At 45.0% G+C, this 72,089-nt stretch overlaps 2 protein-coding genes, 2 long non-coding RNA genes, 1 other non-coding gene and 1 pseudogene across 5 annotated transcripts in view; 3 read left to right on the forward strand and 3 right to left on the reverse strand.

Annotated features, from left to right (window-relative positions):
• LOC124701797 (disease resistance protein RGA4-like) overlaps window positions 1–2,771 on the forward strand; it is a 5,256-nt gene extending 2,485 nt beyond the window's left edge. The window contains exons 2-3 of the mRNA XM_047233896.1: window positions 1–2,174; window positions 2,693–2,771. The exon at window positions 1–2,174 is cut by the window's left edge and continues 461 nt beyond it. Coding sequence (XP_047089852.1) covers window positions 1–2,174; window positions 2,693–2,722 — 2,204 coding nt within the window. The 3' untranslated portion in view covers window positions 2,723–2,771. The remainder of the gene's footprint in view (window positions 2,175–2,692) is intronic.
• Window positions 2,772–21,276: 18,505 nt separating this feature from the next.
• LOC124684761 lies at window positions 21,277–21,866 on the reverse strand (annotated as a pseudogene).
• Window positions 21,867–23,599: 1,733 nt separating this feature from the next.
• On the reverse strand, window positions 23,600–27,702 carry LOC124684605. Its single transcript, XR_006997075.1, has 6 exons — window positions 27,595–27,702; window positions 25,419–25,558; window positions 25,189–25,302; window positions 24,496–24,568; window positions 24,257–24,352; window positions 23,600–23,846 (listed from the first exon to the last, which is right to left on the reverse strand). It is a non-coding gene; the product is annotated as an uncharacterized LOC124684605 (long non-coding RNA).
• A 10,945-nt stretch (window positions 27,703–38,647) lies between these two features.
• On the forward strand, window positions 38,648–44,209 carry LOC124684606. Its single transcript, XR_006997076.1, has 3 exons — window positions 38,648–38,797; window positions 39,185–39,373; window positions 42,526–44,209. It is a non-coding gene; the product is annotated as an uncharacterized LOC124684606 (long non-coding RNA).
• Window positions 44,210–50,964: 6,755 nt separating this feature from the next.
• On the reverse strand, window positions 50,965–51,555 carry LOC124684607. Its single transcript, XM_047218882.1, has one exon. The coding sequence runs from the start codon at window positions 51,553–51,555 to the stop codon at window positions 50,965–50,967; it is 591 nt and encodes a 196-aa protein (XP_047074838.1).
• Window positions 51,556–65,862: 14,307 nt separating this feature from the next.
• Window positions 65,863–65,928, forward strand: LOC124685532. The gene has a single exon (XR_006997520.1). It is a non-coding gene; the product is annotated as a small nucleolar RNA snoR60 (small nucleolar RNA).
• The last annotated feature ends 6,161 nt before the right edge of the window (window positions 65,929–72,089 follow it).

Raw genomic sequence — 72,089 nt, forward strand, 5'->3', positions numbered from 1 at the left:
TGAGAAGGGCACGTGTGGAGCCCTACGAGAACCTCCTTAATCATGGTGAAAAGGAGTGCTTACTTTATGTAAGCATATTTCCATGTGGCCATCAAATCAACAGCAAGAACCTGGTCAGGAGATTAATAGCTGAAGGATTGGTTCCAGGAGATCCTGATATAGTGAAAGCTTCAGAATCAGTTGTCGGAGATGTCCGTGAGTGTGTCAGGAAATTGATGGACCAGCATATGGTTGAGCCTGTACCGATTCGCAACTACTCCAATGTTGCCAAGAGGTGCCGAGTTCATAGTATCATGCTGGAGTTTACCATCAAGAAGGCCGTATCCAGAAACTTCGTGAGTCTGATTCACAAGGACCAGCCCCTGCGTAGCACAACTGGCTTAGTGCGTCGACTCAGTGTTCAGTCCAGCCAGCTTGTACAAGGCACCAAACGTCCAAAGGGAATGGATTTGTCTGTTCTCAGGTCCCTAGCAATCTTCAAGAGTAGAATTCTGGATTTCAAGAAATGCAAGCTGGTGAGAGTACTGGACCTCGAAGGTTGCCGCGGACTTACACAGAAGGATCTTGATAACATATGTGTGTTGCTGTTTCTCAAGTATCTGAGCCTCAGAAATACTGGCGTCCTAGAGCTTCCCCAAAATGTGAAGAAGCTCATGTTCTTAGAGACGCTGGATGCCCGGGACACCAGGGATGCTCGAGCCACTCAGGATATAGTGGTGATAAAATTGCCCGTGGAAGTTATCATGCTACCACGGTTTACATACCTGTTTGGAAAATTTGAGCTAATCAATATGCACTCGAATAATGTGGAGAAGCTCATAAAGTTTTTTCCCGAAAAGAAAAGTCAACTGCACACTCTTGGTGGAATAGCTGTCCACGAAGAAAAAGGTCTAGAAATTATTCTACTTGCAGTAAAACACGCCACAAATCTGAAAAAAGTTAAGGTGTGGTATAGGAACACTCCAAGCAGCACAAACCCAGAACCCAGGTTATTCAGGCGAGTTATGCAGAGACTGAATCCTCCTAGGTTCTTCAGAAAAAGGAAGCTGTCTACGGCACCAGCAGCAAGCCCCACCAGTAATACACATGATCCAGCTCCTACGACATCTACACTAGTCGTCGGTGGTTCAGCAGTGCTCCCCTCTACAGGGCAATCAGCAGACTGCAGCAGTAATGGACAGGATCCAACTCTGGCGATCCCTACATCATTAGCAAATGGTACACCAGAACCGGTCACTTGTGTGAGCAGACAAAGTAATTTTAAGAATACGAAGAAAATTTTCAGCAAAAGGAAGCCGTCTGCAGACTCCAACAGTAATGCACAAGATCCAGCTCCTACGACTTCTACACCAATCGACAGTGCTACACCACGGCTTCCCTCTGCAGGGCTATCAGCAGACTCCAGCAGTAATACACATGATCCATCTCCTGCGACTTCTACAGCATTAGCAAGTGATACACAAGAACTTATCCAGTGTGTTAGCAGACTGACTGAGAATCTTAAAGAACATCCGATGACTCTTGAGTCACTTTCCATTGATTTCAATGGTGTCTCTAATACCTTTTTGAATCTTCTCCAAACTAACAGCACTGTCAGTTCCATCAAACTACGTCGAGGACATGGAAGCCTGCCTAGCCCTCTCGAGTTAGGACAGGTATGTAATCTCAAGAAATTGCACCTCTTCTCAACTGGTCTCGAGAGCGCTGAACTGGGAGCCCTGCAGCACTTAAAATGCCTGCAATATCTTAAGCTAGCAGAGGATGGCCATGGGTTGTGGGACAGCGTCTTCCACGTGCAAGTTGGTGGATTCATAAGCCTTATTTGGCTGTGCTTCGAGGCCACAAACTCAAAGCCTCCGCCTCTGAAGATCGATGAAGGAGTCAGGACCCCTCTTGCCTCTCTTCTACTGCTTTGTAAGGAAAGCGAAGATCTTCAAACAGAAACTCCGGTTCCAATAAGTCCTCAAAGGGAAACCAAAGATCCTCAAACAAAAACTCCAGTCCCATTAAGTCCTCAAAGGGAAATCAAAGGAGGACTTCAAGTGGAGGGCATATCACATCTGCCAAAGCTCAACGAGGTGATACTCCACCCTTCTGCTACCGATGTAGTAGTGAAGGCATGGAAAGAAGAAGCAAAGAAACACATAAACATGCCGTATGTGGAGAAGCAGCAGGTATGACTGTTTCTGAAGTTCTCTACAATTTGGTGGTGTGAGTGACTACCCATGGGTGTACGTGGGAGCCTCCTTCCTTAATTTTTCTACTATATTCGGGCTGGACTGATCCATCAGTCCGCGTTTCAATTACTTTCCAACATTTGCATAAAACATTTGCGAGGCTGCCTATGTATGTCGAGCAGCAAACTGTAATCCCGAATCAGGGCAATCGTGTGTATGCATTACACGATTTTACTACCATTACTACTTTATTTGTATTGTACGCGCGCCCTGTACGCGAATGAATATGACTACTACTATCCAGAGTGCAAACATATACTTGTCCTGCGTGTTTTCAGTACATTGCAATGAAGTTGTACACTTATTACTATTCTGTTTTAAGTACATTTCTTAGGTTGATACGCATCCATATCTTCTACCAGTAGTGATGCTGGTACAAGTTGGGGAAGAGAAACTGAAGCAATCCACCGAATAAGGGATGTTGGCACTTACAGTTTTTTTCACTCGTTTTTCAGACTGAGAACGACCTGCGATGGGTATCTTGAGCTCCTCCGCTGTGGGGTTGTCCTCGAACTCCTGGCCTGACGACCTGCCCGGCGGGCCGCACGCCCACAGCTTGCCGGTGGCCTGGCCAATACCATTGAAGGTTGCACGTGCACTTGTATAACTTGTACAAGTTGTAAAACAACTCTACCTCGATCTGCATTTCTTGAACCAATCACCAATTCAGCTATCCCATCTTCCAGCAGTTCAGCAGACACTGTCCGATCTTTTCAGGACTACTCTGTTCTCTCGCCATCTTCGTGCCTGATGGGCGCGCGACGGCCAGCTTCCGCCCACACCTTCTTCCCCGTCGCCGTGAGGAACTCCGTGCGTCCGGCAACGGCCCCTCCTCGATCATCAGCGCTGCCTCCCGCCAAAAAGCCAACTATCAACAATGCATACGTGACCCGGCTAAGTGGCTCCTCCTCAACAATGATGCCGGCAGCTCCGTACCACGCGGCCGTGCCGCATTCCAATCCTTATTGCTCTACGATACGCTCCGGCGGCCGCGCGTCGAGATAAATAACGAGATATGAACGAGGGCGGCGGCGCCACGGCCTCCTCCTGCTCCGATATGTCCTGGCCCTCCGAATGCTCGCTGGGATTCCGGGTGTGGCTTCAGGGAAGGAATTACGGCGGCGGCGGATTCCGGCGGGTGTTGTTTGGGATTTGGGGATCGGCCAACGAAGACGATGAGCGGCCAAGGCCCAGTAGACCACGCCTGCCTGACCGACCAACGGAAGGCCCAGTCAAGGCAGCGACCTTCCCCGGGAGTAATTAAGTAACATATTCCAGGTTTCAGTTTCTGCATGGCGTGACAAATGACAATCCTACACTCATTTCTCTTCCACGAAGCTCTTTAGATTAGTCGTAGTAACACTCGCGAGCCTCTGTAACTCTATAAGAGGAGGTACTGGCAAGTACCCGTACGCGGTCTACCACACATTGTCAGCCGGATCTATTATTAAAAGACTACAATTAATAATTAATGGAGATACGAGACGTTTTAGTTGTGGTGGCGATGGCTATGCTCTTTGCAACCGTCGACCAGCGAGCGATCACATCAAAGTCAGCGCGGAGCCGCGGAGGACCTGGCTTTAGAGCAGGCAATGGTTTTGCCACTGACCGCGATCTCGTCCACGAGGCAAGCTTCCAAGTGCCAACTAGCATTTTGGCTTCCTCTTATTTCTTACCTTAGCAATAAAAACATACTAGTATAATGGAATAAAAACATGGAGGAGAATAACTAAGCACTTGTCTAGGTTGCTAGCTCGCTAAACAACCAAGTAGCAAATAATGAAATCAGCTGGGAGCACATATATATATATATATATATATATATATATATATATATATATATATATATATATATATATATATATATATATATATATATATATATATATATATATATATATATATAGAAGCTTTCGTCCCTGCATCAATGAATTGTAATACTCGTATAAGCTTGTGCACCAACAAACATGAGGTGCATCGAGCATGACAAAGACTAAATTGCATGAGCACGTCACAAAAACCGTTACGCACAAAGGCCAGCATGATCAGTTTTGAGAAATTTTCATCATAAGTTACGACCATGTGTATCACCCTCTTTTACTTCTTCTCTGTTTTCAGCTAGTTCACGTTTCAACACGAAATTGGAGACATGAGATAAGTGTTCCTAGACATGCACAACGCATGATAACAAAATAATGGATCTTATTTTGCATTGACTCAAATAACTGAAATATCTCACATGGATAATGCATGATACATAGTGTATGGTACAATGAAGGTGGAAAAATGTCATAACTGGATACACATCAAAAGGGATTTTTTTGTTGTTGCATGGAGCACCACTAGTCTGATTTAAAGTTCGACAGATCCGAGCCACACAGTTCCCCTCCTCTTGGTCGCTTCACTGAGTGTCACGCCCTTGGCCGCCATGAGCTCCTCCACCTCCACGAAGTTGCTGTCAAGCCGTATTTCCGCCAAGTGCTTTAGTGGAGCCGTTCGGCCACCCCTTCTCTCTTGGTTTAGGGCGAACCTCCCTTCCTGTCACGCCTCACATTGTCCGGGTAGATGGGTAGATCAGCCAAGAACACGTAGTGGCCAACCTTTTGTCCCTAGAGATAGTACATGTGTGCCTGGCACGGCATGTCGTACGCCACAACCACGTACGTAGTGTCATGGCTCACCACGAGACCGTTGGGGTATGGCAGGCTGTCCTTGAGAAGTAGTAGGACATGGCTGCTAGCATTTTGGTTTCCTCCAGTTTCTCAACTCAATATTTAGAATGTACAAGTACATCTGAATAATAACATGGTGGATAATAACCTAGATGGAGATCTTGACATACAATGAAGTAGAAATTGAAATCTGTTGGGGATATATATATAGAAGCTTTCATCCTAGTACAATGGTAATGCACACAAATAAGCATGGGCACGGAGGAAAGTGAGGGGCACATAGCATGATACAGTCTAAACTACATGAGTACATCAAAAAACCATTCGCCAATAAGGCCACGCTAATTAGATTTGAGAAATTAGTCATCATAAGTTTGTAACATCACTGGTGGAAAAAGGGCCTTTGGTCGCGGTTCGCAACTGCCATTAGTCGCGGTTGCGCAACCGCGACCAAATAGGCGCGACTAAAGGCCCCCCCTTTAGTCGCGGTTCCTTACGAACCGCGACTAAAGGCCCGTCCACGTGGGCGGCAGGCGAGCGCCAGGGCGGAGGACCTTTAGTCGCGGTTCTTCTGGCCAGCCGCGACTAAAGGCCTCCGCAGGTTTAGGGTTCCCCCCCCCCCCAAACCCGGTTTCTTTTTAATTTGTATTGTTTTATTTCTTTTGGGTTTTAATTTTGAAGGAGTTTCACATATTCTACGGTACTACATATATACATGCATATGAATGTACAATTTCAAACAAATTTGAAATTAGAACCAAAAAGAATTCAAGAGGAATATACAATATATATTCAATATCGGATGACCATATACAATTTTGAACAAGTTTCCATCCATAATTTAGTGCATATGAAGTTCTACGTCCTCTACGTAGTGTTCTCCTCTAGGATCGATGACTTCCCTCGCGAACCATCCAGCCTAGTTCCTCTTGAAGTGGTCGGAAGCGAGCTTCCGGACTAAGCGTCTTCCGGAGGTTATTCCTCTTGATGTTGGTCTCATCCGACTGGTCCCGCTCATTGGTGTATCTCCGGATCCTCTCACAAACATAGTATCCACATAGATTGGTCCCCGGTGGCTGAATATCCCCGGTCCGAGCACTCGCCCTTCTAAATTGTAGCTCTTTTTGAATTCACCGACCTTTTGATCTACGAACCGTCTCCAAACCCTACGAGGCAAAGAGAATTAAATGAACAAGAGAGTTATTAATTAGTTACTTGATATTAGGAAATGAACGAAATAGGCCGATCGATATAGAGCGCAAATGAATGAAATAATTACTTTTGCATCATTTTTCTCATGTCGGCCCAAATCGCCGCATCCATATTCAGAGAGTCGTGGATGAGAACTGTGGAGGTGTGAAATTGAATTACCATCAGAATCCAGTGGAACCTGCGGACACGATACATGCACGATCATGCATAACTCACCGATTAGCCACATATCATGCATGGAGTAAACAAAAGAGAATGTGCTCAAGACAGTAAACACTCACCCAAAATGGTAAGGAAATAGAATATCACTTTTGAGTTCCTGTTTTCTAAGAAACCGCCACAGGTCTTCCTCCACGTCGGCGGGGTGGTGTTCTAACACATATGAATTAATGATGTGTGGGTCAATGAACCCAACATCATGGATGTTCCTTATTCGCATTTCCCGCTTCTTCATTCTGCATAATAGCGTACACAACAAGATAGTTAGGACAATATATAGTGCAGGCAATGAACGAGATGGGGTAGAAATTAATAAATCACTTACAGAACGTAGCAACTGATGATAGATTTGTTGAGGTCGCGCAGATTGAACAGCTGGAACAATTCACTCCGATGAATTGTTATATAGTAATGTTTGAAGTGATGCTCATATCTAACTTCCGCATAAAAATAGTCTTTGGCATTTTTAAGTTTTATGTAACCCTTGTACCAATTTAGCAGACCTTTCATTTGTCGAGGTAGATCATCTTCTCGCGCGAGGCTCGACGAGAGGGCCATTCTTCACATATGTAAATACTACGTCCTTCATTGGCGCCTCATCAAGGCCTAACGAGTGCACGAAGAGTGATACCTAAGGTGGCCGCTTGTTCTCCGGCACTCGTTACGGTCAATCCATGTGCTGCCGCAGCTGCTATGATATCGGGGGCATCCGGACCGGCGGCTTGCACTATGAGCGGGGCGATCGATTGTTTACTTTGTTCCCCGAGCTGGGCAACTTCTTTCCCCTTTCTAATTTTTTCTCGGCCTCCTCCAAGGCTTTCTTCTCCTGCTTCTCCGCCAACTCTTGGTTCCTCTTGAACGCGAGTGCTTGCCTACGAAGTTCACGTGCATAGTCGTCAGGCAGATTCTTTGCGGCTTGGGACGGTGTGTTCAAAAATGACTTAGCCCACTTCTTTTGCTCATCAGAAAATACTGGCTTGGGCTCGGGCTCTGTTTTCTTCTTGCAGCTCGCCTTCCATTTCTCTAAATCAGCAGCCGCGCCGCCTCGACTTCCTCGGCACTACATTCCCAAGGCCTCGTGGGGAGAGGCTTCAGTGATACCTCCGGTACCTTTGTTTTCTTAGGTACGTAAGGGTCCGGGTTAATAATCCAGGACTGCTGCTTCTGCTTCTTCGCCGGAGGTGGATTGGGGGGGGCGTCGCTTACCCGCCCGGGGCGGACTAGGGGCGGCGGCTGCTTACCCGCCGGAGGTGAATTGGGGGCGGCGTCGGCCCTCGTGAAGGAGGTGTAGGTGAAGCACCACCACCACCACCGCCACCGCCGCCACCACCACCACCGTAGGGGGTGGACTTGTTGGCGCCTCGCCCGGAAACTTGATAAACTTCTTACGCCATAGAATGAACTGGCGCTTGACATCTCCAAGTCTTGTCGCCCCTTTAGGTGTAGCAATGTCAATGTCCAGGTCCTCAAACCCTTGGACTATGTCCTCCACCGTGACACGAGCATAGCCATCTTGAATGGGGTTGTTGTGGTGGAGTGCTCCAGGTGGTAAAGCACTGCCGATGGCTACCTTCATGGACATGTTCCCGATAGGATAATACATATGACATGCTTTCATCTCCTTTATATCGTCCACGGGGTAGCGAGGAGGCTCCGGTGCAGTAATTTCGACCACCAGAGGCTCCGGTGCAGTAATTTCGATCGTCCGTGCACCAGCCGATGGGGCCTCCGTGGAAGCCACGCTGCTTCTCCGCTGCTGGCCGCTTCCGAGATCCAATGGATGATCTTCATGCTGCGCCCGAGCTGCATCTCTTTCGGCTACTAGTACACTCACGGTTTTCTTCGTGACATCCATTTCCGATGCCAACCGCGCCACAACATCTGCTTCCCGATCCATCTTTCTCTTACGGCTTCTGTAACCGTACGGGTCATCGTTACGGGGAACCCTATTTTCCACGGAATGTGCCCCATGCCTCGTACACGTCCTCCGTGTTCGGGATTCCCGAGGGCTTTTGTCGTGGCGTCGTTCTCTCCGTTGAACTTGATCCTCCCTCTTGAGCATCCCACATTGCCTCAATAAGCTTTTGGGTGGGTGTAATTATTTTGCCCCGGTAAACACACTCCCCTGTCTCCGGGTTCAGCGATCCCCCATGCCCGTACCACCCGCTTTTGGCCCTTGGGTCCCATCCCTCCGTACCTGGACGGATTCCTCGCGTCCTCAGCCTCGTTCTCCATCTTCTCCCACCTAGGCTGCCAAAAGCGATACCCTCCTGGCCCCATTTTATGATTGTACTCCTTCTTGGCCGCATTATCCTTATTTTTTTCGATATTTCAAGGAACTGCTCCGATTTCTTTTGCTTCACAAATTCTGGCCAATCATGTTGCGGTTTCTCATATTGTCCTTTGAAATCCGGAGTCTTGCCCTGCTTGACAAAGTCATGGGCTAGATTTTGCTTGTATTTCCGGAATGCGTTGGACATCTTAGAAAGAGCGAACCGTTTGACTAGCTTGCACCTCTCCTTGTTTTCCGCAATCTTGTTACCCTCCTCATCGTATTTGCGGTATTCCGGAGGTAGAACGAAATGTTCCATAAGCTTTTTGAAGCAATCTTTTTTTGTTCTCTTATCGACAAAAGTGAAACCAACACGTGCCTTCTTTGGCTCATTCCACTCCTGGACGGTGATCGAGACGTTGTCTCTAACAACGGCTCCGCATTGACTGATAAACTTGGTGGCGTTCTTGCTGGGCTCCAGCGGCCTGCCGGTTGCTTCCTCGACAACATCGATGGTGCATGTTTCTCCTGCTTTCATCGTCTTGGTTGCGCCACGCTTTGACGACGACGTACTCGATTGTTTCGACGATCCGGCCGAGGGCTAAAATAAGAGAGGCGCGCGCGTTAATACACACATATTTATTCAAATCAGTTAGTTTGTATCACCAGAGGCTCAATGTATATATATATACCTCGGCGCCGGAGGTGGTTGCTACTTCCAATTGAAGATCGTCGTTTATCGATGTTTCTTCGGCACCATCTTGCTGACCATGCCCTTCATCTTCACCCTCAAGGTTCAGATAAGAAGAGATATCATCTTCTTCTTGTCCGGTCGGCACATATAGAACATCGCCTTTTATGATGCCGAAGATATGTTCTTCGGCGTCCGGATCATAGTTGTCCATAATCGGGTCAGCTCTATCGTCCGCCATATGTCAGTCCTGAAAACATGTAGTCAAAACAAATTAATTGTGTATATGCATTATCACATCTCTTCTCTACATATAAACAGAGACCGGTGGCGGTGGCGAAAGGGCGGTGGCGAAAGGGCGGTGGCGGTGCCGAGGACACATAACCCTCGCGGTGGCGGTGCCCCCTCCGTATACGCGCGGTGGTGAAATAGCGGTGGCAAAAGGAGGGGGCGAGGAAGGGGTGGGAGAGGGTGTCGCGGAAGAGGGAGGCGAGGACGAGCGCGTTGGCGTTGGCGCGCGTTGACGGCGTTGGCGTTGGCGCGTTGAATAGAGGCGTTGAATAGAGCGCGTTGAATAGGTGCCGAGAGGACAACACACATAACCCTCGCCGCCCCTCTCGATCCCAAAAAAAAAAAGCGCGCGTATACGGAGGGGGCGACGAGGGGCTCGCTGCCCCCTCCGTATACGTGCGGTGGTTAAGTCAAATTTTGGTTAAGTCATATTTGAGTTCTTTTTTAAGTGAAATTTTAGTTCATTTTTAAGACAAACTTTTAAGTAAAATTTTAGTTTTTTTTCCACAATCTTTCTAAGTCAAATTGTAGTTCTTTTTGAGACAAAATTTTTAAGTCAATTTTTAGTTTTTTTTAAGTCAAATTTTAATTTTTTTACACAATCTTTTTAAGTCAAATTGTAGTTCTTTTTGAGACAAAATTTTAAGTCTCAATTATTTGTTTTTTTAAGTCAAATTGTAGTTCTTTTTTTACACAAACTTTTAACTCAAATTTTAGTTATTTTTAATTTCAAAATTAACAAGAACAAAAACGAAAAAAGAAAGAAATAAAAAGCAGGGGCAGAGGCCGCCGGCTCCTCTCCCTGCTCTATCTCTCACGCGCGGCGCGCGGGGCGGCACCGACGCGGCCGCCCCGGCGATCGAAGGGCGCCGGCTGGGCTCTCGTACGGGCGCGCGCGGCGATATACGCGGGGGCCGGCCGGCGGCGGCGATTCTCGGCGAGTTGTGCGCGCGGCGGCGCGGCCGGCGTTGTACGGGGTCGGTTGTCGTCGTCAAGTTGTGCGCGCGACTTACGGCGGCGGCGGAGGAGAGCTTCACGCGCGGTTCATCGGCGGCGGTTCGTCGGAGCGCGGGCGGTTCGTCGCCGGGCGGGCGCGCGGCAGCCTGACGGCGTCGTCTGCGAGGAGATGAGTCGATCGGCGTCTCTGCGCCTGCGAAGGAGAAGAAGAGAATGGGGGCAGCGTGGCGGTTCGGGCGTGACATTTATACTGGACGACCTTTGGTCGCGGTTGGGGTCGCCAACCGCGACTAAAGGGGTACCTTTAGTCGCGGTTGGCGACCCCAACCGCGACCAAAGGTCATTTTTCGCCGGGTTTTCGTTTCCCGCGGAAAGCCAACCGCGACTAAAGGGTATTTTTCAAATTACTTTTCTTTTTCAAAATGTTAAAAGTACATATAATATATCAAAAAATTCAGAAAATAAAACTAATTAATTTCAAAATCTCAAAAATAAAAATAATATATCAAAAAATTCAGAAAAATAAAACTAATTCATTTCAAAAATTAAAAAATACAAATAATATATCAAAAAATTCAAAAAATAAAACTAATTAATTTCAAAATCTCAAAAATACAAATAATATATCAAAAAGTTCAGAAAAATAGAACTAATTCATTTCAAAATCTTAAAAATACAAATAATGTATCAAAAAATTCAGAAAAATAAAACTAATTAATTTCAAAATCTCAAAAATACAAATAATATATCAAAAAATTCAGAAAAATAAAACTAATTCAATTCAAATTCTTAAAAATACAAATAATATATCCAAAAAAATCAGAAAAATAAAACTAATTCAATTCAAATTCTTAAAAATACAAATAATATATCAAAAAAATCAGAAAAATTCTTCCTGCCACTTTCTTCCCGCCACTTTCTTCCCGCCTCTTTCTTCCCGCCACTTTCTTCCCGCCTCTTTCTTCCCGCCTCTTTCTTCCCGCCACTTTCTTCCCGCCTCTTTCTTCCCGCCTCCTGTCTTCCCGCTCCCATTTTTCCCGCCATTTGTCACTACATATAGGTAGCCCGGCTTGGCCGGCATTATCACATCTCTACAATCTCTCATCACTCTCTCATGGCTTCCACCGCACCCACTCTAACCTACCGGCGAGGTGGAGGAGCTTTGCGCCTCGAACTACCCTTTCCCACCGGGCTACCGCGTCCACTGCCGGGCTCGGAGCCTAAGCGCCGGCGGCGTGCCGGTCCCTCCCGTCCCTCGAGTGCTGCGCGCCGGGCGGCCATCACGAACCACTACTACCTCGACCTCACGCCGGAGCAGCGGATGAATCCCCGCCGGCATCCCGATAACCGGCATACTTGGGACGCCTTCTTCATCAATCGGCGTGAGAGGGCGCTCGCCGAGTATGAGGAGGACGGTCCGCCTCCCGGAAACTTCCACGAGGCCGGCCGTCGGCTATGGTGGTACGGCCGGACTCCGCGAGCGTCATGGACTACATCACGGCCGGCGATATCCCCCGCCTGCGCTACCCTCGGTTCGAGCCACGAGCGCCGCCCGACGACGGCCGACGACGGCGGCGGCGACGGCGCCGGCAACTTAGAAGCGAGCGGCGACTACCGGTACAACGACGGCGGCTATGAAGACTACGAGTATGCATATTATATGCCTAGGCGGGAGTATGACTAAATCACTCCAAATTTCATGTATGCAGGAGTATGACTTAGTCACTCCAAATTTCATGTATGCGGGAGTATGACTTAGTCACTCCAAATTTCATGTATGCGGGAGTATGACTTAGTCACTCCAAATTTCCTGTATGCGGGAGTATGACTTAGTCACTCCAAATTTCATGTATCATCGGTGCTATCTCGAGTCAATTGAATCATTCGAAAATGGACACCAAACACATCACGGGTAATATAATTCACATGATCCATTCAACAAAGTTTGGTACAATAAATTATTACACATCATTTCTTTCCTTGTGTACCTGCTTGCTTACGATTGTGCCGTATCCATGGAGCATCCTCATCATTTAACTTAATGCTTGGGTCGGTGTTCACTTTGAAGGGCGGAATTTCAGCAAACATATTATAATCTTCGACATGTGCTGTCTTGTCCTCCACTCCCACGATGTTTCTTTTCCCTGAAAGAACAATGTGGCGCTTTGGATCATCGCATGATGTACTGATCGTTTTCTTATCTTTCCGTTTCCTCGGTTTGCTTCTCATGTCCTTCACATAGAAAACCTGAGCGACATCTTTCGCTAGGACGAATGGTTCGTCAAGGTAACCAAGATTGTTGAAATCCACCATTGTCATTCCGTATTGCTTGGTCCACCTTTACCCCACCTCCTGTTAGCTTGAACCATTTGCACCGGAACAAAGGGACCCTAAAGGAGGGTCCATAGTCAAGTTCCCATATCTCCTCTATGTAACCATAATATGTGACCTTTTGCCCATTCTCGGTTGCTGCATCAAAGCGGACACCACTGTTTTGGTTGGTGCTCTTTTTATCTTGGGCGATCGTGTAAAATGTATTCCCATTTATCTCGTACCCTTGGAAAGTCGTTATAGTCGAAGATGGTGTCTTGGCCAACATGTACAGCTGATCTACAACATGTTCGTCATTCATTAAATGTTTTCTCAACCAAGCTGCCGAAAGTCTCCATGTGGGCCTTCCTAATCCGGGATTCGGGCTTCCTAGGGTTGTCCGAGCGTAAAATATTCTTGTGTTTCTCAAATTACGGAGCCACCAAGCTGGAATTGGTCGGAGCTGTGTGGTGTGCTTCGGTCGAGAGAATGGCCGTCCATACATATCGTTGATTTCCTTCCGATCGTGCCTTTTCCACTTAGTCTCCCCTCGTGCCGCGATCGAGGAAGACCAATCGGCTTAAGGTCGGGAACAAAGTCAACACAAAACTCAATTACCTCCTCATTTCCATAGCCCTTGGCGATGCTTCCTTCCGGCCTAGCACGGTTACGAACATATTTCTTTAATATTCCCATGAACCTCTCGAAGGGGAACATATTGTGTAGAAATACGGGACCGAGAATGGAAATCTCATCGACTAGGTGAACCGGGAGGTGCGTCATAATATTGAAGAAGGATGGCGGGAACACCAACTCGAAGCCGACAAGACATTGGATCACATCGTTACGTAACCGTGGTAGAACTTCTGGATTGATTACCTTCCGAGAGATTGCATTGAGGAATGCACATAGCTTCACAATGGCTACTCGAACATTTTCCAGCAGGAGCCCCTCAAAGCAATCGGAAGCAATTGCGTCATAATCACGTGGCGGTCGTGAGACTTCAGGTTTTGGAACTTTTTCTCCGCCATGTTTATTATTCCCTTTATATTGGACGAGAATCCAAACGGGACCTTCATACTTGCTCGGGCATTCAAAAAAGATGACCTTCTCTTCTTTGGTGAGAGCGTAGGCCGGCACGACCTTGAAACCGTTCCGGATGCCGGTCATCAGGGACTTTCAAAATTTGCTGGTCCTGCCGTGCTTCCTTTGTATCATTTGACTTCCCATACACGCCCAAGAAGCTTAGGAGGTTCACGCAAATATTCTTCGTAACATGCATCACGTCGATTGCAGAGCGGACTTCTAGGACTTTCCAATATTCTAGCTCCCGAATATAGATTTCTTCTTCCACATGGCTGCGTGCCCGTCGGCTCCCTTCGGAACCGATTGTCCGCCAGGACCCTTTCCAAAGATGACTTTCAAATCCTTGACCATATCAAATACCTCAGCACCGAGTGTGTTCCGCGAGGCTTCGGCCGATGATCTGCCTTGCCGTTGTAATGCTTGCCTTTCTTTCTTACTCGGATGACCTTTCGGAAGAAATCGACGATGCCCAAGGTACACGTTCTTCTTACAATTTGGCAAATGTACACTTTCAGTCTCATGTAAGCGAGTGCGTGCATGCATTGTATCCCTTATTTGACAGTCCCGAAAGGTTACTAAGAGCAGGCCAATCGTTGATGGTTACGAAAAGCAACGCTCGTAGGTCAAATTCCTCTTCTTTGTGCTCATCCCACACACGGACACCAGGTCTGCCCCACAGCTGTAAAAGTTCATCAACTAATGGCCTTAGGTACACATCGATGTCGTTGCCGGGTTGCTTCGGACCTTGGATGAGCACTGGCATCATAATGAACTTCCGCTTCATGCACAACCAAGGAGGAAGGTTGTAGATGCATAGAGTCACGGGCCGAGTGCTATGAGTGGAGCTCTGCTCGCCAAAAGGATTCATGCCATCCGTACTTAGACCAAATCTTATGTTCCTTGCGTCGGCTGCAAAATCTTTGAACTCTCGTCGATCTTTCTCCATTGCGTTCCATCTGCGGGGTGTCTCAACTCCCCGTCGGACTTACGGTCCTCTTTGTGCCATCGCAACAACTTGGCATGCTCTTTGTTCTTGAACGAGACGTTTCAACCGTGGTATTATAGGAGCATACCACATCACCTTGGCGGGAACCCTCTTCCCGGGTTTCGGCCCTCAACATCGTCACCGGGGTCATCGCCTCGATCTTATAACGCAATGCGGTGCATACCGGGCATTCATTCAAATTCTCGTATTCACCGCGGTAGAGGATGCGATCGTTGATGCATGCATGTATCTTCAGAACCTCTAAACCTAGAGGGCAGACAACCTTCTTTGCTTCGTACGTACTGGCGGGCAACTCGTTATTTTTTGGAAACATATTCTTCAACATTTTCAGCAAGTTTTCAAATGCCGAGTCAGCTACACCTGCCTGGGCCTTCCATTTCAGCAAATCCAGTGTGCAGCCCAGCTTTTTCAGACCATCATCGCATCCGGGGTACAGCGCCTTCCTGTGATCCTCTAATATGCGATCCAAATTCTCCCTCTCCTTTTCAGTTTCGCAGCGTCTCCGTGCATCGGCAATGGTCCGACCAAGATCATCAACGGGATCATCACGTGCCTCTTCTTCACCTTCCCCTTCACCTTCCCCTTCACCTTCGAGCATCCTCCATGAAAGTATCACCGAAATGAGCAAGATAGCTTTCATCGATGAAATCATCCCCTTCTTCATCTTCTTCCATTATAACCCCTCTTTCTCCATGCTTGGTCCAACAATTATAGCTTGGCATGAAACCATGCCGAAGCGGGTGCATGTGAACATCTCTTGAGGAAGAGTAACCCTTCGATTCTTACGGTTAACACATGGACAGATAACAAAACCCCCTGCTTGTTCGCATTAGCCACTACGAGGAAATCTTTCAAACCCGTACCGAACTCGCCGGAGAGTCGGTTACCGTACATCCATTGCCGATTCATCTCGCATTATTATAATATAAAATATATAATTAACCATCATGCATTTGTTAAACTAACTAGCTACAAACAATATAAATTAAACAATAAACTACACACATGCATATTTTATCAATGACACATCAAAGGTTCAAGTTGCTAACCGCGATCGAGGAGGAAAAAATAAATGAGAAAGCTCAAGTGTGGCTCCAACACTTCATATCATGTTTGTTTCATGCTCTTGGGGCATTTCATCAAACACCTTATGTGCATAAGAGGAACCAAAAGCAAACCTAACACTCACTTGTGAAGTTTGTGAAGAGAATGGCTCCAAATGGCTAAGTGTTGGCTGCTGGATGGGTATATATAGGGGAGGGGCTTTAGTCCCGGTTGGCCTAGCCAACCGCGACTAAAGGCCTTCGGAGCACCTTTAGTCGCGGTTGGCACTGGCCAACCGCGACTAAAGCCCCCACGTGCACCAGCTGGCCACCGTGCGCCCGGGCCCAGAGCCTTTGGTTGCGGTTCGCCACACGAACCGCGACTAAAGACCCCATTAGTCGCGGTTCCTATAGCTTCGCGACTAATGGGGCTTCCCGGAAGCCTGTTTTTCTACCAGTGCATGTATATCACCCTCTCGTATTTCTTCTTTGCTTTAATCAAGTTCATCTTTCAACACGGAAGCGATACAAGTTAGGTATTCCTAGATATATGCACAATGCATGCGAAAACAAAACATTTGACGTCACTCTACATTGGCCTGAACATAATAAAAGAGGCCAAGTTCTTACAAGATTTTTGTCCATACCTAAGTTTGGGATTTTTGCAATATAAGTTCAAACATGAAATGGTGTTTGGAAATTTTCCACTTGATTTCAATTTTAAAGACATTTTTATGGGATTTATTTTTATTCATCATGATATAACTGTGAAAATTACCTAATTAGCTGAAGCCATCGACGGGTTAATTTAACTTTCATTGTATTATTAGCATTCGGCACCGCACTATGAGCCAGATTGGTGGGCCAAACTAAAGTTTTGTCAAAGCATTTATATTTCTGTCGCTATTCAGTTACTATTGCATTAAAACAAAGCATATAGTCTAAGCTAAAGTTGATGAACAATTATAAATTTTCGAAGAAAATAAATATTGTTTGCGGAATTTCATTGAAATTATGCAGCCAAAATTTGTTCATGCACAATTTACTTCTATTTGCTGTTTTCAACCATACTTAACTTCCTTAAATGAATCCACCCCTAGCAAATGCTTCATTTCTACACCCTAGTCTACGCTTGCCTTTCTGTGTGGTGCTAGATGCATAGAGCTTTCGACACGGCTTCACTGTTGTACAAGTCCCATGCACTACGTGGTCGATTTTTTCGATAAATGATGCTTTATTACTTAAAAGTTTTAAAAGTTTTAAGAATTACACACAGCCTATGCATAGCTAAGATGCACACAGCCGTAGTACGTAGATAGTCTTGTTCTCATTAGAAATCAGAAAATAAAAGGGCCGTGTGGCTTGTGTTCCGTTCATGCCATAAAAACAAACGCAGCTGTGACACCGATCTTCTGTGGATCTAGATTCCATCGTACTTGTAAGTTGTAACATTAGTTGCTATATTAGCACCGGGCAAGCAGTAATTTAGTTGCACAAAGCACTAAAACCTGACTCTTTTCTTTCCCGAATGGAAACAAGTAATGTTTGAAATGGATTATTTATTTATTCTGTTTCTTGACCCGTAATTAAGCAGAAATATACGTCAACAACGTTAAGAGGAAGAAAAAGAAATAACATAAAAAAAATACATCACTTGCATGTCATGATTTGTACTTCATCTGCTTCAAATTAAGTGTTCCAATTTTTTTTAGTGCAATGCAATACTTAATTCGGAATGGATGCCTATATTTCTAGACTCCAGCGTGCAAAGTAACCTGCAAGCCACCCGTATTTTTTTCAGTCGGCGCATGGTGTGACAATATTTTCGTAGTACTCTACTCCGTACTTCTTCCCCTTTACCAACTCTTCACTAATAATGTAAACAATGGCTCGGCCGGAGAGTAGCACGTGCGCGTGTGTATAACACAGGAGGTATTCCTGCTGACCAGGGCCGGCTCTAGAATTTGGTGGGCCCCAGGGCAAACTTTATAAATGGGCCCTATTTAGGCTACATGCATGCTAGATGGGCCTAAAATTTTTCCTTCTACATTTTCCTATATGCACTGTGCCAGAAATAATGGGCCCCCGTTTTGGTTGGGCCCCGGGCCGTCGCACTTCTTGCCCTGGGCCAGAGCCGGCCCTGCTGCTGACCTGCACTCTTCACACGACTGCACTTCTTAGAGCTAATGGTGATTGGAGGCTCTATCGTTCTGGTGGCGATGGCCATGTTACCGAGGCCAGGATCACCAAGGAGTGCAACTGGAATGTTGCATGATCACCTAGGATTACAACCGGAACAGAGCGGGAATGCTATCAGGCGTCAGCGATCTTCTGGATGCTCGGTCTGCCTATCTTTCAAACCACTGTGATAAAGCATAAGCCTATCTCTGGAACCACTGTGATAGGGTAAACATTCGGAAGTTTGCTCATTCTGTTGTAATGTGCAGCTCATCGTTTTTCTCCGAACTTTTTGCATGACGTTTCTTTATGAACTTCTTGGTGTGGATGTTTCTGGTGGTTTCCAGGATTTCCAATCCCAGTGTCAGTCTACCAGATACAAACGAACGTTGTGCAACTGCACCAGAACCAAAGGTAAGCGCAATTGAAGTAGCAGTATACAAGCAAATAAGGGAAAGAGGGAAAACAAATCAAGCCAGCGGCAAGGATCCCGACGTATGATGTACAAGCAAGGCGGTATGCCCGGGCAACGAGAAGAGGGATTATCGCAAGCAGCCATCGACAAGCGCAGGTCCAGCACACGTGACAGGGTTTGGAGGGATTCATTATATATAGAAAACAATGTGAGAAAATAACACATCACAACACATAAACTTGGGTAGCACAAACATTTTCCCCCTAGAAGCATCGGGTGGTGGAACAAATGTTATATGACAGTTGCACTCCAAAATTTGATGTAAGAAAAATCATATGGATGAAGAGAATGTATATGGATGCTACAAATGCATTGGTATGCTTATTTGACATCTACCAATAGGAAATAAGAACAACCAACCTCAAACATCACATGTACTTAGCAAGAACGCAACCCCTAACCATGGTGATGCAAGAGTTGTACAAGCGATGGGGTGCCTACAACCCGGTGGGGCGCAAGTGCAACCTCAACGATAAGGCTAAGCGATTCAAGATATTTATGGCACACGTGACACACATCGATAACTTGAGCAAAGGTGTCGTGCATATCAGGTGACGCATCAACCAATTCTTGGATATAACCCACAATGAGTTCATCACCAGCTATGCATCATGCTATGCTAATAGTGGAGAGCACCAAAGAGAGGATGAGATCATTCCAAAAGGAAAGTTTGTCTTTGCCAACAACAACATCCACGACCACATCGACTGGCATCAGGAGGGTGGCTTGACAAACATATGACAGGTATTAATTTTGGTTTTCTCCAATTTCTCAACATTTGAATATACTAATACAACCAAATAATAACATGGAGGAGAATAACCTACCTAGCTATCTTGACATACAATCAAGTAGAAAAGGAAATCAGTTGGGATATATATAGAAGTTTTCATCCTGAATCAAGGGTGGTATTGCGCACATATAAGCATGAGCACTTAGGAAAGTGAGGGTCATAGAGCATGACATGGTCTAAACTACATTAGTACACAACACAAAAGTATTCTCCACAATATCCGTGATGATTAGTTTCGAGAAGTTAATCATCATAACTTTGCAGCATGTGTAACACCTTCTTGTATGCTTTCATCTAGTTCATGTTAAACATAGAAATGAGACATGAGATACCTATTCCTAGATATATGTATAATGCATGAGAAAACCAATTAACAAATCTCATTCTTCGAAGGGCTAAGCAATTGAAATATCTCACATGGATAGTGCATGATAAACAACATGGTACAAGGTGAACAAAATCAGATGCTCGAATGCACATCAAAAGGGAAGCTTTGTTGCGGTTGGAAGTTCTTTGATGTTCCTGTAGAAATTCGTAGCATAGAAAATATAAAAGTTTCCTAGCAACGTAAATCTAGTTAAAAATTACAATCAGTCAACACACATCCTAGCAACGTAACAAGGTTAGTATTCTAGCTATTAATCTACAAAATGTTCGATCTCCACTTTAATTTATGTTAAGAATACTATACCACTACAGGAATCGCGGTAGAGGCCGACGGCCTTCGACCCTTGGCGTAGCACGACCTTGCCCTCGGCGTAAGGTACGCCGACGGGGCCCCTCAGCGTAGCTCCTCGGGGAAGGTGGGCGTCGGCAGAGCACACACGGCCCTCGGCGTAGACGTCGCCGTCGATGTAGCCGTAGAGAGCCGACGGCTGGACCCACCCGTCGGCGTAGCGACCATCGGCGTAGCACGATAACCGGCGCCGTCCGGCTAACGTCCGTTTACGCTACGCCGAGCGTCGCCCCGTCGGCGTATGGCGGCACGTGGCGCATCCTGGCCGCGTCTACGCGGACGCTACGCGGAGCGTCGCCCCGTCGGCTTATGGCGGCACGTGGCGCGTCCTGGCCGCGTCTACGTCGACGCTATGCCGAGCGTCGCCCCGTCGGCGTATGGTGGAACGTGGCGCGTGCTGGCGCATAGTGGGAGTAACATAGCTAGTAACATCACACATTTCAAGGCATTTTGGTGACATGGCATGCTAATAAATGAAAAAAAAAAGTGAGGTGGTAACTAGCTATGTTAGCATAACATCACACACCTCAAGACAAGATGAGTCTATAACATAATAAATGATACAATGCATGACACCACATATAAGTTACTACCCACTATGAAGGTAGTAACCTAGACTAGTAATATGACATATGTTACTAGTCTAAGTTACTCCCCACTATGACCAGCCTTACAAGTTTGTTTGTCCATGACCTGCCCCAACATATGCGTGCCAGTGCAAGTTTTGAGGGTCTGCATGGTTACAGGAATGCTAAAATTCTTCACATACTCATGCATAACTCTAGTAAAAAAATATTAAAATCAGGCGAATACACATCCTAGCAACTTAACAAGGTAAGTTGTCTCTTATGACATAGTATTCTAATTATTCATCTACAAAACATTCAATCTCTACTTTTATGTTTAAAAAATCTTCTACTTTTGATAGCGAAAATTAACATTATAGATGACCAATAAAAAACCAATCCTGTAATTTCCTCAACCAAGAAAAATCCATGCATGGTATGGGTCTCCTTTTCTTTCTTTCTTACTAAATTCTTCTATATATCATTGTCGGTTCCACGAGAATTTCTCGACTTCTCATACATCTCCTATGTGTCAATAAGACCAAAGAGATGGAGGGGCATATACTAGCCGCAACCGCTCCTGAACCCCGCGCACCCTCTCTAATTCGGCCGGCGACGGCCTCTCCAGCGAGAACCCGCAGCAAACAGCGCTGTACTCCTCCATGGTGAGGTCGCTGAACTCGTTGATGCCTTGGGTGCTACTATGGACCCCTAGGGCGTAGCCGGCGTTATGTCGGTCGACGGAGCGGAGGTCGTCCTGGAACATGGCGTAGCGGTGCTCCTCGTGGGCGATAGAGCTGTAGGTCTTGTCGACCAGGCGGGGCCTTCCACTCCACGAAGATCCGCCGCGCGGGTCTCCTCCTCGCTCCTCTCCCTGTCCCAGGACCAGGCGGAGTACCCATCGTCGTGCCACTGCCGGTCGATGAGGCGGAGGCGGTGCTTGAACGTGGCGTACCCGTCCTCCTCCTCCGCGGCGGAGGCGTAGGTCTTGCCGTGCTCCGCTGTCCAGTGCAGGAAGATCCGGCGCGTCTCCTCCTCGCTCCTCTCCTTGTGCATGTTGTCCGATGTGTTGCTTGTGGCTGCCGCCAGCGACAGCAGCAGCAGCAGGGCTGCCGCCGCCATGATCCTCATCACCACGGGAATTGATGGTGGCGGGCGGGCGTACGTACGTGGGGTAGAATAGGTGTGCGGAAGGGCGAGAGTCAGGGACGCTCGATTGATCGATCTCTCGTACGTCCAAACCCTCGCGCGCGGTGCTCGACCAATATATCTAAGTTTGGATTGTCGTTTGGGTCGGTGCTCGACCAATGAATCGAGTCGACGTAGTATGTACAAGATGGGCCAGTTTGAGCTTACGGCGGTGTCCCGCAGGCCGTCTACTACGCGCGGCGGCTGTTTCCATCCATCCCGACTGCCAGGCTGTACGGTGCGGTGCAGCGCAGGATTTCGCGAGTTGGGCGCTTCGACAGCCTTTCGCTTCTCTCGCCCGCGATCCATCTCGTCGCTCAGCGCGTACGTATCGTATTATTATGCATCCAAATCAAAACCAATTCCTAGCTTCCCCATCCATCTCCTCTCTTTTTTTTTCCTGCCCACCCGACTGCTACAACTTGGTACGCGATCTGAACGAGAACACAAAACAAAACAAAAAAAAAAGCATCGCTCCATCGATTGATCATCTAGGTGCGAAAGGAGCAAAAACAAATACATGGCCACGACCACTTACCACTGTGCATGCGTACACCATGGCCGGAAAATTAAACCAAGACAACACTAGAAATCATCATGCACCTTCAAAATAAGGCTTTTGCATGGAACCAGCAAATTAAGCACAAGAAACAGCTGGCGTCAGATCGACTGAGAAGAACCTGACGAGAAGATGCAAGGTCGTGGCCGGCCGGCTGGCCGGAGATCACGGTGGATCCACCGCACTCGCCTATCCTAGCTATCCACCCCGCCCAACCATCCTCTGCCACCATTCCTCCCCTCTCTAGCCTCTCTTCTCGTTTTGTTGGATGGATCCCCGGCATGTCAAAGAGACCGCCCTCTCCTCTCATCTCCTCTCCGAGCAAGTCTAAGTCATACACGACGCACGCGTTGGCTATACCTGAGTTTCCTTTCGAATTCTGAAAGAAAAAGAAAAACTAGGCGCTAAACTTTCCCGCTACTTTTTTTTCGCCTCTCTTTGCTTCTTGTTACACAGGAGAGATGATAAGGCGAATCAGCAGCTACGGCTCCTGATTGCTATCCATATTAACCACGATTGATATCCATATAAACCACAATTGCTATCCATACTAGTACTACAGACTCCGGATAGACCGGTTCTCCTCCCACCCTCATAACTGCTTCACACTAATCACTCCATATTTCAAGGAGCTAATAATCTCTCCCACATTCCGTTCCAATAAAAATAACTACCTACATAATTCACGGAAACTACCGGCAAAATGATTCAGTCTCTCACTTCTTTGGTTTCTTATTATATATCGCCACGAATTTCCTTTGCTTCTGAACCGGTGAATTAAAAAAAAAACATTCCATGTTCAAAAACGATATTATCTTCCTTTGCTCTACTACCGCATTCCATGTAAATTTTATTCTTCCCATCAGGTCAGGGTAGAGAATATGGTTTCCCTGTCTTCCCAAATAACGTGACATTTTCCTTCTTTATTTTCTTATAGTAGCCATGATTTTTTCTAATCAAAAAACTTGCCACGGTTAAACAGGGAATTATTTTCCTTCGCTTCAATCCATGTAAGTATTATTTGGCTAGAGAAAATAGTTTTACAAAAGTACAATATATGTATATATTACTTCATCATACCAACACAGAGCAACGACACGACGAAAATACCAGGTCACGTAACTACACAAGTTTCATTTCCCAGCAAGGCAAGTTCAAATCATCAAGATCACCAACGTGCAAAGGAAACAATTTGTTACAGCTTCCCATGGCTACAACTTGAATACTGAATTGTATTACAATAGCTGAAATAGTACTCACAACACATAAACACATCAACGCCATCAGCAGGGTCAACTTCAGCTTCAAACCAGCTCCCATGGCCGCCTCAAGCAGCTCAGCTTCGGACGCAACAACTACATGAGGAGAATGTCTATGTTAGATACCAGGTGGCTCAATCTAGAGTCAAGCAACCAAAAATTGCCGCATCTCAACATAATCCAAGAGAAAATGCCATAATTGGGAAACTAATCTCAACAGGCATTCCCTGTTATCCTCAAGCATGCTACCAGAATACAGATCAGGCTGAAGTGGCAAAGCAGCGAAAGCAAATCCTCTACCTATGCCTTTCCGAGTTAACAATGCTAAAAAATGCTAATATCAACAGCTCGGCTTGATGGCCAACATGACCATTACTCATTTTAAAACTAGGGAACATTATAATGTACATCACCAGCAGCGCGATCCAGTACCAGAAACGAACCACAAATAATTAAGTGTTCAACAACTTGATGGCCAGCCACATCGCATTGAATCAAGGAATCACCTGATAGAATTTTCGGAGCAGCCGAGATGGCACCAACACCGTAGTTGTGGCACGGTGAACTTGCCGTCACGGTCTACTGAGCAGCCACACCACATACTGTGATGCACCTCACATATTAGAAGAAGATTGCATATTAGAAAATAGAAGAGTACGATTAAGCTACTATGGAAAAAACAAATACAGTTTATCAATGGAATGCACCATGGTTACTATGCACAGCACGAACACTTAGCACTTACCAGAATCTACCTAGACACAACATGGAGTCGAAGAAGGCCACCGCTCCAGGTGTTCCAGATTCCTCGTGTCCTACTAAATTTATCAACACGCAGTCATTGCACTTGCACAAACAATGCACTAAAACAAAGAAATAATTCAAGCAACAGGCGAGTAAAGTACAAAGTCATATCCATTGGTATACTATCTGGATATTAAGATTCAACGTATAAAAAGAAACAAAGACCAATAAGCCGCTGGCTCTTGCAACTGCCAGTCTCTTCAACTTAAATTGTTTTTGGTGATCTTTGCAAATCAACTTAAACCTGCAACCAAGCTTCTTTCCGCCCGAAGCAGCTAAATGAAACATTGTAACAGACAACGGATGGATAAATATTGTTTTGCTCTCACTTGGAAGAAATAATGTTAATTTACACCATTTTATGCATGCATCTTGACAGCTTGGGCTAACTAATCTTGCACATCATGAATCGATATTTAGATCAAACCAAAACTAAAACTTATCTGGATGTACATGAACTAACTCACACGGAAATTGAAACATAAAAACCTGTACTTTTCATCTAAAGCTCTCTAGTCTCTACTGATCTGGGAGCTATTAGCACACATCTGAACGCAAATTCCAAAAACGAATGCCAGCAATTGCAGATCCACATCGCACCAAACCAGGAACCAGGTGGGGAAAAGTGGTGTACCTCACATGAGAGAATTGTAGCGAAACCGAGATAGCACCACCACCGCGGTTGTGGCGTGGTGAACTCACCGCCATGGCTTGCCCAACAGCAGTCTTACCACATACTCTTACGCACCTAACATATTAGAAGAAGATTGCATATTAGAAAAAAAACTAGTACAATAAAACTACTGTGGAAAAAAACACAATTTATCAATTTAATGCACCACGGTCATTATGCAGAGCACGTACACTTATCATGAGATCTTAAAGATAACAAGTAACTGATAGCGAAATTACAGCCAAGCGTCCGGTGCCCTTGTAGAACTCCAAATTACAGCCAAGACTCCGATGTCCTTGTACAGCTCCAATGCCTCTTGACTTGTCCCTTCCTGCATGAAGTAGTGAGTACAGAAGAAATTATGAGTGCCTGTGAAATAAAATCAGAAGAAATTTGAATGATCCACTACAGAAGAGAGGCATTAAACTAGCATATGAAGACAAATTGCTACTGGCAAACAATTCTGAACTGACTCATGCATTAAAATAGCGCTACACTTTCCCAATTAGAATGTAATAGACATCAGTGTAAATTGATCTCAAAACTTGATTCAGTTTCATATAAACATGTAGTAGTTCAAATTTCTTCTATTAATCTGCAATTAAGAGCCAATGGGCAGCAATTGCACTGTGTATTCATGCATCTCGAGCAGCTTGAACTAGCTAATTTTGTACATCACAAGTCAATGTTTAGAGCAATGCTGGAAAAAAAGTTGTTTTCCGTTGTCAATAGGTAGCAATAACATGTGAGATACTTCTTTTATTAAGATACCCCTTTTCTAAATTCTGCATGCATGAATATATCTTTTTTGTTGGCAGTCTGCAAATAGATGGTTCATAAAACCTGATGCATGCAACCAGCCAACTCTTTATGATTCACAGAAATGCATATCACGCAAACCTGATGCATACAAAAATACAATTATCATGAAAAATCCAGACCAACAGTTTTCATATCAATGTACTCAGATTTAAGTTGAGAATTGAGAGCGTCAGGTTTTGTAATGAACACAAATGTCCGAAACCTTCTCTTCCATGTTTTGAGGTTGCAAACAAGATCATCACATTTTCTAATACATCAGAACGAATACCGCGCAGTTGCCAACTATTCTAGCCTGCTCACCAAAATACGGAGTAGAAAAAATTCCACAAACACTTGTAGCAAGTCAGTTGAGAAAATAAATAACCATCCGCGGAAATTGATCTCAAATCTAGATTTGGCAGACGCATATAAACATGTAGTATTTCGAAAAAAAAAAGTTATCATTCTGCAATGAAGAGAAAATGGGCAGCAATAGTTGCACATCACAAGTTCATGTTTACATCAAACCTAAACTCGGACCAGTGAATCTTGCACATCACTGGCAACTCAGACCAGTGAATCTTGCACCTCACAAGTTCATGTTTAGAGCAAACCTAAACTAAAATCGTATCTGAATGAACAGCTAGCTCACAAGGAAATGGACACCAAAAAATCTGAACTTTTCAACAAAATTTCTCTGCTGATCTGCTAGTTGTTCAATATGGTGTCAACATGGGCAACCAGAGGTCACAAGGATGAAGCAAAGAATGATCTTCAGTGAGTAGAGGGCTGTACAAAAACAAAAAATGTTGGCGATGGAGTAGTGAATAATCAGTATGAACAAACATGTGACTGAAGTCCAAGCACTCCAAGAGGTACTGAAATTAGGATGTTTTTGGAGCCTCAAGAAATAAGAAGAAATATTGTGCAAGTGTGCTACAGGATTATCCTTCTTTTTACAGTATTCATGCATGGTCTTATTACACCAACAGAATTAGTGTTGATTAATTGGCTTAATCTGAGTAGATGCTCAAGCAACATAGCTATGCATCCACATATACACCAGTTCAGTGGTTACAAGTCCTAATTTTAAATTGATGGTGCTAAACCGTTCAAGGGAAGTGGCCAATTCAAACACTCAAAACAAAGAATATTGCTGGACATCAAAGAGAGGAATCAAACTTGAATGACCAAATCTATTATTTATTCCAAGACACGCCAAAGTTGAAAATCAATACTGTTGATCCGAGACAATATGAGCTACACATGAGAGCTGTAAAGCAACAATCCCAATTTGACATGGATACTATCCTGAGTGGGGGTTGGAGATTACGTGAAGGAGAGACTGCACTTTCCTTATACAGCAGACTAGTCATCCATTAACACCACATAAACACTGAAAGCGTTACCGCCAAAAATGTAGGCAAGTTTCGACCAAAATTGCAGTTTCAGCCTATCTAGCCCCCATTAAAATCCATATGAAAATGATACGCTCGTCCCTGGCGCCAGCATACAGATATCCAAGCCCACGAATAAGAGCGTCTTGAACTAAGAGGCTTCCCGTACCTGAAAACTGCTGCCCCTCCCAAGGTAGCACCAACGGATGTGGCCGATTCCTGGCCGGAGAAGCTGCTGTACCGGCGGTACTAGTACTAGAACGCCTCGCTCCTCCTGCTGCTCCTCGGCAGAGAAAGAATTTTTCAGTCATCTAAGAAAACTGAATCGGGGGGGAAAGGATTAAGATTAGGGTTTAGATACCATACCTGCACGGCGACGCCCGGGAGCACGACGTGGCGATGCCACTTGTCCGGACGACGGCGCAGACGGAGCGGAGAACGGCGGAGCTGCGCCGCCGCGTCCGGAGGGGCCTGCACCACCTCGCCGGCGCCCGTCAGCCACGCGCGAGACGCGGGCAGCAGGTTCGACGGAGCGCCGCGCGCGCCGGCGAATGAGCCGCGGCGACGCAGAGCGGTTCTTGGGGGCGCCGCCTCTCTCCTTGGCGAGTCCATGGCGGCGGCGGTCGATCCTGTGCGTGGGGCTCGGCAGCGGGTGGAGCTTGGCCGGATGGAGAAGGGGACGGCGGAGGGCGGCGGCGGTGGCGGGTTGAGCCGGAGAGACGGCTGTGACGATATACGGGAGCGATTTTCGTTTTCTTTGGCTCCCAGAAACGATAATTATTGGCACCCCAACCATTCCGAAAATTGTGGAGCCGGATAATTAGCCATTAATTCCGAAAATTTTGTTCACAAGGAACGAATCTGATTTTCCGTTGAGGACTTTATTATCCGTGCAATGCAAACGGTGATTATGGAAGGCCAATGATAATTATTAGCACCTAAAATTCAGGGTTTTGGGCTGGTCGATGGCGTAGCCAAGCCATGTTAAGCGACTGAGTAGGACTTTACGCCTCGGCCCAAAAACCAAATTGGTTGCCCAAATCCTGCGCCGGAAACTTATTTGGCTAGCTCTCCTACCAACCAACTCGATTGAATCACACACATTCCATGCATGGCACGTTCTTCACAAGTAAGTACATTTCTGACATTTGTATCTATGTCTCAGTTGACTGAAATTTGTATCTATTTCAACCAAATTCGATTGTATCTATGTCTCAGTTGACTGAAATTTGTAACTACAGTTCAAAGAAAAGTGCAACTCGATTCAGTTGCACATTTCTGACAGAAAAGTGCAATTGCACTTTTTAAACGGAAAAGTGCAACTCAAGCAGTGACTTAGACTTAAGAAAATCTAAGTTGACTGAGACATATGCTTACGTGTATCTCTCTCTCTATGTTAAAAAGCAAATGCGTATATGTCTCTTACCTAGCTCGGCGAATTAGAGCAAAGAAGTTTTGAACCGAGCATCACTAGGTGTAGATATCGCGGAGTTGTGGTCGGTGAGTCAACCGGTTTATCGCCCGAATGGAATCACGGTGTCGAGGTAGTTCTTGACGCGTGAGGTTTGAGCCTAGGGGTCTTTGTTTACCAAAACGGGGGTGCGGACAGCAATGGTTGTGTAAACCATTTACGACGGCGCCAGGTTCCCGCCAAAAATCTTGGCGACACAAATTCACTATATAAGATTGCAACACGTGATTAACAACTCCTATAGAATCCTACTACTAGTTGTTTAACCCAAATTTGTATAATAGACATTATCTTGTCATCTCTGATCTTTCTCCTTCAACCCGCACTCCACTCTCACGTTCACCCTCATGACCTCACCCGCACCGCACCCGCACTCCCTCTCTCTACTCCGCTGCGCCTCCCCTCTCCTCGTCGTTGCGCTCCACTCGCCTCGCCACCCCGCTCACTGGCTCGGCGTGCCACCTTCCCTCGCATCACCTTGCTCCCTCCACCTTCCACCGGCTCGCTGAGCTCCCCTCCTTTAAAAAGGGTGGACTTTTTGGTCCAAACCAGCGACAAGTCACTGAATCTTGCGCCGGGAAGGACTGATCCGGTGGCTGCGAGGTCGGATGTGCCGAGTAGCCACGGTTGTGCCGCGGGCTTGTTTCGACGGCGTGAGCATGCGTGCATCCACGCGCGCTTCCCCGTTGATCTATCATGCCATTGACATTCACCGCCGCCAAATCGCTCTCCCCGATGGCCCAGCTCGCTCGCTATCATTGTGAAAGACGGAAAGGGATACAAGATGAAGATCTTACAAGTCCCTCAGCTGCTTTGGGCCTTTTTTTAATATAATTTGTTCTTGTTTTGTCTTTGTCACTAAGGTGTCGGTGAAGCGGTTCAGGGTGACGGGGACATGGAAGATCGTGCGGCGAAGCGCTGGGAAGCCACATAGGCTTAGCAAGAAGAACGCTGACGGGGACATGAAAGATCGTGCGGCGATGCCCTGGTATGAAAACGCTTTTTCACTTCGCTCTCATTGTTTTCTCCAGTTAGCGCATGACTACTTGTGACGAAACTGACGAGCGTTCCTATGATATGGATCGCTCTATTCTTAGATTAGATGGTAATGTGGATTTTTTTATGTGAGCTAAGTTTCCTCCCCTCTGTATTGTTACCTTTTTGTTTGCTTCGGGTTCGTCGGAGTTCTATACTGCACCAGAATTTCCACCTGCTTTTGTCGTTGTGGTAGTCATGTCTTAGCTGCAACAAAATTTCTAGCGAGATGATCGTTTGTGCAATTATCGTTGGGAAGTTGCTTGAATTTTCAATAATCTGAGTCACCTATAGTTACATGATCGTAGTATCTATTGGAATACTTGGATATAGTTATCACATGCAATGGTGTATCATTTGACTATTGGTTTGGAACTAAGCATAATCTCAACCAAGTTCAATGGGGTACATATTCTGGTTTTAGATATTCTTTCAATTTTTCTTTTGCTAGACTTTAGGGAAAATAAGTTGATGAAATACACCATGTTGAAGTACATCGAGGTCAAACTGCCTCTTTATAGGAAGAACCTTTCTTTGAATTGCACTTGCACTTAAGACGACCACTCCAATCTTAAATATCGTATGAATTTTGTCCTTCAAAAGTTTGCTAGGTTCTTAGCTGAGAAGAAGCTGAATAGACAAACAATCATCAAGTGGTTGCTGGGACTCTAGACATTCCAAGGAATATGGCCGCAACTTGTTAGACTATCCATGTAATCATTACTTTGGAGTAAGCACTATCTTAGCATATGTGTGTACATCTCTATCCGTGATTAAAAAATGTGTACATGTCTCTTACCTAGGTAGGCGAAATATAGCAAAGAAGTTTTCAACCGGACTTCATTAGGTGTAGATATCACGGAGTTGTGGTCGGTGAGTCAACCAAGTTAGTAGAGTTTGACTTTCGCGAAAACTAATACACACTATATTAATTATGGCAAAAAGTGAGTACACAACAAAATATCTTTAACTCGTCGAGCTACACAAGACTTAGTTTGTAGGCAAAATATTTAGTGGGGCCATGCGTGTGTATGTGAACCAGATCGTGCCAGTCAGTCCATTCCTAGTGCGATCCCAATGTTCCATGGACCCTACTTGGTGTAGCTTCCACGCGCCAAGGAGAAGCTTCGTCAAGCATCGCATGCACAATGGCCTCATGCAGCGGCCTTGGCAAGACCAAGTACTAGGAGGCGAGCCCGACACTTGCTGGCTGCCATGTATAGCTTGCCAAGAGGCCATCTAGATAGTACCAGTATCTGCTACCTCGCGAGTGACGTTAGTTTGTTGTCCAATCGAATCCAAGTCCATCGAGCTAATATATAATCATGCCATCTATATCCCTCCTTTTCTAGCAGGTCGACCCAACGATTCGAAGCTAGCACACATCATGGATCAGAAGGAGTACCATTTATATACGCGGAATCTATCCAACGCTCTATGGGAACTAGACAAAGCATTCACATCTTCATTACTTGCATCGACTTGGAGGTGGGGATCCTGTGCTACGGTACGCCAGGTACCTCCCTTCTCCATGACCGTTCCAGACCCGAAGATCATGGAGAACCTCGATCTCGACTCCGCTTCAACAGGCACACCACCGCCGGGAAGAAGCCTCGCCCATTTGCGTCACCCTCGCAGCGAGATCCCACATCGCCGCGCCGCCGATTCCGCAAAGCACTCCCCCGCCGCCGCAAGAGGAAAAGTTCGCCGCACATGGGGAGAGACCCCGTCGCCGCCGTCACCACCATTGCTTTGCCCAATGTGACCCTTGGCGGCGGCGAAGAGGGGGGGGCGGGGGTAGTGGGAGGGCGAGTGGTGCTACGTTTTTGGTCACGGGATGGTGTTGGATAAAACCCTAACCATTAAATCTTGTAGAGTTAGTGTAGTGGGAGTACTAGATGAATTCATAGGCATTATTCCTACGTGCATGCATGGATTAGATGCATGACTCTACGCCTGGTTAAGGATTCGAAATATGACGACATCTTTACTATTATATTGCAGTTGGTCGTACGTCATACAACGCGTTTGGTGAAGGAGATTGGGAGCATCCGGACCGTTCAATCTACATCCAATGGCGCCGTAAGTTGATCAAATATTTGGCTTACTAATTACGCCCATGTGCCACCGACAAGTGAAAATACCGCTTCAGAAAACCCAAACGAAAAAGGAATCAAAGGCCCAACCTCCCCCTCATCGAACCCTACCATACATCTAAAAAAAACCCTAGCATAGGATCCCGCCGCCGCCCTCACGTTTCTCCCCCGCCCCAGCCGCTCGCGTGTTGGCCGCGCCGCAGGAGGAGTGGACTGCGAGCGCGCTTGTCATGTCGTCGCCTGTAGCTGTGTTGGTGGCCATCGCCCATCGCGGTCGTGGTGCTAGCGATGGTGGCGTGACGGTTGTGTCAGTGCGCGTTTGAGCGGATGGAGTAGGTGCGGAGAGGCTGGCACGACAGCGGCGGTGGCTTCTCGAGCGAGTCCGACGAGAGAAAACGCGGGCGCCATGTATCCTGCCATCTCGTCCCCGTCTTCCTCGTTCCCCCTCTCTAACTTGCAATCAAGGATTCCCTGGTACCTCCTCATATCTCGTTTCTCCCCTGTGTCCCTTGCAACAGCGCGCGTCGGTGGCTGCTGCGTCGCTGGTGATCTGAGGACGACCGTGGGGCGGCCGCCTGGAGAAAGGATCTGAGCACGTGGGGCAGACTACTGAGGAAAGGGGCGGTTCCCTGGGCTCATGGGGGTGGCGGTGGCCTGAGCTGATGCCTGATGGTTCGGATGTGGCCTCTACTTTGTACTACTTCACAATACAATTCTTCTCTTGAAAGGGATTCACCTTCATCTCATTAATTGCAGCAGTACGATCAGAATATTGACCATGATCATGGCCAGAGAAGTGACCCGCAGGACCTAGCAGAGACGATTGCTCACAAAGTGGTGGCATCAGAATGTAGAGGAGGGACATGATTCCTTGTTTCTTGATTTGATTTCTAAAGCTGATTGCGATGGTGAATTTTTTGGGTGGGTGAACCATCAATCTCTTGCTTGGCAATCACGTCTTTTTCAAAAAAAAATGTATATTGAGGAAACAAGATTCAGATATTTTGTTAATTTTATTCGATCTATGTATTTTTCGTTTTGCAGAGCCCTCCACCTCTCTAAGATAATAGAGGAAACCATGTACCCCTCCCAAAAATCCAAAATTGGCTGTCGGAGGACATTAAGATGCCTTGGATGCTTTGCATGTGCTAATGCCACCACTTCATTTCTTGATAATGATAAGAGGTAGTAGTGCTTAATTATATTGTTATTTACTTAGGGGGACTTTAAACATGCAAAATTTGGGAAGAGGGGATCCGATCTTTGGGAGGAGTGGCGGGGATACAGGGAAACACGGTCTAACCAATTTTTCAGTTAAACTGGTTGGGCCACCTGGTACATGCTGGTCAGTTTGCTCACTGGCTCAAGATGCGGAGCTCAATTTTGTCCAGATGTAGTTCAAGATACACTAGCAACCGGGATACAAGGAACTTCAGATGAACAAGAGCAACACATAATATAAACTTGCAGATATTGGTGAGTTCAATACACATTGTCGGTTATGTATTTCAAATGTCATTTAACTATTCTACTGAATTTTTATTTCCTCGATTAGGTACTAGAAATAGTAGCGAAATGATGTGTATGTTCAATTTTGTCAGCACTGAGAGTAGTCTCAATACATATTTGGAGAGGCCAAGTTGGTCACCTTCCAGCGCTCCTATCCGTTATGCTAGCTTCCGGACTGACACCAAGCGAAGTCATGCGGCGAAACATAGGAAATACTATGTTGCACATTCTTGGTTATTTATTTATTTATTTATTTGATAAGCTGGACTAATCCATTTTGACTATAGGACATGCACTGGAATGAAATCTTGCGGATATGTGCTGCCATGTCATCTGGTTGTCAAACAAACAAGTACGCTTTACAAAGAATAGTATGTTACGTGATTCCCCGTCTCACTATGTACTTATTGGTTGGTATGAGCGGGCAAGGAAATGGAATAAGGTTGATGCATCGCTGAGTTATTTCTTTGTCTATTCAGATTTTATTCCTTTAATGTTAACTGTCTCATAGCTGGATCATAGTGGCTATGCATATGTAAATTATAGTCATAGCTTTTTACTGGTGCTCTAGCTTAATAAAGGATAGTGTCCATGGTTCTTGGTACACCAATACATTTTCTAAAACTTCTGGGAGATGGTTATTCAATTGATCTAACTGTTAAGATGCAAGAAAAGGGCTTAGTACACTACCATCTTACCTACGGAACTGCTCTTTTTTTTTTCTACTTTGATCAATAGGTCAGTGCCATACCACACCCTTCTGGCTTTTGCAAATACTTATCCTTGTCATATGTATGCTTACCAAAGGTCAAGGCCATTGCTTGTTTGCCTACCTGTGTCATACAATAGTTTAGGATCTCCTTGAAAACTTTGGTGGGTACCCATGTGAACTGAATTGGCCATATCCTGCATGCGACACAGTTCTGATGTAATTATAAATGATAACATGGAGATTGGTTCTTCTTATGTTTGCTTAGACGCATAGAAACATTTGTCTGACCAGCCACTGGACCATGGACTTTCCGTTTGCAACTTTCATAACCGATTTTTTCTTATGGTAGATGCAAGGCCATACGGAAGCTGTGAATGATATTCAAAAGGGCTGGCAATGCCATGACTAATCAAGTATCCTGGCAAATATTAGGGATCAATGAAAAGATAATCAGGGACAAGATCATGCTAGCAACTGGTATTTATTTTGATGGATATTTAAGTGAAATAAGGTTTTTCCTATGGGCTTTGTGAAATTAAAATTTTGAAGAACATCATTGTAGTTTGCTATACGGGTTTTGGTATCAGGTTAATTTCTCGGGTATGGGCTTCGAGTGTCTGGTTATGTGCCCACCATCAATGCTAGAACTCTTTATATATTATCCTTTTTTATTGAATCTTTTATTGATGTAACCATTTTTTTCTCATTTTTATTGTATAAAGAGGTGATGCACAACGGTGAGGGAAGAGTTGATAGAGATTATCCAACCGGCCACCTTTCCACTGTTGCTAAATGTTGCCGCAACGTAGAATGTTGGTTTTACCATGTAAACAAAAGAAACATCCGACACCGTCGATGGATGTTTTTCTTGAGAAAACGCAAAAATATTTGCGTTTCATTTCATTGAAAGGGTAGAAGGTTCAAGAGTACACTCCTCCTAAGAAGATATAATGGTTACAGCAGGTTACATGAATGCACATCCTATGTCGTCGGCTATTGCTGAATGTTATCAATTTTATATTATTGGTTTGCATGGCAGGTTACTGGTCAGGTGATTCACTCTTTTTTTTCTACTGCCATCTATCTTACTTTTTCTTTTTCTTATGTGACACCTTGAGGCCAAAGAGAGTGAGCAGATGCAAGCATATCATATGCATCAGTCTTCCCACATATGTGTGTCAGTAGCAGACCAGTAGCAGACCGAAGCTGTTGACGATGCGCCTCCAAAAAAAGAGGGGAATCCATCAATAAAAGGATGCTAAGGGATTTCTCTGCATCCTATCAGTTGGGACTGTCAATGTAATCACTTTGATTTGATCTCATAGTTTTTGTTCTGATGGTTGCCAGTATGCTTTCAGTTAAGATGGTTTTATATTTGTACTACTAAATGTTCCCATAATAAAATAGGCTAACCTCTAAATATATAGATTGAGCATCGCATGTTGTATGCTGTTATTGCCTTGAATCCTTTATGAAGTATGTGAACAGCCACAACAAAAATAAATTGAGGCATGGTGATTGCATAACAGACTCGAGAATTTTTTTTTTGCAATCTAAATTTCAGTTGATGTGTTAGTTTTACAGAGATAAGTATGACTTGTAAAGCTATGTTTTTTCAGATGTGATTTGGAGTTACTTTTCAATAGCTATTACTTCTTGAATTCTATCTCATTTTCCGGAAAATGAATCAGGTGAAAATTTAGGCGACTAAAGGTTTTATTTTTACTGCATTATTGTCCATGAATGCTTTATTAATGTGATTTTATGGAAATCTTGCAAATGTATCTTCACTTGCATAAATGCAATGCTACTGTATGCGTGTGGGTGAACTTTTATCATCAGAGATGAATTCATTTAGAAAATGTTGGTATGTTGTATATTTTGGTCATTCGTCCTTATTTTAGTTCCCTTAGTTCTGTCCTAGAATGCATATATTTTTGGCTTTCGAGTCTCCATACAAGATTGGAGATGTGAAGTCAATCTGGATCTCAATGGCAAGTGATCAGCAGAATATTGGCGCTGATGTAGTGATGTGCCAAGAGTTGCATCCTAAACTTCTTCACAAATTTTCGGACCAAGAAATACTACGTTTACAACAGCAATGATACATGTGGTTTGTATTCTTCAGCATTGTAACAACATTGTTTCCATCTATTTTGACCTGACATATCTTGGTGTCGAAATCAACCCATGTAACAGAATTCCATAGCGGGGAAGGGAGCCAGGCCGCTCCTAGCTGTGGTGCTATTTACAATGCTAACATAATATTTAGAAACTTTGTTACAATGAAAGAGAATGGATTCTCATGCATAGAAAAAATATAGGTCCGATTAAGCACTAGGGTAGTCATTTTGCCTGAAAAGAGAAGAGCATGCGGGTGTACACATCAGAAAGTTTTTCCTTTTTTGGTGTGTACATGCCATTTTGTTAAAGTGCAAATCAAATCGTGATCAAGCCTTACAAATTTTCAGGTTTGTGTCGTGGTAACGCTCACAAAACTTAACTTAGGGGTCCGTAGCAACGCACGGGCATTCAACTAGTGTACGTAGCGAAGGAATAATGCATGGTCAGCACCCAGCAGACGAATCAAATACTGTGGCTGGGAATGGGCCTCCGTTTTTATAGAATGTACCGAGTCAAAAGAATTGAGTTCGAGTCCGGGGCGGACGGTATCATTTTTGTTTGCCTTACTTAAATAGAGTTCCCGGGAGAATTGGGTAATTAATCATGATCCTTTTAACATGTACTTCAAATCCGGAGGAAGTTTGAACGATTCGATTAATTAGCTTTCTTAAAAATCGCGTGGAATCCTCCATAATTGTAGGTAGTACTACTGTATATTATTGGTGGGAGACTTCCATAATTGTAGGTACTAGCCAAATTGCGAGCCATTAATCACGTCATTAATTAATAATTGCTACTAATCGGGACGCTTCATTGCAGCTAATCAACAGAAAGAAAGGAAAATCGTCAGGAAACAAAAGAGAACGAAAATCACGCCGTCAATCCACATCAGTAGTACTGCTGTATATCTCGCCAACCACCACCCCACTGCTCCCCAACCACCGCCTGCCCCGTCGCCGCCGGCACGCGCCCTCCGTCGTCGCCCACCACCGGCACCTCCTCCTCTCCGCCAGCATTTTCTCCCCACCTATCCTCGGCGCGCGAACAGCTCGCCCGGATCAGACGCCGTCTCCCTTCAACGCCTTCCCCAACCAACCCCTCCTCCCAAGCGCCGCCTCATCCCTGAAGACGAAAGAGGAGGCGCCGCCCGCGCAGCAGCCACCATGCCGGCGCGACTGGCCTGCTCCTAACGCCACGTGCGTCGATTCGACGGCGCGCGCGGCTCCATCGATCACGCCGGTCGCGCGGACGAGGGGGCGCCGGCGGCCAGGAGGTCGACCTGCTCGTCCCGGAGACGCGCGCCGCCGTCCAGGGGCTTCAAAGGTAGCACCTTCTATATATACTCCCTCTCCGTCCTTGCTTCCGTAGAGCAGTTGATTCGAATGTTAGGACGAGATTCCTATACTTGATCTGATTCGAGTTTCTTTAATTGTGCGCCCAGGGTATCGCCGTGGCCGGCAAGGGCAGCAGCCTGGAGCGCATCCACAACGAGAAGTAGCACATGACCCGCAAGGCAAGCTGCCAATTTTCCTGGCGTGGTTCGATTCCGTTGATGTGCGGACAATGTCCTGACGCGCTTCGCTTTGGGTTGCAGGAGCTGCCGCTGCTGGTCATGGCTCGCCCGCTTGCCTAGCTAGCTACATGTTGGAGTGGTGCAGGTAGCTTCCACTCATTGCGCTTGCTGCATATTTTGTATGTACTGCCATTTGGTTCAATGCAAATATTATGTCTTTTGAGAGTGTTTATTGGGATTGGTAGATCGTTCAGTATATTATGCTAGTCGTTGATTGATGTGGAAATGTTGTGTTAGATCTATATATATATATATATTACGTTTCACCATAGCGATCCTTCTTGATTTAGTTATGGATGTGCTTTTGTTTTCCCTTTTACAGCGTAGGAGTATAATCTGGTTGGTTATTAATGGCAAGGTATTTTGGTGAAATGAGCCAGTAAAAAAGATGATGTGTCCTTTAGGTTGTGCGATTTATCCACTTAATTATCGGTGCCCCTTTCTTTTGCTAGTTACAATTTGGTTTTCTTTTGGCAATATCCTTTTTTTTTTAATTACTGGATTCTAGTAGCAATGCATACGTAGGCAGCAATAGGCCAATAAAACTGTGCATATATGCAGCAGTTGCATGACATATACCCACTTACATTTATCACTACTCCTATCATTTTATTTAGTGGATACCGGCTAATTATCATCCTGGTTTCATTTTTGCACACTAACACAAAAAGCTTTTTCACGCAGCTATAATTGTTAATTGATGAGAGCGGTGGCCTTAGCCGGTACGTCCTGCAGCAGCGCGAGGAGCTACAGCAGGTCGAGATCAACATACGCCCACCCATAGATCATCTAGGTGCTGCCATGTCTTGGGAGGCTGCCAACGAGCATCTTGTAGCAGCTGAAAAGCTCAAGGTCCTCTTGCTTTCATTGAAAATTCTCCATACTTGAAAATGTTCACTTTAGGTAGATACGCTGCCATTACTTGCTGCCAACCGAGCAAGCAATAACTTGTTCCCTTGTTTCTCATTAATTCAAAATCATGCATATATGCTTGGATATGATCAGAAAGGCTTATTCTTTTTTTTCTATTGCATTCTTTCTGTAAAAAATTTAATGGAAACTTGTCATGTATATTTGTTCGTAAAGTTTGCTTGCTAATGTTTCATTTTTTCCTGTTGTTCAGATGTGTACATAACTACATATATGGGCAGTGCATCTAGGATGCTTTTGTTTCTTCATTTGTTTGCTGCTTAGTTAATTACACATATGCAGTGCTCAACCCTGCCTCTACATTTTCAGGTTCAGAGCATCATACAGGTGTGCATGCCCGCGCCGTGGATCTGGAGGCTGTTGGGGAAGCCCACTCGCTGCTGCAGTGGTAGGGGTAGGATCTGTTGAGGAAGGGAGAAGGAAAAGCCATCCGTGGACTGCAACGGGACGGGGCACTAAACGGAAGTAGTGACCATCTCTTCGACTCCATGTGTTTGGGTGATTTTCTGGTTATCCCTTCTCTTATCTACATGGCCATGTTGGCATGATTACCTCTACATCCTGAAATGCTCTGTTAGTTTTTTGTGTGTCTCGGTTAGGCTGTATGATCAATGTTGGCTGACATATCTTAGATAGAAAGATGTGTCTTTATAGTGTGCTTTGTTTGGTCGATTTAATCAATGTCAACCTTGAATCTGAAGTTTGATTTCTAAACTAGAATCCTGTTTTGTGTTTGAGCTTCTAATTTGTTGATTGCACTTGTTGGAGCTGATTTGGAGTACTAGTTCAAAGTAGATGATTTTTTTAATCAACACAACATTGCCACCTTATAAGGATGATTGTGTTGTTTGAAATGGTTTTGCTGGTGGTGGTTATCTCAAAAGATTGATTTCTGCCACTAATGATGAATTATGTTTGAATGATACGTCGGGCGTGCTGTTTACACATTGAAATTTGTGTAGTATATATTGTTTGCTGTATCATATGGGTGTCCGAAAAATAGCAAAGGCCAGTCCGAAATTTCTGTTTTTATTGAAATTTAGTCTATTATCTAAGCTAACTTTTACTTTTCTGTTCTTAATGAGAATCATTGAAATTCACTGTTTTTATCTTGAGGCCTTTGTAAACGAACCAGCCAATAATTTGGCTATGCCAAGCTAAATTGGAAGATCAATTTGCTATTTAAGTACTAGTGTTGCTGGTGAACGAGATAGAATAGTTGAGAAATTTGTGGGTGTATGTATTAAGTTTCTTTTGTAGCTCTTGTTTGCACCCTTTAAAAATTGGAAGAGAAGTTTAGTGGAATTTATGTGTAGTACGAAACTCGATGCTCCTAAGTCTCAGTTTGGAACATTGATACGAAAACCTGATGGTCTATAAATTGATGCACATCTATTTTTTGCATGCATCAGGTTTGTGTGTTATGCATCTTGTTTACTACAGCTTGATATGTTAGGTAAAAGAATCCTTCTAAATGGCTGGAGTTTACTTGAGTGGTACACTAAGGTTGATCCTTTCCTATACAAGCACGTCTCTGAATCAGTGTTTCTCGAATCTCTTATTGTAGCAGAGTACCAACCTGGTCACTTTGTGAATGCATCTGTTGCTGGCATGTCCATCTCCACCGAAAATACCTTTTTTCTGGTGCCAATATCTTTCCAAACTAAGACATCCAATTCAAATTTCAACAACCATCGGAAACATGTTAGTGCTCAGAGTACTAGATGTACTTCGGTACCTAGGTTCAGATTTTTAGGAGAAGAGTGAGAGCCCAAGGACCATCAGCTTGGCCAAATGTTTGAATTAGTTGATGTACCTTTGATTCATTTTAATAGTACAACATTTATAACATCTAAACTCAGTGCTTCCAAATAGAGTGGGTAGGACGTTTTCAGCGAATTGAACTCACTAATCGTATCCTGTTGTTTTCCGTTTTCATAAAATATCTCAAGTTGTAAAAATCATAACTACTTCATATAAATTTAAAAAATGCAAATAAGATACCAAAATGTTCAGAAAATTCTCCTCGTATTATGCTGCTACCACAGGCTGGATGTTCGATTTTTCTGATTGCTTACTCACTTATAATTTTTTATAGCTTTGACACTGGTAGTATGCTATTTTCCTTTTCATCAACATGATCTCTTTAGTTCAATTGCTGATAGAGAACTACTTGCAAGTGATGTCTGCTAGAAATTTGAAGTGTCGTCTAATAAGCACGTTGTTTCTGGAAGCCTTTTAAAATCTTTTGGTTGCTTTGAGTAGAATCTGGAACTGTTCTCCAGCGGTTATTTGGGTTTAATCCCACTTACAATATTTATACTTTTTTTTTTGCAATTTCTGTGTTTTGATTGTATCCATACTTAAGTCCATCACCATGACATTGGGTGGTATATCAGTTGGTTCCCATTTTAGTGGTTTTCTTTAACTGTTTTGTACCAATCTGCTGTTTCTTAGATTCCCATTTGAGCATACGACAAGCTAAATCGGATTCCCCTTTCAGACAAGATGCAAAATCGAGTTTCTGATCATTTTTTACCCATAGGCAGTCATTTTCCTTGAGTGCATTGCTACATTTCTTTTACTTGACAATCACATTATCCATCTCACTGACTTTGTGTTAAATTTTCCTTTTATCTGTCTTTTGCTTGTATGCTTGGGTGAGCAGTTTGTATTGTTGGTGACAAGCAACCTGACACCCTTCCCACTGCATCATGGCTGTATATATGATTAGTTTATCTTCTTTTTGTCGAGAGCTCTGTTTTTCAATGTCTTCTACTTGTCCTTTTGTAAGTCATGACATCTTAATATGAGCTCATCATTTGTGAATCAGTAGAATAAAGTAAATGAAAATATTTTCCCTACTGTTTCGCCTCAAGGGCAGCCTGTAGCGCCTCCAGAAGTAGTAGCACGTGATCTGCAAAGTGAGCTGCCAATTTCATGTTTATTTCCGTTCGGTGTAATTTGGTTCCATTGTTATTGCAATGTCCAGATAACCCACGGCTGGGTTGGGTTGCAGGAGCCGTCGGTGATGATTGTGGCTTGCCCGCTTGCCTAGCGACATATTGGAGTGGCGTAGGTAGTTTCCACTGCTTGATTGCACCTGTATATTTAGGATTTAGTGTCACTTAGTTTGATGGAAAGTATTCTGTGCTTTGGGAGTGAGTATTGTGAATGGTGATCTGGTATTGTGCTAACTGTTGATGGAAGTGTTATGTGGAAGTGTTATGCAGTAGTTAGCTCCTTTGTTTTCTCATTGATTCAGTAAAATGCATACAAGATGCGTACATGGTTTGCTGGGGTCAGGAATATTCTTTGTATTTAGTTCTCTTTGTTCAAAATTTTACCAGTCATGTAATATTTGCTTGCTAAAGGTTGCTTTTTTCTGTGGTGGAAATGTTTACACTAATGTTTTGTATTGTGGTTTTGATCATGTTTTGGGAGAATAGCTCCATTATTTTACATTTCTCTACTTCTGGTTAAAAAAATACCATAATAACAAAATTTGTCTACTAAATGGTAGTAGATGATAAATATATTTATGTTAGATTCTAACATGAAACAATGTTCTCAATGCCGATCCTTTGATCTAGTCTTTTGTTACTTGGTTCTTTTTACCCCAAATTAACATATGTTTATGTTTTGCGCAGTTGTGCTATTCCTGCGAGATGTCAGGGGCTGCCTGATCATCCTAGCCATGGATAGCGGTGTCGACTCCATGTGTTTGAGTGAGTTTCTAGTTCTCCATTCTCTCCTCTACATGCCCAGGGAGGCATGGTTACCGCTGCATGCACATATGCTATGTTATTGGTCATGAGCTGTTTCTATTTGGGCAAAAATACTTGCTCCCTGTTTTATATGTCAAGAGTCCAGAAACTCTCATCTCTTATGTTCTTTTTGGTTCTTCTGCTAATGGATGTTAGTGATGTAGCGATGTGGTGTTTCATTTCCTGTTTGGTACCAGTGCCATGTACGTCTTTGCTCCTAGTGACGTCCTGGAAGTTTCAGGTTGCTGCAATGTCGTGCCTGAACATAGTTTGGTATCTAGCTGTGTGTTCTGTAGTGTTTTTTCAGGTTGAGGTCCTTTTGGTATGGCAAGTTGCTGGCCATTTTTCCAGTGAATTTTGATGCAATAGTAGCGAATTTCCTCTGAAGTTAGTGACTCTTAACTTTAAAAAATGCTTCAGCCATTTAACTCTACTTATCTGGAAATTTGGTGTGATATATTCATTCATTCAAATTTATCGGCTGTCCTCTTCTTGTGTTGGTTACAAATTTTATATCCTTTGACAAAATTATGTCTTTTGAATGGTCAAATACTAGTACCACTGCATTTATAGGCAGCAGTAGCACAACATGTATCAATCTGTACATATTCTACTACTATGACAAGTTACATTCAAGATATTAATTCAGCTATTCAAGTTTTGTTTCAACATCTCATTGCTTCTCTTTCTTTCCTAGAAGTTGTCTCTTTCCTCAGGTGATTCTTAGTCACTACTTGGCTTCAAGAATACCAAGCATGGGAAACTATTCAAATGGTCTCTTCTTTATCGCCGAGGTTTAGGTAAGATGTTGGGTTTCTCTTTTTCCCCCTCTATGAGGTATGTGATATTGTGGATGTATTGGCATTGGCATGCTTGTTAGAAGTTCTTATGCTAGTATTTATGGCAAGACATTGTCATTGATTCATTTATGCTGAAGGTTCATCTTAATTTTGTTCCATTCTTCTTGATCTTATTATTGGAAACTGGTCATGTAGTGTTTGACACTTTACATTCCATTTATCTCTACTCTTAGGTGGTAGTAGAGATTAAGTAGCCACAGGTAGGTAGTGAGTCTGATGATCACACCTAGTTCATTTGTAGATGCATCTGATAAGGATTGTATTGGTATTATCTGCCTGCATGGATTCTCCGATGAGAGAACTAATTGCATGCATATCTTGCTTTCGTTCATGTGACACCCTTATGGCTTACTTTAGTATTGTTCAAATAGGTGCACTTCTTTATTTCTTTATAGATTTTAAATCTAAAGAATTGTTTTCGGAGGTAAAATTTATTGTTGTGTTGTTCCCCTACTACATCTATGTTGCTATTGATGTTGTTTTTAGCTCTTATATTTTGTGGCGACTGACTTCCACTTCACATTTATAGTGGCTATGTAGACTGGATTATCGAGTTACTAGATGTTTCACGTGAGCTGTCTTGATTTGGTGATAGATCGTTGAATCACAATTCTTCTGAAGAATATTGTATCAGTTAATCAAAGGATATATAATTTTTAGAAGTTAAGATAATGTCATGCTTGGACTTGGATTGGATTTTTTTAATCTGTTTACGTGTAACAATGGTTGTGATATGAAGTGTCTGCAGGTGGTGATACCTGCTGGGAATGTTTTAGTTGAGCACTTAACTCTCCGAGTACAAATGGGCTCTAATCTTTTGATCACAGGCATCCTCTCTTACCGAATGATTTCTGTAATAAACAACAAAACAGCAAGCTAGCACTTGATAATGAGACTATTGTATCTTGATGTGATGTTTTCTTTGATATCACAGTTTTGTTTGACAGTGCCATCTGTTGCTCTCTGTAATGATCTCCACATGACTTGCTGCCAAATCGTTTGGTTTTTACACTACTGAAAATTCTATGTACATGCATGTCACTATGTATGTGCTTCCACTATTTAGTCCATGCACAGAGAAAAATCTCAATGTTTATTGTCCAATAGCTCGAAAACCATGGTGCAGTACTAAATCCACATTACATAGGTGACTGCCTTTTGAGGAAACAATAGATAGGTGCCTGTCTATTGTCGTGCTTGTCGAGTTGAAACCCTCCTTGGAAATCTATTTATTTCTTTGATAAATCTGCTTTATTAGAGTTGACGGTGATGTTTTGCCCCTTTTGGAGGTTAAATGTCAAGGCAGCAGGTGGAGCGCTGCGGCTGATCAGCTGATGCATCACTTGACAAGGAAGAACACGGGAACAAGGAGACGTATATAGTTGAAAAGCATGTGTTTTGTTGTAATAGTTGCTGTCCCAGATTGCATGAGTTGTGTTGTATGAGCCTTTTTGGCTTTGTTTTTTTGCAGTGTGATGTGAGTGTCTGTACAAGATGGAAGGTCTTGGCAAATTTTCTTGCTGATATATATTCGTTTTAAGTCTTGATTCTTTGATATGTGACCCGAATGTCTGAAGAAGGAAAATGGCATGGCAATTTTGATCTTTTTGTGTAGTTTGCTGTTGTGAAGTGAAAGGATTGAGGATCGTTGGTTTGGAGCGGAAAGTAGTTTTGCCTGATCTATCATGCGTGTCACAAGCTGAGCTTGTACTTGCGATGCGTGCCAAGTTGTTGTTAGGAAAAAAGAAAGATTTTCTCCTTGCAGCGGAGATGTCTCGCATATTATATCAAGTAAGTGAGTAAACAAGGGCTGGAGATAGAAGGAGGGGACAGATAATTCATGGCCGTCCTGTGATTGTTGCATGATTTCCGTGGGTCAGCTAGATTTACGCATGCATGCGCGCAAAGTTTCTTTTTTTTCTCGCGCGCGAGGCAGCGTGTGGCGATGATTAGGGTTGACACGTACAGGATTTTTATTAAGTATTTCCTTTGGACGTGCGTGCATGAATGGGTCCGATCCGAAGGACGACTCGCGTACGTGCACGAGCTGATCTAGTTGTGCTCATGTAGGTAGCTGATGGATGTGCTTGTTTTTTGTTTGGTAATCACATGTGATTTGCTGTAATAGCTCCCGTCCCAGGTTGCATGAATTGTGTTGGATGAGCCTGTTGGCTTGTACACTCGCACGCGTGCAAAGTTTCTTTTTTTGTCGCACGCGAGGCAGCGTGTGGCGATGATTAGCGTTGACACGTACGGCGATTTTTATTAAGTATTTCCTTTGGATGTGCGTGCATGAATGGGTCCGATCCCAAGGACGACTCGCGTGCACGAGCTGAGCTGGTTGTGCGCATGTAGGTAGCTGATGGATGTGCTTGTTTTTTGTTTGGAAATCACATGTGATTTGCTGCCGTCCCAGGTTGCATGAGTTGTGTTGGATGAGCCTGTTGGCTTGTAGTGTGATGTGATTGTCTAAAGGATTGGGGATCGGTTGGTTTGGAGCTGAAAGTAGTTTTGGCTGATGGATCATGCTGTGTCACAAGCAGAGCTTGTGTAAGCATGTATAGGAACTTGCGATGCGTGCCAAGTTGCTTTTAGGAAAAAAACTTGCCTGATTGATGACACGCCCACATATCTACAAGAAGCCTGATTGATTCTAACAGCAACACTCTGTGAATCTACTAGTTCTCATTCAGCTTCAACCAAGTGATCCATCTTGTATTGTACACAGAGCAGTACAATTTTCCAGGAAACAATGAGGGAGTGATTCACGAGAAACTTCACATATACGCTAAACACATGTCTAGATACTTCCAACGTTTTGGTAGTTGTTTCCCTAATTTTCCAGCACGATTAGTCTGCCCATGCATCAATACGGTACAGCAAATCCCTCTATTTCCACTGTCCGACTCGTCGACTACATCCTCTTATTTCCCCCGCATGGACTAATTTTTTCAAACAACAGCAGCACAAGCTTGATGGAAGACGAGCCCAACCAACTGGCCGACGTGGAGAGCGGTGCTGGCGTCAGCCACGACGAGCTCGTTCCCAAATTCGATGGCGACAAACAGTCCGTCGTGGAGAGCGGTGCCGGCGTCAGCGAGGACGGCCTAGACGAGGACGGCGGTGACGGCACCAGCGGTTGCGGTGGAGTCCTGGTGCTCGGCAGGGGAGAGCGCCAGGAACCAGACCCGCCTTCAGACGTGCTTGAGTGATGCGACGAGCGAGAGCTTCGTGCTGGTTTTGGTCGTCGCCATGTGGGGGACGAGAGCTGGCTGGCCGAGGGGGTGGAGATGGACTCCACGGGGTCACTTGTCGGAAAGGGCCGCGACGGCGTCTGCGAGCACGGCAAAGGCCGACGGTAAAGTTTTGCATGGCGTGGATTGTTCATGGCGTTGTTTTTGCGTGACCAATGATTGTCCATGCCCATTCACTCATCTCTTTTTCGCATGCATGCAGGTGGCGTCGCCGTTGATGAACTAGTCCTGGAACGGCCGGCGCGGGAGACGGCGCCCTGGAAAAGAGCCTCACGAGGTGAATGGTCTGTTTACTGGCAAAGCACAACGCCGCGACCGCCGTCACCTCGCCCAGCTTCGCCTCGGAAGGGGTGCCATGGCCAGCATCGCCTCCGTACCGTAGGTGGCACCATGGCCAGCTTCGTTTCCGCCGGGAGCACCATGTACTGTCCACCTTCGCCTCCACTAGTAGTGCCATGGCCAGTGCCTCGACTAGCAGCTTCTCCTTGCCCTGCTACGCCTCGGCCGGCAAGAGCTGAGCTAGCGCCCGCGCCCGACACTACTGTTTCCTCCCGCTAGGTCCGCGTCCACGTTGTTGTCCTGCTCATGGCCGGCGTCGTCGCTGGGCGGGTTGTTGCCTTGTTGGGTCCCTATGACATTACGAATGTGCTTCATTTAGTTTTTCAGGCACAGCTCACAAGCAACCAAAGCCCCCAATTGCAACACCACCACACACGAGAAAAATCGCGTGTCAATAAGAAGCCATTGCGCACGGGTTGCGAAGCTGCGCCCTATAAGACAACGCCTCCCTCCATGTCCAAAGCCAACGACCATTTCTTGCATGCAGCCAACCTAATGGAGGGGCTCATCCCGTTCATCTACAAGGGCCATCAAGGAGCGGAATACCCGGAGCTACTCCAGGTGCAGCTCCATCGGCTCGGCTAGCGGCGACATTGGTGTGGAGGACGGCGATTATGTGATCACTACTGGACATGCTACATGGTGCTGGACAAGCAACGCCCATATATGAGGACGAGCTGGCCTTCTGGCCTTGTGATGAGGTTGCTTTGTCCTTGTTAGATTAGATGACTTCTGATTGGGGATTGAGTTGTGCTAGAGTATGAATCATTTGATATTGACAAATATTTTGATGTGTGCTGGAAATGTCTAAAACACAGGTGAGGTCATGGCAAATTTTCTGGCTGGATAACGAGGAAGGATAATCAACGACAACAGTGGCCTTCGTCTTCTTTGACTCCATGTGTTTAAAGGAAGATTCAGGTTCCTTACTGCAGTGATTTCTTCGTAGTATCCGTACACGCCCATTGTTGGCATAGAGTCTCCAGTTTTTGCTGTGTCTACATCATCATTTTATTTGCCTGGTAGTAGTATTATTAAAGGTTTCTGTTGTGGTGTACTTGAGTCAGGAATGAATTTAAATCCAACATGTAGTAGGTTTCATTTGGTCACTTATTTGTTACCAGTAACCTGTTATAAACGCGACAAGCAAATAACGAAGAACGATAAAAGAAAACGCAGCGGAGACACAAGATTTAATGTGGAAAACCCTTTCCAACAAAGAAGGGGAAAAAACCACGGACGCCAGCCAACAAATACTTCACTATATCGGGGAGTATTTACAAACGCCGTGGGTTATCTTATAATCTGATTAACCCTAGCCGGCGGCTTACAAGATGTATATATATATAGGCGGTGGCAACGATCCGTACCGCTCGTCCCAAGCCTACCGGCGACGGGCCTCGCTCCTCTTGTCAGAAGCTAGCCTCCCTTTAGTATATGAATTTGGATCACAATATAACATAACTAATCAGATAATAAGAGGAGGAGCTATTGCTAGGAAAATTTAATGAACATGCATGGTGATTGGCTCTCATGTGCTATGTGATTGGCTTTACTAATTATGCTCTGGCTACTGAGCTCATGACCTCTATTTAAATTATGATGATGATGTTTACCTGGTCACATGTTGTCGTGCTGGTCTGGGAAGGATGGACAAGGCATTGATACTTGTTTCACAAACCACTGGTAGCTGGATGCAGTGTGAGCGGTACACGGAGCATCCAACAGGCTGCCGAGAGAGCTGGATACTGATAGCTGCTAAGAGGGAGGAAACCTGGACCATTTGGACATGTTTTTTTTTTACCGGAGTCGATGTGCTTGATAACCTGAGACATCATGGTAGCACTTGAGGTGATGTGTTTTCCTAGCTAAGCACCTAATCATAGGTAGAACTTTGCTAGAGCACCTGATGGTTGCAAGTTGATGCACGTGTCCAAACTTTCATGGAGCTATGATGAAGCTTGACATTATCCGATTGCAACCTGAATCTAAAAGGATATCGCCAGAGCACTTGATGATGTGGAAATTTGATTTGGACTTGATTGTTTCCTGCGTTACTACCTACGACTGCATGAATGCTCCCTAAATTCAGGGTTTGCCGCACATAGAAACCAATCCGTTGGTTCTCCTCCTCCTTCTAGCCGCACATACAAACAAGCGCCCCATAATTCTAGACAGGCTGAGACGTAATTGCTTCCTGCGTTACTACCTACTACTTACTGTATGAATGCTCCCTAAAATCAGGGTTTCAATCTGGAAGAAAATAAGATTCAACACACTGGTTTGTACATTTCTTACTCCTCTTGTCACATTGCTGGGAGCTGTACCAAGTTTTCTTAGATTTATTATATCTTATTATGTTTTTACTAGATCGATGGAATAGCTTGAGTTTATTATGGCCGCTTTTGCATATTTGCATATGGTCTCTCCTTATGCCCAAACGTGCATGGCCAACTCGATCGCCACAATTGCAGGTTGTCACATGAAAACAAGATTTGCATGTTTGTTGGTTCATTATTTGGAGATACTCCATTAGTAGGTAGGTTGTCCATCTTTGGTAGTAGTAGTAATACAGGAAAGAGGGAAAATCGAGGTGATAATTACTCCTTGATTTACTAATGCTGGGATTTCGTCCCGTAATTAGGTGGTGACATTGGTCTCGTCATGGCCACCATTATGGGGTGTTGGTTACCCGGTTTTGGTATGCCACCTCAGCGATCCGTGGGACAGCATATCTCATCCGTCCAAAGCAGCTAGAGGAGAACCATTGGATTGTGTTTACCCGCTCAATTCTGTGAAAGTTTGAAACTTTTGTTTCCCCTCCAAACCAAACCAAGTCTATAAATACAAGGTAGGGCCAAAACCGCGGGCGGCAGCGCGTGCCGTGACTTATGACTTTGGACTTTGGCGAGGAGAGGAGAGGAGAGGAGAGGCCATGGCGCTCTGGGTTGCCCGGATGGGCGGCCGGTGGGGACGACTAGTGCGAGCGGGACTGCGCGGTGGTGAATTAAGGAGGTTCGCCGGCGCGCGGCGCCGTGAACTGATACCGTGTATGTGGCGCTCTCCAGCTCTGGATCTCGGTGAGTTTGCTGTCTTTGGGTTATTTGTTTTGGAGCCGTGGATCAGGCATGGAAACATGCATATAGGCTCTGGATTAATTGGTTATCTCCTTGTTGTGTGTAACTAGGTACTTTGCACGTGTTGCTGATCCATTCAGCTCTGGATCGACACATATGCGTAGAGTAGTATGTTAGGAATAAAAAAAAAATTCCAGGCGAGCGAGGCGAGATCCATCCACGATTAGTTAGTTTGAGGGAGCGGTTTGTTTCTTGGAAACATGGGATCGTCAGATCCCGGCCGAGTGAGCGTCGAGCGACAAGGCGCGGTCCCTTTTTCCGCATGCGCGCGCGCGAGGTGAAATCGAATGGGTTCTCTTCCCGTGTTTGCGCCGCGTTTGTGTGGTGGAGTACGTGGAGCTGAGCTGGCAGGCATCGCACGCGCGGAAGGACTCGAACAAACCCGCGCCGCGCCTCGTTTGTTTCGTCGGCGAGGCTGTGCGTTTGTGTGCCACCGGCGCGTCTGTGCCTCTCGATCAGTCTGCTACGGCCGGTGACATGAAGACCACAATCCCTCTACTGACGCCGTACGTACAAGATGGGCCAGTTTGCCCTGTCGCACAGGGTCGTGCTGGCACCGCTCACGCGGCAGCGCGCCTACGGCAGCGTCCCGCAGCCGCACGCCGCCGTCTACTACGCCCAGCGCGCCAGTCCCGGCGGGTTCCTCATCTCCGAGGGGACCCGGATCGCCGGCTCGCCTGCTAAAGCAGCGCGGGAGGAGAATTTCTCGACTTCTCATACATCTCCTATGTGTCAATAAGACCAAAGAGATGGAGGGGCATATACTAGCCGCAACCGCTCCTGAACCCCGCGCACCCTCTCTAATTCGGCCGGCGACGGCCTCTCCAGCGAGAACCCGCAGCAAACAGCGCTGTACTCCTCCATGGTGAGGTCACTGAACTGGTTGATGCCTTGGGTGCTACTATGGACCCCTAGGGCGTAGCCGGCGTTATGTCGGTCGACGGAGCGGAGGGCGTCCTGGAACATGGCGTAGCGGTGCTCCTCGTGGGGGGCGATAGAGCTGTAGATCTTGTCGTGCAGGGCCTTCCACTCCACGAAGATCCGCCGGGTCACCTCCTCGCTCCTCTCCCTGTCCCAGGACCAGGCGGAGTACCCCTTGTCGTGCCACTGCCGGTCGATGAGGCGGAGGCGGTGCTTGAACATGGCGTACCCGTCCTCCTCCTCCGCGGCGGAGGCGTAGGTCTTGCCGTGCTCCGCTGTCCAGTGCAGGAAGATCCGGCGCGTCTCCTCCTCGCTCCTCTCCTTCTCCATGTTGTTCGATGTGTTGCTTGTGGCTGCTGCCGCCGCCAGCGACAGCAGCAGCAGCAGCGCTGCCGCCGCCATGATCCTCATCACCACGGGAATTGATGGTGGCGCGCGGGTGTACTTACGTGGAGTAGAATAGATGTGTGGAAGGGCGAGAGTCTGCACGGACGCTCGATTGATGGATCTCGAAACCCTCGCGCGCGGTGCTCGACCAATGAATCTAAGTTTGGATTGTCGTTTGGGTCGGTGCTCGACCAATGAATCGAGTCGACGTATGTACAAGATGGGCCAGTTTGACCTGTCGCACAGGGTCGTGCTTATTACGGCGGTGTCCCGCAGCCACACGCCGCCGTCTACTACGCGCGGCGGGTTCCGCATCTCGGGCGGCTGTTTCCATCCATCCCGACTGCCAGGCTGTACGGTGCGGTGCGGGGAGGTGCGGATCTATTCGCGAGTTGGGCGCTTCAACCGAATCAATCCGCCAAACAGCCTTTCGCTTCTCTCGCCCGCGTGCGCACCTACGGATCGTATTATGCATCCAAATCAAAACCAATTCCTTCCCCATCTCTTTTTTCTTTCCTGCCCGCCCCACTGCTACAGCTTGGTACGCGATCTGAATGATCCTGTGCGGAAAAAAAAGAAGCAAAAAACAAATACTAGATGGCCACAACCAACTATAACTGTACGTACACCATCGAATCGATGGACAACGCTATTAATCATCACCCTCAAACTAAAGCTTATGCATGGAACCAGGAAATTAAGCACAAGAAACAGCGTCAGACTGACAAGAACCTGATGAGAAGAGGTACTCCGTGGCCGGCCGGCCGGCCGGAGATCTCGGATCCACCACCACACTCGCAATCCTATCCACCCAGCCCAACCTTCCTCGATCTGCCACCATTCCTCCCCTTTCCGGCCTCTCTTCTCTTGTTGGATGGATCCTCGGCATGCATGTCAACAGAGGGCCCTCTTCTCTCCTCTCCGAGTAAGAGTCAAAGTCTAAGTCACACACGACGCACGCGTTGGCTATACCTCACCTCATATTTATAGACTTAAGGAGGTCCAGATCGAGGAGCTTTCATTCGAATTCTTAAAAAAAGAACCGGTCCCAAACTTTCCCGCTACTTTTTTTCGTCTCTCTTTGCTGCTTGTTAGAGAGGAGATATGATATAGCGAATTCTCAGATGCACGTCCACGCGGATCAATACATGTATGGAAACCTACGGGCCCTGATTGCTATCCATATTAACAGATGGACCGGTTCTCCTCCCACCCTCGTAACTGCTTCACACTAATCACTCCATATTTCACGGAGCTAATAATCTCTCCCACGTTTGGTTCAACAAAAGTAACTACCTACATATTTCACCCAAGCTACCGGCAAAATGATCGAGTACGTCTCTCCCTTCTTTTTGGTTTCTTATTATAAATATAGCCACGAATTTTCCTTTGCTTCTGAATAGGTGAATTGAAAAAACATTCCATGCTCAAAAACGGTATTATCTTCCCATCAGGTCAGGGTAGAGAATATGGTTTCCCTGTCTCCCCAAATAACGCCACACTTTTCCTTCTTTGTTTTCTTAAAGTAGCCATGATTTTTTTTAATCAAAAACCTTGCCCTTTGCTTTCAATCCATGAAAATATTATTTGGCTAGAGAAAATAGTTTAGCAAAAGTACGATATATGTATATATTACTTCATCTTACCAATACAAAGCAACGACCTGACGAAAATGTCAGGTCACATAACTCTACAGGTTTCATTTCACAGCAAGGCAACTTCAAATCATCAAGATCACCACCAATATGCAAAGGAAACAATTTGTTACAGCTTCCCATGGCTACAACTTGAATACTGAATTGTATTACAATAGCTGAAATAGTAGTCACAACACATCAACGCCATCAGCAGGGTCACGCGCTGACAGAGACCGAGAGGTCCAACTCAGCCAACTTCAGCTTCAAACGAGCTCCTGTGGCCACCTCCAGCAGCTTAGCTCCGGATGCAACAACTACATGAGGAGAATGTCTATGTTAGATACCAGGCGGCTCAATCTAGAGTCAAGCACCAGAAATTTGGATCATAGGTTAACAGGAAGCCAGCCAAATCATATTTAGATTGTTAAAAAACAAGTAACAACACATTTGGCACCATCAAACTGATAAAATAAGGATCATTCTGTGCTACTCGCTACTGCAGGGTCAGTTAATACATTTGTTATCAACAAACGTTGATATTTGGGCACCACATTTACCCTTTTTTAAAAAAAAATGCACCAAAGCAAAAATAAGGATCAACACGCCTTTTAAAACCAAGCCTCACCGATGACTTCCAAGTGCACCTCACATCACAACAGAAAAGTGAACAGAGCAGTTGACTCACAAGTCACAACACACATATACATCGCCTCACAGATGGAGCCGGCCACGGTTTCTCAACTTAAAACAACAACAAAATGGTGTAGCATGCAGCTACACTTCGACCACAAGACGACATCAATTCACGGCTAGTCAGGAGTGAACCATAGAACAGGCCAAAAACGACCTCGTTTTCAGGTTACAGTTCATGAGTATATCTAATCTCGTAAGTAAAATAAAAATCAACCTATGAGAAAATTGCAGAATGCCTTCATAGAAAACCAAAGATAACTTCTGGACATCATTGTGAAGAATCAAATTTGGATGAATAAAATCCTAATTCTTCCAAGACACACAAGAGTTGTAAAGCAATATTGCTGATCCCAGTTCAGCTCTTGTTGGTTCTGAAGCTATTTCCTCAAGACAGGCAAAGAAACAATACAAGTGACACGCCAAAGCTGTAAAGCAATAATCTCAATTCAGCACTGGTTGATTTTGAAGCTATTTCCATTAGACAGCCATTAGTATTTTAATGACATTAGTTTGGCAAAAAGAAGTGCTCTCCTCCTGTTGGCAAAGTCCAAAGTCTCAGACATCAAGGAGAACCAGCTAGCTAGATGGCGAGACCAAGACACGTCTCAGTTGTCCCTGGGTCATCCAGCTTCAAAGTAGTGCAGCTACTGGTTCTAGCTTGCCTCTCCTACTTGCTCATGAGAAAAAAGAACAACACATGCAAAGGAAACAATTTGTTACAGCTTCCCATGGCTACAACTTGAATACTGAATTGTATCACAATAGCTGAAATAGTATTCACAACACATCAAAGCCATCAGCAGGGTCACGCGCTGACAAAGACCAAGGAGAGGTCCAACTCAGCCAACTTCAGCTTCAAACGACCTCCCGTGGCCACCTCCAGCAGCTCAGCTCCGGACGCAACAACTACATGAGGAGAATGTCTGTTAGATGTCAGGCGGCTCAATCTAGAGTCAAGCAACCAAAATTTGAATCATAGATTAACAGGCAGCCAGCCAAATCATATTTAGATTGTTAAAAAATGAGTAACAACAATGCATTTGGCAATTTAATGTGACCTCAGCTTATGGATTGTAATAATAAAAAACAGTGTTGCCTATGTCTACTCAGCTAAATACCATAGCAAGTTAGTGGCAGATATATGAGTGCCACTGCATTACGGTAGTTTTTCAGATAAGTGATGCATGACGCTGACCTTGCTTCGTCGACTAGTTCGATGTCAAAAACCATGTCACAGCAAGTCGTCGATGCAACATCGCTGGACAGGAGTGCGCCGCTGCCAGTGCCGCAGAAGAGGCTGCTCTCAGTGTGGAGACCAATCAGGTCACTGGTGACAGATTCCAGGAACAGCCAAGATGCACAAGACACATACATGTGTCAGTGTTCACAAAAGAACATCCGTCTCATACATGTGTCAAAAAAAGAGGAGAACAACCAAAGACAAACAAGCCAGTGGCAACTAAGCAATTACGTGCTCATTTACATATTTTCGTGTAAGTAAAGAATCGTTGGATATTAGGCAATCACAAGTTACCTAGAAACAAGTACCTAACCACATTCCTGTAAGTAAGGAATGGACAATAGGTTATAGCAGTTTGTAATATGTAGATTTACAGCACAAGTTGAGCTTAAATTCTGAAATAATGTGTTCACTAGAAACTCTTTATGATGCACAGAGATGCATTTTGACAACTCAGACCACTGACTCTTGCACATCACAAGTTCATTTTTGGAGCAAACATAAACTAAAATCGTATCTGAATGTACAACTAGCTCACAAGCAAATGGACACCAAAAAAAACTGAACTTTTCAACAAAATTCCTCTAATGGTCTGCTAGTTGTTCAACATGGTGTCCACATTGGCAACAAGAGGTCACAAGGATGAAGCAAAGGTTGACCTTCGGTGAGTAGAGGGCTGTACAAAAACAAAACGTGTTGGTGATGGAGTAGTGAATAATCAGTATGAACAAACATGTGACTCAAGTCCAAACACTCCAAGAGGTACTGAAATCAGGATGTTTTTGGAGCCTGGAGAAATAAGAAGACATATTGTGCAAGTGTGCTATATGATTATCGTTCTTTTTAAAGTATTCAAGTATGGTCTGATTACACCAACAGAATTAGTGTTGATTAATTGGCTTAATATGTGTATCAGCCCACATATACACTAGTTCAGCGGCTACAAGTCCTAATTTTAAATTGATGGTGCTAAACCGTTCAAGGGAGGTGGCCAATTCAAACACTCAAACCAAATAATATTGCTGGACATCAAAGAGAGGAATCAAACTTGAATGACCAAATAATCTATTATTTATTCCAAGACACAACGGAGTTGAAAATCAATACTGTTGATCCGAGACAATACGAGTTATACATGAAAGATGTAAAGCAACAATCCCAATTTGACATGGATACTATCGTGAGTGGGGGTGGCGATTAGGTGAAGTAGACTCTGCACTTTCCTTGTCCAGCAGAATAGTCATCCATTAAAACCACATAAACACTGGTAGCGGTACCACCAAATGTACCCAAGTTTTAACCAAATTGCAGTTTCAGCCTATCTAGCACCCAAGTTTTAATCCATATGAAAATGATATGCTCGTCCCTGGCACCACTATACAGCTATCCAAGCCCACGAATAAGAGCGTCTTGAACCAACACGGTAAGAGGCTTTCCCGTACCTGAAAACTGCTGCCCCTCCCAAGGTAGCACCAACGGATGTGGTCGACTCCTGGCCGGAGAAGCTGCTGTACCGGCGGTACTAGTACTAGAACGCCTCGCTCCTCCTGCTGCTCCTCTGCAGAGAAAGAATTTTTCAGTCATCAAAGAAAACTGAATCAGGGGGGGAAAGGATTAAGATTAGGGTTTAGATACCATACCTGCACGGCGATGCCCGGGAGCACGGCGTGGCGATTCCACTGTCTGGTCGACGGCGCAGACGGAGCGGAGAACGGCGGAGCTGCGCCGCCGCGTCCGGACGGCCCGCACCACCTCGCCGGCGCCCGTCAGCCACGCGCGAGACGCGGGCAGCAGGTTCGACGGAGCGCCGCGCGCCGTCCTACCAGCGCACGAGCGCGCCGGCGAACGAGCCGCCGCGACGCATGCAGAGCGGTTCTTGGGGGCGCCGCCTCTCTCCTTGGCGAGTCCATGGCGGCGGAGGTCGATCTTGTGCGTGGGGCTCGGTAGCGGTTGGAGCTTGGCCGGATGGAGAAGGGAGGGTCGGAGGGGAGGTGGGCGGCGGCGGCGGCGGCGTTCGATCTGGATTTGGTTGGGTAGGAGAGGAGGGTATGGGCTCTGGGTTGTTTTGTTCTAGTGAGCCATGTTGGACTCCGTCTCCCCTCAAAGCCCAAATACATAATTTATTTTTGGCCAAATCCTGCGCGGGAATTTATTTGCCTACCGAAATCACACACATTGCATGCGTGGCACGTTCTCCACAAGTACATGCATCTTACGTGTCTCTCTCTCTATGATTTAAAAAAATATGTGTATGTGTCTCTTACCTAGCTCAGAGAACAAGAGCAAAGAAGTTTTGAACCGAGCTTCACTAGGTGTAGATATCGCGGAGTTGTGGTCGGTGAGTCAATCGTTTTATCGCCCGAATGGAATCATGGTGTCGAGGTCGTTCTTGACATGTGAGGTTTGAGCCTAGGCGTCTTTGTTTGCCAAAACAGGGGTGCGGCCGGCGATGGTTGTGTAAACCATTTACGATGGCGCTAGGTTCCCGGAAAATCTCGGTGGCACACAGTCACTATATAAGATAATAGACATTATCTTGTCATCTCATGATATTTACAAAAAAAAGGAAGACCAATTTTAACGCATTAGTGCATGCTCTTTAGATTATATAAGCATAATGTTTTCGAAAACATTATCCTGCTTTTAATCCAACAAGTTGGAGCTCCCCACGAAGCATAAACCAAATGATTAAAAGACTCCGAAATGTGGGTCCTCCCATAGATTTTACTTCAAAGTGGTGATTTCATGTAACTTTTAATCTTTGCCTGTTTTATAATATAGGTCATCATAGCAACATGAATGAAACAAACAAAAAATGTCAGAAGAATTGGGTCGATGGCCTCATAGTGGTAGTTTTGCATTATAAGTTTACAATCTTCCTCTTAGATACTCATATTCATGAAGCAGTGCCACCCATCCTCACGGCCTCGGGATCTTTCTCCTTCAAGCCGCACTCCACTCTCACGCTCACCCGCACCGCACCCGCACTCCCTCTCTCTCTCTACTCCGTCGCGCCTCCCCTCTCCTGGTTGCTGCGCTCCACTCGCCACGCCACCCCGCTCACTAGCTCGGCGAACCACCTTCCTTTGCATCACAGCATTCCCTCCACCCTCCATCGGCTCTCTCAGCTCCCCTCCTTTAAAAAGGGTGAACTTTTTGGTCCAAACCAGCGACGAGTCACTGAATCTTGCGTTGGCAAGGACTGATTTGGTGGTTGCGAGGTCGGATGCGCCGAGTAGCCACGGTCGTGTCGCGGTCTTGTTTCGCCGGCGTGAGCATGCGTGCATCCACCCGTGCTGTCCCGTCGATCTATCATGTCGTGACATTCACCGCCGCCAAATCTCTCTCCCTGACGGCCCCGCTCGCTCGCCATCATTGCGAAATACGGTAAGGGCTACAAGACGAAGACACAAAAGGTTTCCTCCTGGTCCCTCTCGACCTATGCGTTTGTTCTACAAGTCCCTCGGCTCCTTTGGGCGTTGTTTTAAAAATTTGTTCTTGTTTTGCCTGTGTCAATAAGGCATCGGTGAAGCAGTCCAGGGTGACAGGGACATGGAAGATCGTGCAGCGGTGCATTGGGAAGCAACATATGCTTAGCAAGAAGAACGCCGAGAGCATCGAGAGGCTCTCCAAGATGGTATGAAAACGCCTTTTCACTTCTCTCACATTGTTTTCTTCAGCTGGCATGTCTACTTGTGATGAAACTGACGAACGTGTTCCTATGATTTGGATCACCCTATTCTTAGTTTAGATGGTAATGTGGATTTTTTATGTGAGCTAAGTTTCCTTCCCTCCGTGTTGTTACCTTTTTGTTTGCTTCAGGTTCATTAGAGTCATATACTGCACCAGAATTTTCACTTGCTCGTGTCGTTGTGGTAGTCCTGTCATAGTTGCAACAATATTCTACCGGCCTAGTGTGTGTGCATTTACGCATTTACGTTGGGAAGTTGCTTGAATTTTTAATAAATCGAAGTCACATATATGTACCTGATCGTAGTATGTACTGAAATACCTGGATATAAGTATTATCACATACCATAGTGTATCATTTGACTATTGGCTTGGAAATAAACATAATCTCAACCAAGTTCAATGGAGTACATGTTGTGGTTTTAGATATTCTTGCATTTTTTTCTTTTGCTAGACTTTCAGGCAAATAAGTTGATGAAAGACACCATGTTTAGAGTACATCAAGGTCAAACTCCCTCTTTATAGGAATGCCCTTTCTTTGAATTGCACTTGCACTTAACACGACCACTCCAATCTTAAATATCCTACGATTTTTTTTCTTCGAAAGTTTACTAGGTTTTTAGCTTAGAAGAAGCTGAACAAAAAAATAACCACCAAGTGGTGGCTGGGACTCTGGACATTCCAAGGAATCTAGCAGCAACTAGTTAGACTATCCATGTAATCATGTAAACACTAACTTAACACATGATATTAGTTAGTTAGTGCCAAAGGTGTGCCTTCGCCCATTGTGAAAATTGTTCTTATTGCATACTGATCAACTTGTGTGCATCTACACAAAGATAAACTACTCCTAATACTTATGTCTAGTGCTGTTGTTCTTGGATGCGTGTTGTTGCTGATGTGTGCTTTACTACAAGACAAATCATAATTCTTGTTAGCCTTTTTTTACAACTTCATGCAAATATCTTTTTTTACGACTTTTATTTTTATATTATCCATGTAAATACTGGAATTTTTCTTGCATTGTCTTCTCATGTTAAACCACTTCATGATGATTTTAAGGTAACATGGTGGAACAAAGCCAAAAGTAAACAACATATTTTTATTTTCCTGTTTGTTTGTCTGTCAAGTTCTAGTTTGACTCATCGAGTGTAGCTTGTACTACAGTTTCCATCCATTCATGTTTTAACATTGAATAGAATTATAATGAACTATGGGATTGCTCAAGTTTCATCGATTGGATTTGTAGTTTGAATTGTTCTCAGTCCTTTGCAGGAGCACCTGATGTTGATCCAGAGGAGGACGAAGATCCGAAGGCGTAGGTGGACGATGTCGCTGCACTAGATTGATCCAGCAATGGCACCAAGGGGCGGATGCACACGAGGAATGGGATGCATGGAGAAGGAGCTGTCTGGAGGAGGGGGATCTAGCTAAAGGTGCGAAGGCATGCTTAGCCGAAGCAGGAGATGGTCATAGGAGGAGTTAGCATGGAGGAGGCGCTAACATAAAGCCTGCTCTGAGAAGAGCCTCCTCCTCCGGCCAAGGCCAAGTCTAAGACGTGCTGGAGATCTAGCGAGAAACTAGTTGGAGATCCAACCAAAAGGGAGCGATCCGGCCAAAAGCGAGCGATCTTGGCAGAAGCTAGCTGAAGACCTGACCAAAAGTGGGTGATCGACCAAAAGCTAGCTGGAGAGAGAGATCTGGAGATATGCGAGGAATACGGGGGAGATGCGAGGGAGATGGGCCAAATGTGAGGAAGGCGTACCGGTTCATTTTAAATTTACAAGGGCTATCACGTCGACCAAGAACTAGGAGGCGAACCCGGCACTAGCCGGCTACCACGTCGAGCTTGCCAATATGCCATCTAGCTAGTACCAATATCTGCTACCTCGTGAGTGACGTCAGTTCGTTGTCCAATCCAATCCCAATCCACCGAGTTAATCACTAATCAGGCCATCTATATCCCTCCTTTCTGGTAGGTCGGCCCATCAATTCGAAGCTAGCACACATCCTGGGTCGGAGGGAGTAGCCTTTTGCATATGCAGAATCTGCTCTACAAGAAGTCAAGAACTAGACAAAGCATTAACATTTCCATTACTTGCATCGACTTGGAGGTGGGGATCTCGTGCTACGGTACGCCAGGTACCTCTCTTCTCAAAGATCGTTCCGACCTGAAGATCGTGGAGAACCTCGATCTCGACTCCGCTACAACAGGCACACCGCCGCCGGGAAGAAGCCTCGCCATTTGTGCCGCCCTCTCAGCGAGATCCCACATCACCGCGCCGCCGATTCCGCAAAGCACTTGCTCGCCGCCGCGCCGCCGATTTCGCAAAGCACTCGCTCGCCGCTGCAGAGGGGAAACGTTCACCGCCCACGGGGAGACTGATGTGACCTCCGACGGTAGCGAAGAAGGGGGCGGGGGACGGGAGTGGGAGGGCAAGTGGTGTTGCGTTTTTGGTCACGGGTCGGTGTTGCATAACCCTAACCATTAGATATTATAAAGTTTGCGTAGCGGGAGTAGTAGGTGAATTTATAGGCATTATTATTCCTACAATAAAGAAGCACAGTGCTACTACTACGAGTAATTCTACTACGTGCATGCATGGATTAGACGTTAAGGATTCGAAATATTACGATATGTACCTAGCGTAGGAATAATGCATGGATTAACAACCATCAAGACGGGCTAGCATAGGAATCAAGTCTACGTGGAAACAAAATTGGCGATTTACTTTAGTCGCACGCCTCCGGTTTTTTAGAAAGTAGCGAGTCAAAATAATTGAGATCGTTTTCCTTTTTTTTAGCCTAAACAGAATTTTCGGGATAATTGGGTAATTTAATCATGATCCTTTGACCATCTCCGTCAAATCCGGAGGAAGTTTGAACGATTCGAATCAGCAAATAGGTAAGCTTTCTTAAAAATCGCGTGGAATCCTGCATAATTGTAGGTAGCTATATTATTGGTGGGAGACAAAACAATACTGTACTAAATCACGTCATTAATATTTGCTAATCGGGGGGACGCTTCGTTGCAGCTAGCTAATCAACCATCAAGGAAAATCAGGAAACAAAAAAGAGAAGGAAAATCACGCCTCCTCAATTTCAGTCCATCCACATCTCTAGCTCCGTCTTCAGTATATATCTTGCCAACCACCGCCGGCACGCGCCCTCCGTCGTCGCCTCGTCTCCCCTCACCTCCTCCTCTCCGCCAGCATTTTCTCCCCTGCACCACGCCGACAAGCCGCCGACGCCTTCCCCCAACCAACCCTCCTCCCAACCGCCGCCCCATCGACCCCCGCAGACGAAGGAGGAGGCGCCGCCCGCGCAGCAGCCACCCTGCCGGCGCGACTGGCCTGCTCCTCAACGCCACGTGCGTCGATTCGACGGCGCGCGTGGCTCCGTCGATCACGCCGGTCTGCCTCGTGCGCGCGGCACGGTGCTGCACGCAGCCGTGTGGGCGCCGGCGGCCAGGAGGTCGACCTGGTCGTCCCGGAGACGCGCGCCGCCGTCCAGGGGCTTCAAAGGTAGCACCTTCTATCATGATATACTCCCTCTCCGTCATTGCCTCCGTATAGCAGTTGATTCGGCTGTTAGGACGAGATTTGGCACTAGTCCTACCCTTGATCTGATTCGAGTTTCTTTAGTTGTGCGCCCAGGGTATCGCCCTGGCCGGCAAGGGCAGCAGCCTGGAGCGCATCCAGAACGAGTAGTGGCACATGACCCGCAAGGCGAGCTGCCAATTTTCCTGGCGTGGTTCGATTCCGTTGATGTGCGGACAATGTCCTCACGCTCTTTGGTTTGGGTTGCAGGAGCTGCCGCTGCTGGTCATGGCTCGCCCGCTTGCCTAGCTACATGCTGGAGTGGTGCAGGTAGCTTCCACTCATTGCGCTTGCTGCATATTTTGTATTTACCGCAATTTGGTTCAACAATGCAAATGTTATGTGTTTTAAGAGTGATTATTGGGACTGGCAGATCCTTCAGTATATTGTGCTAGTCGTTGATTGATGTGGAAACGTTGCGTAAGATCTTATATATATTACGTTTCACTGTAGCGATCCTTCTTGATTTAGTTATCGATGCGCTTTTGTTTTCCCTTTTATAGCGTAGGAGTATAATCTGGTTATTCATGGCAAGGTATTTTGGTGAAATGAGCCAGTAAAAAGATGATGTGTCCTTTATGCTGTGCGATTTATCCATTTGATTAGCGGTGCCCCTTTCTTTTGTTAGTTACGATTTGGTTTTCGTTTGGCAAAATACTTTTTTTTTAATTACTGGATGCTAGTATAGCAATGCATACGTAGGCAGCAATAGGCCAATAAAACTGTGCATATATGCAAGCAGTTGCATGACATATACCCACTTACATTTAATACTACCCCTATCATTTTATTTAGTGGATACTGGCTAATTATCATCATAGTTTCATTATTGCACACTAACACAGAAACCTTTTTCATGCTAAAGTTTCATTTTTTTCCTGTTGTTGAGATGTGTACATATATAGGCAGTGCATCTAGGATGCTTTTGTTTCTTCATTTGTTTGCTGCTTAGTTAATTACACATATGCAGTGCTCAACCCTGCCTCTACATTTTCAGGTTCAGAGCGTCATACCGGTGTACATGCCGGCGCCGTGGATCTGGAGGCTGTTGGGGAAGCCCTCCCGCTGCTGAAGTAGAAGAGGTAGGAGCTGTTGAGGAAGGGAGAAGGAAGAGCCGTCCCTAGACTGCAACGGGGTGGGGCAGCAGCATGTTTGTTCTGATCCTAGGTACTTAGATTTGGTTGATGTAATTGTTCAGACTCTCCGCATCGGTTAGTTGGAGATTCAGTAGCGAGCAGCATCAAGGAAGCCTGTATGCCGGCCGCTCAAACCATCTGTAGTTTTATCTGTGAATCAATTCAAGTTATGGCAAAACAGATGCATCACTACTACCTTTTATTTCAGGTACATATACTCTGTCTTGGCTGGACATTGTAGCGGCAGTGCTGGTCCTCAAGGTATAATTCATTTGCTTGCTTTTCTAGTGCCTGCCCTTGTTGTGTTGTTGATTGTCTGAATGTTTTGCTGATGCATTTTTGTGTGCAACTATATATATGTATGTGTTTGTTGGAGGATAAAGTGGAGCACTAAACGGAAGTGGTGGCCATCTCTTCGACTCCCGTCTGTTTGGGTGATTTTCTAGTTATCCCTTCTCTTGTCTACATGGCCATGTTGGCATGATTACCTCTACATCCTCAAATGCTATGTTTTTTTTTTTGTCTCGGTTAGGCTGTATGCTCATTGTTGGCTGACATATTTAGATAGAAAGATGCGTCTTTATAGTGTGCTTTTTTTTGGTCGAATAAATCAATGTCAACCTTGAATCTGAAGTTTCATTTCTTAAACCAGAATCCTGTTTTGTGTTTGAGCTTCTAATTTGTTGATTGCACTTGTTGGAGCTGATTTAGAGTACTAGTTCAAAGTAGATGATTTTTTAATCAACACAGCATTGCCACCTAATAAGGATGATTGTGTTGTTTGAAATGGTTTTGCTGCTGGTGGTTATCTCAAAAGATTGATTTCTGCCACTAATGATGAATTATGTTTGAATGACACGCGGGCTGTTTACACAATGAAAATTTTGTAGTATATATTGTTTGCCATATGATATGGGTGTCCGAAAAATAGCAAAGGCCAGTCCGAAATTTCTGTATTTTATTGAACTTTAGTCTATTATCTAAGCTAACTTTTACTTTTCTGTTCTTAATGAGAATCATTGAAATTCACTGTTTCTATCTTGAGGCCTTTGTAAACGAACCAGCCAATAATTTGGCTATGCCAAGCTAAATTGCAAGATCAATTTGCTATTTGTGTACTAGTGTTGCTGGTGAACGAGATAGAATAGTTGAGAAATTTGTGGGTGTATTTATTAAGTTTCTTTTGTAGCTCTTGTTTGCACCCTTTAAAAATTGGAAGAGAAGTTTAGTGGAACTATGTGCAGTACAAAACTCGATGCTCCTAACTCTCAATTTGGAACATTGATACGAAAACCTGATGGTATATAATTTGATGCACGTCTATTTTTTTGCATGCATCAGGTTTGTGTGGTATGCATTTTGTTTTCTACAGCTTGATATGTTAGGTAAAAGAATCCTTCTAAATGGCTGGAGTTTACTTGAGTGGTACACTAAGGTTGATCCTTTCCTATACAAGCACGTCTACCAACCTGGTCACTTTGTGAATGCATCCATTGCTGGCATGTCCATCTCCACCGAAAATACCTTTTTTCTGGTGCCAATATCTTTCCAAACTAAGACATCCAATTCAAATTTCAACAACCAGCAGACACATGTTCGTGCTCAGAGTACTAGATTTACTTCGGTACCTAGGTTCAGATTTTTAGGAGAAGAGTGAGAGCCCAAGGAGCCACCAGCTTGGCCAAATGTTAGAATTAGTTGATGTACCTTTGATTCATAACATCTAAACTCAGTGCTTCCAAATAGAGTGGGTAGGACGTTTTCAGCGAATTGAACTCACTAATCGTATCCTGTTGTTATCCGTTTTCATAAAATATCTCAAGTTGTAAAAACCATAACTAATTGATATAAATTCGAAAAAATGCAAATAAGATATCAAAATGTTCAGAAAATTCTCCTCGCTGCTACCACAGGCTGGATGTTTGATTTTTCTGATTGCTTACTCACTTGTAATTTTTTATAGCTTTGAAACTGGTACTATGCTATTTTCCTTTTCATCAACATGATCTCTTTAGTTCAATTGCTGATAGAGAACTACTTGCATGTGATGTCTGCTAGAAAATGGAAGTATCGTCTAATAAGCACCTTTTAAAATCTTTTGGTTGCTTTGAGTAGATTCTGGAACTGTTCTCCTGAGTCTACTGTGGCGGTTATTTGGGTTAAATCCCACTTACAATATTTATACTTTTTTTTTGCATTTTCTGTGTTTTGATTGTATCCATACTTCATCCATCACCATGACATTGGGTGGTATATCAGTTGGTACCCATTTCAGTGGTTTTCTTGAAGTGTTGTCTACCAATCTGTTGTTTCTTAGATTCCCATTTGAGCAGATGACAAGCTAAAATCGGATTCCCCTTTCAGACAAGATGCAAAATCGAGTTTCTGATGCTTTTTTACCCATAGGCAGTCATATCCCTTGAGTGCATTGCTACATTTCTTTTACTTGACAATCACGTCATCCATCTCACTGACTTTGTGTTAAATTTTCTTTTATCTGTCTTTTGCTTGTATGCTTGGGTGAGCAGTTTGGCTTGTTGGTGACAATCAACCTGACACCCTTCCCACTGCATCATGGCTGTAGATATGATTACTTATCTTCTTTTTGTCGAGAGATCTGTTTTTCAATGTCTTCTACTTGTCCTTTTGTAAGTCACGACATCACAATATGAGCTCATCATTTGTGAATCAGTAGAATAAAGTAAATGAAAATATTTTCCCTACTGTTTCACCTCAAGGGCAGCCTGTAGCGCCTCCAGAAGTAGTAGCACGTGATCTGCAAAGTGAGCTGCCAATTTCATGTTCATTTCCGTTCGGTGTAATTTGGTTCCATTGTTATTGCAATGTCCAGATAACCCACGGTTGGGTTGCAGGAGCCGTCGGTGCTGATTGTGGCTTGCCCGCTTTCCTAGAGACATATTGGAGTGGCGTAGGTAGTTTCCACTGCTTGATTGCACCTGTATATTTAGGATTTAGTGTCACTTAGTTTGATGGAAAGTATTTTGTGCTTTGGGAGTGAGTATTGTGAACGGTGATCCAGTATTGTGCTAACTGTTGATGGAAGTGTTATGCAGTAATTAGCTCCTCTGTTTTCTCATTGATTCAGTAAAATGCATACAGGATGCGTACATGGTTTGCTTCAGGAATATTCTTTGTATTTAGTTCTCTTTGTTCAAATTATTGGAACCTCGTCATGTGATATTTGCTTGCTAAAGGTTGCTTTTTTCTTTGATTGAAATGTTTACACTAATGTTTAGTATTGTGGTTTTGATCATGTTTTGGGAGAATAGCTCCATTATTTTACATTTCTCCACTTCTGGTTAAGAAAATAGCATAATAACAAAATTTGTCTACTAAATGGTAGTAGATGATAAATATATTTATGTTCGATTCCAACATGAAACAATGTTCTCAATGCCAATCATGTTCTCACTTTTCTTTTATGCTTCCCAGCTTAACCCCAGTTTGATCTAGTCTTTTGTTACTTTGTTCTTTTTACCCCAAATTAACATATGTTTATGTTTTGCGCTGCGACATGTCACGGGCTTCCTGATCATCCTAGCCATGGATAGCGGTGTCGACTCCATGTGTCTGAGTGAGTTTCTAGTTCTCCATTATCTCCTCTACATGCCCAGGGAGGCATGGTTACCGCTGCATGCTCAGATGCTATGTTGATGTTCATGAGCTGTTTCTATTTGGGCAAAAATACTTGCTCCCTGTTTTATATGTCAAGAGTCCAGAAACTCCCATCTCTTATGTTCTTTTTGGTTCTTTCGCTAATGGATGTTATTGATGTAGCATGTGGTGTTTCATTTCATGTTTGGTACCATGCCATGTACGTCTTTGCTCCTAGTAACGTCCTGGAAGTTTCAGGTTGCTGCAATGTCGTGCCTGAACATAGTTTGGTATCTAGCTGTGTGTGTGTTCTGTAGTGTTTTTTCAGGATGAGGTCCTTTTGGTCTGGCAAGTTGCTGGCCATTTTTTCCAGTGAATTTTTATGCAATAGTAGCGAATTTCCTCTGAAGTTAGTGACTGTAGCTTTCAAAAATGCTTCAGCCATTTAACTCTACTTATCTGGAAATTTGGTGTGATATATTCATTCATTCAAATTTATCGGCTGCTCTCTTCTTATGTTGGGTACAAATTTTATATCCTTTGAAAAAATTATGTCTTTTGAATGGTCAAATACTAGTCCCACTACATTTATAAGCAGCAGTAGCACTACATGTATCAATCTGTACATATTACTTCTACTATGACAAGTTTTCCTTCTCCCTAAATTACATTCAAGATATTAATTCAGCTACTCAAGTTTTGTTTCAACATCTCATTGCTTCTCTTTCTTTCCTAGAAGTTAACTTGTCTCTTTCCTCAGGTGGTTCTTAGTAACTACTTGGCTTCAAGAATACCAAGCATGGGAAACTATTCAAGTGGTCTCTTCTTTATCGCCGAGGTTTAGGTAAGATGTTGGATTTCTCTTTTTTCCCCTCTATGAGCTCTGTGATACTGTGGATGTATTGGCATTGGCATGCTTGTTAGAAGTTCTTATGCTAGTATTTATGGCAAGACATTGTCATTGATTGATTTATGCTTAATTTTATTCCATTCTTTTTGATCTTATTTTTGGAAACTGGTCATGTAATGTTTGACACCTTACATTCCATTTATCTCTACTCTTAGGTGGTAGTAGAGATTAAGTAGCCACAGTTAGGTAGTGAGTCTGATGATCACCTAGTTCATTTGTAGATGCATCTGATAAGGATTGTATTGGTATTATCCGCTTGCATGGATTCTCCGATGGGAGAACTAATTGCATGCATATCTTGCTTTTGTTCATGTAACACCATTATGGTTTACTTTAGTATTGTTCAAATAGGTGCACTTCTTTATAGATTTTAAATCTAAAGAATTGTTTTCGGAGGTAAAACTTAATGTTGTGTTGTTCCCCTACTACATATATGTTGCTTTTAGCTCTTATATTTTGTGGCGACTGACTTCCACTTCAAATTTATAGTGGCTATGTAGACTGGATTATCGAGTTACTAGATGTTTCACGTGAGCTGTCTCGAGTAGGTGATAGATCGTTGAATCACAATTCTTCTGTAGAATGTTGCATCAGTTAATCAAAGCAGATATAATTTTTAGGAGTTAAGAAAATGTCATGCTTGGACTTGGTTGTGATATGAAGTGTCTGCATGTGGTGATACCTGCTTGGAATGTTTTGGTTGAGCCCTTAACTCTCCGAGTACAAATGGGCTCTAATCTTTTGATCACGGGCGGTAATCCCCTCTCATCAAATGATTTCCACTTAAGTAGTGTAGTGCTTACTGTAATAAACAGCACAACAGCAAGCTAACACTTGATAACGAAACTGTATTGTATCTTGATGTGCTGTTTTCTTTCACATCACACTTTTGTTTGACAGTGCTGTTGCTCTTTGTAATGATCTCCACATGACTTGCTGCCAAATCCTTTGGTTTTTACACTACTGAAAATTGTATGTACATGCATGTCACAATGTTTGTGCTTCCACTATTTAGTCCATGCACAGAGAAAAATCTCAATGTTTATTGTCCAATAGCTCGAAAACCATGGTGCAGTAGTAAATCCACATTACATAGGTGACTGCCTTTTTAGGAAACAATAGATAGGTGCATGTCTGCTGTCATGCTTGTTGAGTTGAAACCCTCCTTGGAAATCTGTTTATTTCTTTGCTAAATCTGCTTTATTAAAGCTGACGGTGATGTTTTGCCCTTGTTGGAGGATAAATGTCAAGGCAGCAGGTGGAGCGCTGCGGCTGATCAGCTGATGCATCACTTGACAAGGAAGAACCTGGGGACAAGGAGACGTCAGCATCACCTAACCGCCTTGATTATTATCTTTGTGATGTATATAGTTGCAAAACATGTGTTTTGTTGTAATAGATGCTGTTCCAGGTTGCATTAGTTGTGTTGTATGAGCCTTTTTGGCTTTGTTTTTCTTTAATTCTTGATTGTTTGATCTGTGACCTGAATGTATGAAGAAGGAAAAAAATGGTCATGGCAAAATTTCGATCTTTTTGTGTAGTTTGTTGTTGCAAAGTGAAAGGTTTGAGGATGGTTGGTTTGGAGCTGAAAGTAGTTTTGCCTGATCGATCATGCGTGTGACAAGCTGAGCTTGTATATGCATGTATACGAACTTGCGATGCTTGCCAAGTTGCTTCTAGGAAAAAAACTTGTCTGATTGATGACACACCCACGTATCTACAAGAAGCCTGATTGATTCTAACAGCAAACACTCTGTGAATCTAGTAGTTCTCATTGAGCTTCAACAAAGTGATATGTCTTGCAATGTACACATAGCAGTAAAATTTTCCAGGAAACAATCAGTGAGTGGTTCACGAGAGACTTTACATGCATACAGGCTAAACATGTCTAGATACTCCCAACGTTTTGGTAGTTGTTTCCTTAATTTGCCCTCACGGTCTGCCCATGCATTAATGCGGTCGAGCAAATCCTCTACTAAACCGTCCGACTCATCGACTACATCCTCTTATCTCCCGCGTGGACTAATTTTTTCAAACAACAACACTGCAAGCTTGATGGAAGACGTGCTAAACCAACTTCCTGACTGAGAGCACCGGCGTTAGCCACGGTGAGCTCGTTCCCAACTTCGATGGCGACCAACAGTCCCTCAATATGAGCTAAACCAACTTCCCGACATGGAGAGCGCCGGCGTCGGCCACGTCGAGCTCGTTCCCAACTTCGATGGCGACCAACAGTCCGCCGTGGAGAGCGGCGGTGGCGGTGGAGTCCTGGTGCTTGGCAGGGGAGAACAAGGAACCAGACTCGCTTTCATACGTCGAGGCGTGCGTGCTTGAGCTATGCTCTAAGTCGGCGATGATGCGACGCGCGAGAGCTTCGTGTTGGTTTTGGTCCTCGCCATGTGGGACGAGAGATGGACTCCACAGGGTCACTTGTCGGAAAGGGCCGCGACAAGTAAAGTTTTGCATGGCGTGGATTGCTCATGGCGTTGTTTTTATGTGACCAATTATTGCATGGAATTGCTTGTGCATGCCCACTCACAGACTCACTCATCTTTTTTTCGCATGCATGCAGATGGCGTCGCCGTTGATGAACTATTCCTGGAACGGCCGGCGAGGAGAAGGTGCGCCCTGGAAAAGAGCCTCACGAGGTGAATGGCCTACTTGCGAGCACCATGTCCACCTTCGCCTCCACCGGTAGCGCCATGGCCAGTGCCTACACCAGTACCTTCTCCTTGCCCTTCTACACCTCGGTCGGCAAGAGCCGAGCCACGTCCGGCGAATCCAAGTCGTGTTCGCCATGAGTCCGATATGAGGCAAAACGTCGGACTAGCATCTGGCCGTTTATTTGGACCGCAACATCGGACGACGCATGGCTTGGCCGCTTGGCGGAATAAAGGATCCACACCACGTCATCGGTCGTTTCAATGATCCTAATGTTGCCACCACCACTATCGGTGATTCTTCCTCATCCCAGCTTTCTGTTGCCGCCGTGTCCGGCCTTCCGCCGATGCCGCTCAAGCTTCTGGCGGAGTTCGTCGATGTTGCATGGTGCATGGCCCCTGCCGACAAGGGAGAGGAGCAGAGCATTACAAGTTGCATCTGTCCACTCAAGCAAGCACATCACATCCAGCGAGCACCACGCCATGTTGGTGTGGTTCATGGTTCTTGTCCACTCAACTTGAAGTTGCCACCGTTTCTGGCCCTCCCCGCATGCCGCTCGAGCTTCTGGCGGAGGTGGGGCTCATGGATGTTGCATGGTCCGTGGCTGAGACCTCAAGCAGGGGCCCTTCATCCCGACGAGGGAGAGGAGCGGAGCACCGACGTGTCCGCGCAAGGCGGCGAAGCAGCGAGGCGCCTGTCGCATCATGGCGAGGAAGCACTTCACGCTGTTGAGTGGTTCATGTGTGGCTCAACCTTGGCGAACGCATGGAGCACACGAACACTGCCTTGTCTGCCCAGATCGACGTGTGGTGTGATGCCGGCCGCCTCCGCCTCTGGCACTGAGCGCACGATATACTTCCTACCCGGCCATATCTTCTTTTCTTCCTTCATGAAAAGCGTGGCAACAGAAAATAGACGCGCTTTTGAAGTATATACGAATGCTTCTGACAACCAAGTAACGTGCTTTGGAAAATTTGACGTTGCTTCACTTTCGAGATCCTGGATTTTACTAGCATCGCATGTGCTTCCTACTATCAAGTTGGTTGCTCCGAAAGACAAGAAAAAATCTTTGCATCATCCAAAATTACAATGCTACCGATTTAATAATGACATGCTTCTTCTAAACACAAACTATGCTTCACACTTCGAATTCTCATGGAACTCAGTCTCATGTGTCTAGTTTTTCCTCTTGTGAGCAAGAAGCAAATCCTGAAGGACGAAGAAGGGCAGAGGAGAGGTTGACGTGCATTACGTGAGCGGTTAGTGCAGTGCGGGCAGTTTTCCCAAAACAAAGCATGCGCATGCATTACCAACGTAGTCTCCCGATGGAGCTGCGCGGCGACGTCTATGTTTGGCTCACTTACCTTT

Source organism: Lolium rigidum, chromosome 1 (genome assembly GCF_022539505.1).
Source record: "Lolium rigidum isolate FL_2022 chromosome 1, APGP_CSIRO_Lrig_0.1, whole genome shotgun sequence".
In the NCBI taxonomy this organism is placed as follows: domain Eukaryota; kingdom Viridiplantae; phylum Streptophyta; class Magnoliopsida; order Poales; family Poaceae; genus Lolium; species Lolium rigidum.

What these genes read in the sequence shown, in the direction of transcription:
- LOC124684607 (XM_047218882.1), bottom strand. Translation starts at nt 51,555, where the DNA reads ATGGCGGCGGCAGCGCTGCTGCTGCTGCTGTCGCTGGCGGCGGCAGCA.